The sequence below is a fragment of the Vicia villosa genome, linkage group LG2, assembly GCF_029867415.1.
Source record: "Vicia villosa cultivar HV-30 ecotype Madison, WI linkage group LG2, Vvil1.0, whole genome shotgun sequence".
In the NCBI taxonomy this organism is placed as follows: domain Eukaryota; kingdom Viridiplantae; phylum Streptophyta; class Magnoliopsida; order Fabales; family Fabaceae; genus Vicia; species Vicia villosa.
The window spans coordinates 220,342,422-220,405,428 of NC_081181.1; the positions used below are offsets into that span (position 1 = coordinate 220,342,422).

Sequence of the window (63,007 nt, forward strand, 5' to 3'; positions counted from 1 at the left end):
CTGAATAAATTTCTGAATATTTGCATAAACAGAACGTCCCCAGCGAACAACCTATACAAAGTAAACTACACGTCTTTAGACTAGATGGTGTAATAATACGTGGAGAAACATAAAAGCAATTAGTAAATGGGGAAAGTCGCGGATGCCACTCAAGACTGGACTTTTTATTTTTATTTAAATAAAAGACTGGAAGTATGTAACTAATGATTGCAGCTTGAATACAAGTCTCAGTTAGAAAAGTTCAGTATCACATTCTAGTTCTGAAGCTGAATTTTGAGCCATAGCACCCAACATTTGTGAATTACTTAAGCTTAGAACTATTTTAGAAGACTTGAAGATCAAATGGGAAAGACCTATGAAGCTCTACTGTGATAGCAAATCAACAATCAATATAAGACATAATCCAGTTCAGCATCATCAAAGCATATAGAGGTTGATAGATACTTTAAAAAGGGGAAGCTCGGTTAGTGGGGTGATTTGCACTTTGTATGTCAACTTGCAAATATTCTCACCAAAGGATTGAGTAGCTCAGATTTTGAACGAATTATATCCAAGCAAGGAAAGGAGTACACCTATTAACTAAGTTGAGAGGCAGTGTTGGAAATAGCAAGATTCATGTATGCTTCCCATTCGAAATAGGAGCATTTAAGTTTTAGGTTCATGTATGTTTAGATCAATGTACATAGGGAGTTTAGGAAGCTGCACTTGTTAGGGAGTTTAGGAAGCTGCACTTAAAATCGTTTCTCCTAATAAACATAACATGTAATTAATTATGAAGTGTATATAAATATATCATGGGTGCCGAGTTGCTTTACTCACTCGAGCATAATCACAAAAATATGTTTTCTTATTATTCCCAATTAACTTAAGAGTAAAGGTAGAGAAACAAATGCAAAGAAAATGCATGACTTTTTACTTGTGCATGTGAAGAGATGATCACAGACACAAGTTAAAAATGACTTTATTACTGCTGCTAAACTGAATAACTATTTACCTTCACTACTGATGCAAAGTTATCATCCAGGATTATAATATCCGAGCTTTCTTTTGCTACTTCAGTTCCTTGGATGCCCATAGAAAGACCAATATCTGCCTAAAGTGAAAAATAGTAAAACAAGATATCAATTATACTAAGAACAATGGTATTATTGTAGAAAATTTTGAGTCTGTTTTAAGTAATTTGATGATTTTTATTTTAGCATGTCTACTGATATTTGAATTTGAATGAAGTGATGTTATTGAATCTAGTTGGGTATGAGTATTTTTGTAATAAAAATTTCATACTATAGTTTCTATTGTAACATGAATTAATAATTTATACGTTTTTTTGGAATATAAGATACTATGATATTCCTCATCAAGTATATGATTTGGTTGACCTTTATAATAGAAATACGTGTCTATCTCTTAATGGCCCTACACTAAGAGATAGCATATCTCTTCTAAAAGAGTTAGAGTTTAACCTAACTCATCCTTACAAAACCGGCTTGTAAGGTGAGAGGTGTCTCTCATTATAAACTCTTTTCAAGTTCTATCTTTAATCAATGTGAGGGTTTTTTCCAACACACTTGTTCACACCCAATACTATTGGACTTGGTGCGTAAATATAAACGGTAGGTGACCAGAATGAATTGATAGATTCTGATATGATGCGGAAAAGTGAAGACTATATTATCCACTCATTCTAAATGTACTGACGAGGAAATAAATAGTAAAAATATTGATCATGTAATTAATTATAAGGCCTAAGTATTAGGAGGAGAATTGATCCTCATTATAGCTAATACTAATAAGGAAACAACTTAATACATTTTTCTATAACTGTACACAGTAAATCAGAATCCAAAACCAATGTCTTTATAGCCTTATACCCCAAGCTTGTGCTACTCTCTTTAGCTTTGAGTCAGTACACTCAATTGTTTCTCAAAGCCCATCTCCCCTTTGGCAGCTCAATGAGATCATATGTATGATTCTTATACATATATTGCATCTCGTCTTGCATAGAGTTCACTCATTCTTTCATACCATGGTTAGACATAGCTTCTCCATAGTTTTGAGGTTCGCTTGTTTTTTAAGTGTCACATATTCATTTAAAAATATCTAGTAGATTGGCGTCTCTGTTTGGCTTATCTGCGTAGTTGAGGCTATCCAACATGTTTGCCATAATAGTTGTGTATTATTAGTCTTTGTTTGGAATAAATGGTGGGTGACCCAATTGAAAGACTCTAATGCAATCTTAGAATTTGTGTTCGGCCTAACTCAACCTTCCCAAATCGGATTGTAAGATGAGGAGTGTCATTCTTTACAATCAATATTTTTAATCAACGTGGAACTTGGATTTTTCCCAATTGCTAGCTCCTAGAAAATATGATATTTCTACTTCTTAAAATCTTTTTGTTTAATACAGGGTCCCAAATCGCTAATCAAACTTGTACCTTTGATATCCAAGGTAAATAGACTTTTTGGTCTCTGCGTCGAACATAGATAATTCATAAAATGGAAGAAACTTTTGCTTTACATGTTCTTATCCGTTTTCATTGTATGTCATTGTGCCTTCGTTGTTTGCGTGTTGTTCCTGTTTATTAGAATCTCTAGTCCCTTCTCACTAATATACCAAGTCTACTATGTCATAACCCCAAGTTGAGTCACCATGTGCAACATTAACCTCACCTTTGCCCTTTGCATAATATGTCGAGTAATGGGCCAAGCAACAAACATTAACGAAGTCCATAAGGCTTTGCTATATAGGCATGTTCTCTTATTATATCATCTTCATTTAGCTTATTTTGAGTTAACATGTACTTTTTCATGAATCAAAATTGGCAATCAATTAGGATTCCCCTTAGGTTGAAGTCTCTGAGTAATATGCTTTATCTTCAAATAACTGGGTCGATTCTCAATAATTTTCCCTCAGGGTAAAGCCTCTTCTGGTACTCAGATTCATCTCTAGAGGCCCAGTGGTTAGTTAATATTATTTTGTTATGTACAAGATTTAAGAATTAAAATTGAATAAAATTAAAATATACTCTTAAAAACATAGTATTTTTATCATAAAAATAATAAAGTCAGCAAAATAAATTAGTAAAAAAGTTGTTTGAAATATTTCTTTACGCTAGTGTCAAGTAATGTATTTAATCTTTGAAATTTTCAATCTGAATACTATACATCCCAGAAATATACAGACCTCATGAAGAGCAGGAGCATCATTAGTGCCATCTCCTGTGACAGCAACAACTTCACCTCCTTTACGCAGTGCTTGCACGAGCAAAAGCTTGTCATTTGGAGATGATCTTCCCATCACCTATATATATTTTGCAAATCAGAAGTACAGACAATCAAACCTGAGGGATTTAATATGGTTTGGATCACTAGCTTGAATAGTATTCCTTTGAGTAAGATTAATTATTAGTGGATGAGTAACACTAACGAGAAACCAAAAAGAAAGAATCATACAGTTATTTTCATAGCAACTTTTTCCCTTTCTGTTTCAGATAGTTCACGGAATGTCTTTCCTTCAATTATATTTGGTCCAACTGCCTCTTCAATTGAAACCAATATTCCGCACTCCAAAGCTATTGCTTTTGCTGTTTGAAGATTGTCCCCAGTAACCATGCGTACCTATTGGTTCACAGTTTACACACACATAACATGTTGGGATCCCTTGATTTTACATTTTGGAAAAACACTTGTGCAAGTTATGAAGTCAAAAGCCAAGTTCCAACACTGTCCTTAGTGCTTTCAATGAACTGCATTCTAAATATGATGATATCTAGTTGTTTGATTCGATCCATACGAAAACTTTACCTTAACACCAGCCTCAGTGCATAATCTTACAGCTTCTTTGACTCCGGGGCGACAAGGATCCTGAACATTCATATAAATGTATGTTAAAAGGATTATACAGGGTTAAATTGAAATTTTATCAAAAAAAGGGGTTAATTTGAAAATACAAGGACAAAGCGATCGGAGCATGATATTTAACAATAGTTCACCATATTCACAACTAAAGAATATTTTTAACCTCACAATTATTTAAAGCTATATTAGTATCTACCTACTATTAAGGTTCGTGACTAAATTATTCAGAAAGTTGCAAGCTATGGGGTGGGTGGTTGGAATTTGTAACACATTTAAAGCGGAAACAAAACTGCAGTTTTACCTTTATTCCAACAAGAGCAAGTAATACAAGCTCGTCATCAGGTAAGGTCCATTGGTCTAAATCCTCCTCCTTGGACGGAATTTTGTCCAATTTGTATGATCTGTATGCAATAGCAACGCAGCGCAAGCTCTGAGTAGCCATGTCATTAATCGCCTTCTTGAAGAATGCCTGAAGATTTTAAATGATTATTACGCTTGTAGGTAAAATGAAAGTAACACTGATCTATAGTTGAATTCGATCAGAGTAACTTGACACAATACTACAGGTAAAATAAAGTGATTAGGTGGCAGCCTTGTGTGTCGATGTTCAAATTTGGGTTAGCTATCAACCAAAAGAAAATGTTTTTCATATTTCCATCTTTTCAGTTCTATGATTTTAATGCCCTCAACAAAGTTTCTATGTCTTGAAGCTGTTATTCCTAACCTTCTCTTTTTCAATAGATTGCGGGTGACCATCTGAATCAATATATTGGGTACACGTTCCTAAAACTATCTCAGCGGCTCCTTTCCAATGTATATGCACTCCAGAGTCCGCCTGCCATGATTACAACAAGTGTTTCTGATTAGCATATGAAAGCCGATAGGAACAAGATCCAAGTGAGTGATATATATATATATATATATATATATATATATATATATATATATATATATATATATATATATATATATATATATATAGCAAAAAGGAATAACACTTTGGGAAACTAGATAGGTTCAAAAGTGAGAGCAAAAATATCAAAAGCACCATGGCATAGATATTTATGTCTCACAAAAGTTAAATAATGCATTAAATCAAAGGATGAGTTGGTAAACAACTTTATCAATTGGTTACCCGTTTCACAGCCACGCCACCTCTCTTTTTCTCAGAATTAAAGGGGAAGACATGGAGAACCTTTGAACTTGATCTGATAAGTTCAAAATTCATTCCCAACTGCCATGAGGATTCAATAAGTTTAGTTCCAAAGTAAATATATTAATCAAGGAAGAGAGAAGAACATATAAAATAAATAAAGGAATAAGAAAAGGAAATAGATCAAGGAGGATGCCTTCATAGCCCAAGATAGAATTAAAATTAAGTAGAAAAGCAAGACGTACCTTAGGAATGAAAATATTGCCAGTTGTGTTTTGCGCTATGCCTTCATTTATCAGAGATAAAACTTCTGGATGCAATTTTGGTGAGACATCTGGTGGATTTAATCTCTTCCTCCCAACATATGTCTCAACTACAGTCATCTAAAATTCCAAAATATAAGCCACGGTCACATCCTGGTAACTCAAGAATTCTAAGTATATGAAAGGAAGAATGTATACAGCAAAGACCATGGTGTTCGGCAGAATAAATAGCTAGTAAATGTACACCTATTAGATATATTATGCATGAACCAAAATTATGGATATTGTTTACTAGCTTGTAGATATTCGGGATTAGGTGAGGTTCAATCTAATAGGACCCTTAGTCTAATAAAAATTAGTTAGATTTTCTTAATTTTAGGAAATATTCTGTTATAAAAGAGTGGGAAAATAGAACTAAAATAGAACTAATAGTTAGTGCTAGTTACAGAGACAATATAAATTGACACTGCATTTTGAGAAAATACAGAGACAATAAGTAATATGGTGTGCAATGTCTTTACTGTCCCAAGTTAAAAAGATTTAGCCTATGCAGCTACTCATTCATATTTTTCCAATCTAGAACTTTATTGTATATATTCTATTTGATTGACATCTTAACATAACCATGCCATGAGCCATCGTCTAAATATGGGTGTCATAGAGTCAAAATTTGAGCACCTCATTTGGTTTAGACTTGGTATTTCAAGGCAACTAGTTTTCAAGTTTATATGCAAAACCATTTGAAACTTTTGGTGAATTCAAGCACTTCCTTTGTACTGTATTCATTTCACGTAAAGCTACATGTTGTTTACTACAATATAACAGTGCTTGAATTGCCAAATGCTACAAGTGTACAAAGTTAGTCACATGTTACAAAATTGTTTCCAAGGACGCATTGACTACTAGCTGCAAAATCCCTTCACCATGAACACACCTTGCTACACAAATAACATAAAACCTGTTAAAAATGAAATCTGTCGAGACAATTATAACAAGTTTTCAATACAACACCAACACATGTCAAGAATTAAATGAAACCAATTGAGCATTAAGGACAATCCAAGGGTGTCAATTTGAAAGATTTGTACAAACAGTAAAGCAAGTTGAAAAACATGAAACTTCAAGTACAAGTAAATGGCCTCGATATTCTTGTTTTCAACTAAAAAAATTGCAGGAATCGTGAAAAAGGCTCAGGTTGAACTTCATTTGATGATCTCATAGCTTGGAGGGACCACTCATGTGCCACTACATACAAAGTCGAATTTAAGTTCTTATTTTCTTTAAAGTATTTTCCATTAAAAAAAACAGTTTTAGTTAGAGATTGATTTAAGTTCTTATTTCCTTCTTTGAGATATATTTTCATAAAAATTCAAAAATATTCCCTTTTGATCTATATTTAGGATTTTATCAACAAAAAGAAAAAAAAAAAAAATATATATATATATATATATATATATATATATATATATATATATATATATATATATATATATTTCTTTAAGTTTCTTAAAATTGCTTTGTTTGTGCTTGTGTTTAAATTACTTGCGTGTATGCTTATATGTACTTTTATTTTGTGCTTGATTCTCATCTCTTGCCATTCTCTTTATATACCATGTTGCTTATGTGATAAAATCAATCTTTTTTCAAGATAAGTTTCAAAAGCTCGATCCAACTTCAAGTCTTTTTCTAAATGAAATCGTTTGAGTACAACACAAGTGTTTGATCCAACGTTGAATATCTCCTCCATTTATTCCAAACTCTTTTCATAATAAACTTCAAACATTTGATCCAACGTCAAGTCGTTGACACACAAACCTCTTTTCTTAAATAAAATCAAATTGGATAACAAGTTACAATTAGAAGCACGTCCTTTTGAATAACATGGGTGAATGCGCACTAGGAGCACGCCTACGCTCAAATTAATGTTCACTAAATATCTGTTTAAAATCACTCTCAAAATCATTCAAACTTTTTTGCCTCTTTGCTTTTCAATTCAAAACTCTTTTCATAAACGAGAGACGCTTAGTCTATTCCACAACGATGAAAACCATGTTTTTACATGTGAGTATCAAACATTTTCCACTCTAATGCGTTGATGGCCAGAGTCTGTACGAATCCATATTCAATTATCCATTCTTGAAGTGATGCAAACGTTCAATTATCTATGTTTTGAGCAACAATGTGCTCTGTTTGAATGCGATCGAGTATCTCTCGCTAAAATTAATCATATCCCACAAACATTTGCTACCCCAAACTACGAAACTCTGATTTCTTCATTGCACTATGAGGATATGTAGGCACAGGATTTTGAAATCTTGGCGAGCACTATAACATCCCAATTTTATTAGCTATTTTATTAATCAGTTAATTTAGTGTTTTATTAATTATTTATTTTAATTTATTATTATGTGGTATAATAATTATTTGAATATTTAATTATATGTGTATTTATGTTATTTGAGTTAATTGAGATATTAGGGAGATATTGTAACGCCCGTAATATCTATTTAATTTTCGTTTGCTTTGTATTTTCACTGGATTTGGTTCTATGTTTCCCGATTTGTTTGTAAGATTTCTGTTTTTTAATCTATCATTGATGCAGATTCTATGACATCTATTTTGCTTTTAAAATAAATTAGAAATCATTAATTTACTAAATAAAAGTTATTAAAGACTATTAACTATCCGATTCATTGTTTTGACAAGAGATTCTTTTTAATTAGAAATCATTAATTTATAGTGAAAAAGAGAAATGCACCTATATTATAAAATCTTTTTACTGTCATCTATAAGAGACACGCATCATAATAAATCTTTTTTTATAAAATACTAAAATGACATGACAAAGGTAAGAATTTTAATTGATTGTATGTGTAAAATTATTTTACGTGCTCTATCTTTATAATTTAAAATATAAAATTTAACTTTTCGTGCTTTAAAGAAAAATTAATTTAAAACAAGTATATTTTCACCACAAACAAATTTAATCAATAAACAAATTTAATCATACATATAAATTATTTATAAACAAGGATAAGTATCAGGATCTTTGATATATCAATTTGCTTTGATATATGAATGTATTTGTTTTTCTTTTTATGAGCTTTTCTTTTTAGTTTTTATGAACTTGTCTTTTGCATTTTCAAGAGTATTGAAGAATTTCTGTATGAGATGTTTAGGAAGGTAATAATGACGATATAGCAATGCATGTTGCTATGCTTGAATTAGTGCTTGAATGGTGGTAATGTAATGCATGCCTCTGATTAGGGGTGATCGTATCCGAACCAATTCAAAAGGAAAACCGCAAATCGAACCAATTCAAACCGAAAACCGCAAAAACCGCGTTTGGTTTGGATGGTTTTGGATGATTTTTGCGCGGAATCGCACGGTTCGGTTTGGTTTGCGGTTTTCATTTCACAAAACCGAACCAAACCGCATATTTAACTAAACATTTGAATTTCTATAATTAGTTTATTATATTTCCAATCCAATTGCAATATTGTACACTCACGTCACGTGACTCACTGTTCCTTCATTCTTCCTTCCTATTCAACATTTCAACTTTATTCTCTGATTTCTCACCCATTCTAGAGAAACATTTGGTGTATATACTAATAATATTTAGTCCTAAAGTTGTAATGTTGTATTAATATTTAGAATTGAAGTTATCTGACACTTGTATATGTAGTATGTAGTTTATTAGTATGAAAAATTGTATATAGTATGTAGTATGAATAACTGAAGTTATATTAGTAATTTAGTATGTAATATATGTAAAATACATAGTATGGTACTGTAAAATACATGATACACTTATATGGTAGTAATTTTGGTGTAAAATACATGTATGGAGGAATGAATTATTTTAGTGTAATTAGTATGAAAAACTTCTTTTTAATGGTATTGTAATATATGTATGGAAGAATGAATTATTTTCCTTTTTTATTTCAGTACATTCTTATTTTATGGTGTAAACCGCAACCACCGAACCGGTCCTAACCGCATTGGTTTGGTTTGGTTTGGATGACTTTTTAAAAATTAACCGAACCAAACCGAACCGCATGCATTTTTATCTCGCGGTTAGGATGACTTTTATGCTCAAAACCGAACCAAACTGCACCGCGAACACCCCTACCTCTGATTAGTTGCTTGGTATTATAACTATATACTTAGAGCTGTCAAATGGGTCGGCCCGGTCTAGCCCGCTTCAGCCCGGTGGGCCAAAGTGTTTTAATGGCTGATCTGGCCCGACCCAATTGTTTAATGGGCCACATAAAATGAGTCCGATTCATTTTTCAAAGGCCCGTGCGGCTCGATGGGTCAGTCCGGCCCGTATTTCAATATTATAATTTTAATTTTATAAAAAGTATGTAATGGATAAATGCAATACAACATAAATAGAGAGTCATCATAAACGTATATAAGTGATGTTTAAAATATTTATCCATATATATATATATATATATATATATATATATATATATATATATATATATATATATATGAATACCACAAAATCACCCATGTAAAAGTATAATTTAATGTCATCCCCAATACTTATTAAATTTTTTCTCCATCTCACAACCATTTCCTTGATCAAATCATCTTGAAAATATATCTTGATCTTCTTTAACTTTTCTTTATGACTTGAAAACACATTTATGAAATCATATTTTATCTCAATCTTTTTTTCCCAAAGTTTACCAAAATATTTTTTTTATGGGCCAACCCGAAGCCCGGTTGGGGAGATGGCGATCACCTTGCATGATGTGTAGTGTCTTCTCCACTTGCCGATTAGGGGGACACTGTTGCACCACTCTCGGATCCAGAGGATCGAAGCCAGTGAGTGGATGGCGCTCTATTTGGGTATGGAGCCCGAAGTTGCTGACTTTGAGTGCATGACGAAAAATGGGCCTTATATCCAGTTCACCACACTGAGCACTTATTTCGAGCACCACCTGGTGGCGGCGGCCGAATCCGAGGAGGCGGGTGACGCCCTATTTACATAGTATCACCGTGGCTGCGCTCTCCGGTGCTGGTACATGTTTGTGGTAGGCGCTGCAATCTTTGTGGACAAAAGTGCAAGGTACGTCGACGTGCCCTACCTCCGCTACTTCATGGACTTGACTACCGTTCACCAATGGAACTGGGGTTAGCTACTCTAGCATACCTATACTAGAAGCTGAATGAGACCTCCAACTGGAGGACCAGACAGTTGACCGGATCCTGCACACTACTTACGGTACGTTTCATTTTAATTGTTTCATATTTATTTATGTTTCGTATTTATTTTAAATACATTATCGTGTTTGTGTTTCAGAGATGGATCATCTCTTACTTCTCCCGCATCCACGGCTTCCGCGTTGATCCTGAGTACGATGACGCCATGCCCAGGGCCGCCATATACGTTCTCCAGAGGGGAAACAATACAGTGGGACCATACCGTGGGTACCTCGACCGCACGATGCACGATGACGTCACTTGGGGGCCAGCGACTACACTCATGTTGTCCCCTTTGACGGCATATCGTTATATTCTGACTGGTTGGCATCCAAGACCAACACCATGGTGCAGTATCTCCTTGAGCGGTGCATGCGGCAGTTTAGATATGTGCTAAATTGTTGTGCTTGTGGGCTAGCCCAAAAAGACAGGAACGTGTTCTTTTAAAGTATTTTACGGTCCGACCCGTGCTAAATTGTTGTGCTTGTGAGCGGGCCTGATGAGCCGAGCCCATTTTGAGAGCTCTACATATAATACACTACATATCTAAAAACCAAATTAAAAAATGCAATATCCAATTTTAAAAATTAATTGGTTATTTAAAATTAATTAGTTCTTAAAACAAATTTTAAAATTGAAATATCCATTTTTAAAAATTAATAAATTTTTAAAAATTACAAGTAACTAGTTCTTAATTTGAATTTAAAAATAAGAGGTTTTAAAAAGAAGTAATTTCAATATAAGTTTGTAAAAATAATTGTTAATAAGATGTTTCACAAAAGAGAACCAACATGTTAGCTGACAAGTAAAAAACCTCGTTATAAAAATGGAAAAGTTAGAAAATCATACTAAAAAGCATTATTAAAAAATTGGAAAAGTTACAAAAATAAAAAGAGCATAATTGAGAAAAATGGAGAAGTTACAAAAACTAAGGCTATGTTTGGATACAATAAAAAGAGCGGAGCGGAATGGAACGGAGTGGGATATAATGGAGCGGAACGGAGCGGAATGGAATAAATACGTCTTTCCATTGTTTGGGAACTTAACGATGGAATAGAGTAAATTTTTCATTCCGCCCAAATCGGAGGGTACAAAAAATGGTGGAAAGTGATGGAATGGGATGGAATGCATTCCGTCCGATACCACTCCATTCCATCCGTTTTTAATCAATCCAAACGATGGAACATAAACTTATTCCATTCCGCTCCATTCCATCCTATTCCATCAATCCAAACATACCCTAAAGGACAAATATGATGGAGATGGTGAGAGGGGGGAAATAAAACACAGTTATAAAAGTGCTACTCCACTCCATATGAATGATCAGATGGAGATGGAAGAATCCTTGGGCAAAGAAAGTATGCTAAGCGAAGGAACAACTGGAAATGGTGTGGTCAAAGAGGTGAAGGAATATTTGTGTGCATTGGTTTCCATTGTGTAATTTCTCCTCCTTCTCTTCGACTCTTTGAGCATCACCGGTTCCAGTTGCTCCTTCACAGTAGCAAGGCTCATAATTACACGCTTATGATATGTGGCGGATCCAGCGCCCGACCCCGCTTCACCATCTCGGACCGGAGATCTGCCATGGCCATCCTCCGCCACACCATTCCGACGAACACCGCGACTTCATTCTTTCTTCTTTTCAGTTCGATTCTCGCTACAACATTGTTGTTGTGTTGTTATTTTTTATTGTTGTTGTTGCAGGTTGTGCTTGACAAATTAATGCAAAAATGGAGCTGAATTTGTCGTTTCACGCTATACCCACCAAGTGTTTGGTAAAAGTTCTGAACCAGATTCTCCTTCCTTTATCTTGGTTTTGCTAAGTTAGAATCAATATTTAAACAGTTTTTATGGGGAGGGAGTGAGAATACTAGAAAAATCAATTGGGTCAATTGGGAGAAAGTGTGTTCTCCATACGAGGAGGGGGTTTGGGTATTAGAAACTTGAACTTGTTTAATTTGGCTCTATTAGAAAAGTGAAAATGAAAAAATAAAATCGGAAGGGCTCAGGTTATGGTTAAAAGCGCTGAAGAATAGATATGGGGAGGTAGAGGTCATGAGGGGCGTCGTTAGTAGCAAAGACTCAAATTGGTGGAAAAAGCTTTGTGAGCTAGAAATAGGAGAATGGGAAAATTCAACCTATTTTTCTGTTAAAGAATTGTATAAGGATTTAACAAATTTTGAACCAGATCATTCTATTCTCTCTTTGTCTAAGGTTTGGCACAAAGCGATACCACTAAATTTTTTTTGTTTTGGCTGGAGGTTATTTCAGAATAGTTTAGCTACTAAGAGCAACCTCTTTAGAAGGAATGTCATGGGACAAGGCTCCATTAGGTGTATCGGGGAATGTGACGTTGATGAAATTATACCTCACTTATTTTTCGAGTGTAATTATTTTTCAGGTATTTGGCAATCCATTTGCAAGTGGCTTCGGATATCTACTGCTTTCCACAGTGAAAGTAGGAATCATTTTGCTCAATTTGAAGGTCTGATTAGAGGTGATAAGGATATTGCGCCGAAAGTCAGAGTCATTTGGTTTGCGTGTGTCTGGAGTATCTGGAAAGCTAGGAACTTGCAACAAAGAAGTGGTAACTGAAAAGCTGTTTGACGACACTATTGAATACTCGTGGAGGTGGCTGTCCTCAATTAACATGGACCTACAATTCAACTACGCTCAATGGAGGTCAAATCCTAGGCCATGTCTCAGGCCTTTGATTTCACAGTTGTTCGTTGTTTCGGAACTGATTTGGAACAGGTTTTTTCTTTTGATTCAGCGGATCATATAATTTCTCTCTGCTATTGTCGTTCTTGTTGCGACACTGTGGTGCAATTGGAAGATCAATTGATGCTTGATTTCTCACATCTGTCTCCGGCTCGACCCCTGTTTTCTTTTGTGCAGTATGGCAAGCTCAGTAGGTAATTGTTTCTGTTGCAGTGCCGGTATTCTTTCGGTTAGATTTTGGAGCTGAGTGTGGCAGCCTTTTTTCTGTTTGTAATATTTAGCTCTTTATGATCTGATGTGTCGTAGCTGGAGTCTATGATTGGTGGCCTTCCTTATTGTCGGCGCCGCGTCTTGGCTTCTTCGTCAAGGATCTGGAATGCTGGTAGTTTTTTCTGTGTTGATAATCAACCAGCAATTGTTGAGTTTGGATGGTTTTCGAGAACAAGGGTGTTTCTTCGGTGCATCTAGCTTAGGGATGAGCTTTCTATGATTGAATGGTAGTTGGTGTGCAGTATTGGTGTAGAGTATTTTGGGTGAGGCTTCTATCTAATTTAGTTGGACAGGATCTGCTTATAAGCTATCCTGTTAGCTTTCTGTAATATTGTTGTGGAGACTGGCATAATAAAATTCTTAGCTGTTTAAAAAAAAACACATGGTTGGTGAAGAAATCAAATTTGTTTTCTCCCTACACCTCTCCTCCAACAATATTTCTAATATGCACCGGCCAATAGCATTGATCTCCCTACAAATCTTGTAACGCATCCGTCAATGCTATTTCTAAGTAGAAAATTATATCATGAACCCCAACATTTATACCTATACCCTTACAAAATTAAAATTTTGACCGAAATACCCTTAATATAAATATTAAAAATTTCAAAAAAATTCATTTTTTCACTTTCATGTTTTAAATTGCGGAGAGAGCAATCTCGAAGAATGCAAAAAGGTGAATTTTGAAAGAAACTTTTACAAACCGGAGAACCAAGCCAGAGGATTTCCGGTTTAACACCAACAACTCGGAGAACCAACAACCGAGTAATTTGGGGCTTCGGCTGAAGAAAACATAACCCAGAAAACGCATATGCTTGTTCTCCGGTTTTCACAATACACACCGGATAAAACACCTTTGTGTTCTTCGGTTTACAATTTTGGGATTTTCGGAAAATCCTTTTACGTGTTTTTCGGTTCGGTTTTTATTATTTATTATTTTTTTTGTTTTTTAGTGGTGCGCGCAAAAGAGAAGACGACAACAAATGCGATGTAGAGCTGAAAAACGGTATGCTTTATAAACCGGATGACAAAATCTTACATTTTTCGGAAAACATGCGACAAGTTTATCCGGTTATCAAAATGTTCAAAATTAAAAAAACTTAGAGTTGTGTTATCCGGGGTGGTTTGTTAACCGGATGAATTTTTTTTACGTTTTCCTAGGTGTTCAAAACGTTAACCGGATTTAGTTCATATGGGTGTTCTGGTTTGTAAAAAAATCAAAATGATTTGCATCAGTAGGGTCCACGATGGTCAATTTGGGTTAGACTAAATTAAGCTCAGATTATTAAGGGTAAAATTGGGTTATTTGCAAAATTATTGGGGTACATGTATAACTGTAGAGATATAGGGTATAATTTTTTTCTAAGTAAAGGCCCGAACACTAAATTAAGAAAGTCCATACAAATATTTTACTCTATTTATAATTTTATCAATTTTTGTATCTATTCAAATAATCAAACTCAATTCTAATTTTTAATTAGAAATAAATCAAATTTTAATTTAGTTTTAAATCAAATCAAAATAAACTATTAAAGGTTAAATACATTTCATCGTCTTTATGTTTCACAATGTTTTGATTCTTTTTGTTTTATTTATTTATTTTTAATTTAGTTCTTTTATGGATAAAGCTAATATATGCCCCAAGAAAACATGTTAAAAAACCTAAATATAGTAAATTTGTATTGGAAAACAAAATAAACACATTAATTATAAATTTTTTATGAAAACAATGCACAATTTCTAAATAAACTTTTTACATTTAGTTCTTAACATTATGGCATATGTTAGCATGAACATTCTTTTATTTACCAAACATCTTCCATGTTAGCAAAAACATGAGTTACAAAAAACTGACGTGTAATTTTACAATTCTATGTGGACATTTGTAAAATGTCAGCGTATTTTTCTTGATAAGTATGCCATCATATTCTTCTTTGTAACAATAATTTTTTCAAAATTTTCAAGAAATATTGTTTATAAATTAGACGTCAACTTTTATGTAATTGAGATTTTGACTTGATAATTTAAATGATTAAATTGAAGGAAGAATATAAAAAATATGTTATTAGAGCAAAATGTAAAAACAAAGAATGCATTTGATCATGAATTAATCAATGATAGTCAAATCTAACAAAAGTACAATTCATTTGAAAAAGTGTACTCGGATTTTCAATACTTCAGTTGAAATTTTAGTTATTAGACTATTTAAAAAAGTTATTAAATCAAATTCAACAAATTATAATTTATTTTTAAATTAAAATATACTAACTACTAAAATATAAATTACACAAATTGAATCTAATATAATTTTGCGTTAGAATAAAAGCCACAAATAGTCTTTTATTTAAGCAACAAAACAGATAGATGGTCATGTAGGTAGCGTCTACATGCTGGTTAATATTAAAATAATAATATTAAATAAAAAAATTGTTAAATATATAATCAGTCTTAATAATTAAGATAACATGCTGAGGGATTTTTTTATTTTTATTTATTATTTGCATTCTTAGATAAAGTTACACGTGTAAGAAAATAACATAAATATATTTTTAAAATTATTTTACATTAAAATTATGAATGAGTCCTGAGTGATTGTAAATAAAATAAAATAGAAAGTTGTAAAAGATTTTAAAATACAGCTTTTGAGTTTGAAACAAACTCGGATCATTTAAAAAATCTTTCTACATAAGTTTCCTCTACCTCTGAAGAAATCGACCCCGAATTTTCTTATTGATAAAGAGTCTCATTTGTGAAGAAATTGACCCCGAATTCTCTTATTGATAAAGAGTCTCATTTGCTTGATATTTATGAATGTCAACAACAATAAAAATATTGGATATATTCATGAAATCTAGGAGAGCTACCACATAAGCATTATCATTGATCTTTCTGGTCACTTTGAACGAGTCATACTTATGTGGTTGCAGCTTGCTGTAAGTACCAACTGAAAACCTCTCCTTACGCAGAAACTCCATCACGTAGTCTCCCATATTGAAAGCTTTAACTTTTCGTCGTTTATCTTGAATATGAGACAAATCATTTGATAGCTCATACGCGGTCAATTCCTCAAAATCCTCTAGGATCCTTATCACTTCTTCTGAATTGTTGTTTCCTCCTTTACATTGTGCCTTACATTTGATATGTTTTGATTTGTTTTGCAGAAGGTTTTAGTCAGATTGAATATTCAAGTCCAATGGATGTAGTTGCTTATAAAAGGAGAAGACTAAATATAAGAAAAACACGCAGAAAAATAAGAAATAATATTATTGCAAGAGTATTAGGGTTTTGGGAGTCCGTTTAGAGTTCTGTGTTTTGTGTGTGCCACTCATGTATCTTTTGATGCATAGAGTTTGACTAATTATTCATTGTTCACTGTCTATCGCTCATGAGCTTTTAAGCAAAGAGTATTTGTGTAATTGGAAGTATGTCTTCTATCAATTGTTATTGTTGTTAACAATCACAGGGGTGTGATTGAGAGAAGTGAAAGAGGGATCTCATATCTAGGGGTGTCCTAGATAGAAGTTGCAAAAGGTAGTGATTAGGCGTTAAGTTGTAAACTAGGGTTGTTTAGCTTTGAACTAACACTATCATAATGGATTTCCTTCCTGGCTTGGTAGCCCATAGAGTTGGTGTATTGAACCAAACTGGGTTAACAATTGATTGTGTCTTTTACCTACTACTATTTACATATGCATAATTATTATTGTGGTAAAAGTTTTCTGTCAGCAGATGATGTCTTAACATCTATTTTGACATTGTGTTTTTGGTGTTGGGTATCAGTCTTGACATCCGTTTACAGTGCCAAAATTTCACATGCGTCTCCAGTGGGTTTAACATATTGATTATTCTGCCTCTAGGATGGTACTTTACCATGCAAGATGTCGCTAGAGCTGCTAGATCCCTTATTCTCAAGGTTAGAATCCCTTGTTGTTGCACTATTTTTCTTGTCGTTTACTGATTGAAAGTTACTATGGGGCGAATACCTAAAAGGTGAGAAATTTTGAGGTAATTTTTCCATCTATTCTGCCTATAAAACTAGACTAGATGCCTCAGTTACGGTTCATATAATTTTTAAACCCATATTTTCCTGCAAGGACCCCTTTAAGCCACTGATGTGTCGGGCCACTTTCTGGCTCTCTGATTCTTCCAATTTAGTATGCTAAGAAAAACGTAGAAACTCAGTTGTGTATTCTTTTACAGTTCTTTTTCTTTGAACAAACTCAATATACATCTTATAAAGAATCTGCTCATAAACCTCCGGTAAAAACCGCTCCAAACATCAATTGTTTCATTCTTCGCCAAGATCTGACCGACCCTTTTATTTTCCTCTACATGTGAACAAAATCTTGTCCCACCATACAACAACACTACTCTTTAGCCTGATCATCACCATCTCAACTTGCTTATTCTAAGGGGAGTTCATAACATCGAAGAACCAATAGACACCGATATGTCAATCCAAAAACTCCTCCACTTCTATCGTTCCATAAAATAATGGAATGTCATTCTTTACTCGATAATCATGGTTATGTCTAATCCAAAAACTACATCTTTCTCGTAGGGTTTTTCATCTTTATAACTCGAATTTTCAGCACAAACAACATGATGATTGTTTCTATCCCGCAGAACCCTAACATGTTTTCCTCCCTTGTCTTTTCATTGATTCTCATTCTTGTTAACTTTGTTCATATGAATTTCTAAATTCACCATTTATTGACGCAGTTAGAGTCACGATAAAAGTCGCAGTAATTTCATCAAGATCTCTAGTCACCGGTTGATTGACCATGTTTATCAAGCTACGAAAAGAACATGAAAAAATATTCTCTTATACCAACTGACGCAGTCGAAAATCCTAGGGAATAGCAAGCGCTAAACCTAGAATTAAAACACAGGATTGCAAGCGCAAAACCAATCAAATAAGCTATGGAATCCACCAAATAAAAAAATACTGAATTTTATTCAAATCAGAGATAACTTTGACAGCTACGCTCAAAGGTGCTTAAATACGAAACAATTCTAACAGGCTTTTAATCTAAAATAGAAATAAAATATGAAAAAAACCTAATCGACTTTTGATTAAAAAATAAATAAAAATTATGAAAAATATTAAAATACGGTTTTTGAGTTTGAAACAAACTTGAATGGCTTAAAAAGTCCTCTTACATCAATTTGCTATCCGTTTTGATTTGTGTTACATGCCATATTATAAACTCTTGAACTTTTCTATTCATACACCAAACTTTACACCAAATACTGTTCATCATATTTATACGGTGAATAATATTTTTTAAATAAAAATATATATTTAAGAACAGTAATTTGAGCAATGCCGATGAACAGTTCTCGTGAATGATATATGAATAGTAACTTTTAATGGTGAAACAAAGTTGGTTAATGAAGTATAAAAAGTTGGTTAATAAAGAGATAAAGTTGGTTAATGAACGCCTAGATATTAAAAATATTTTAGTAGACAAAAAAGTTGATTAATGAAAAGTAAAAAGATGGTTAATAAATTTATGAAGTTGGTTAATAAATATACAGATATTAAAATAATTTTTAGTAGTAAAACAAATTTGGTTAATGAAAAGTAAAATGTTGGTTAATGAGGTTATGAAATTGATTAATAATCGCCTAGATTTTTTGTTGTTATAAAATTGGTTAATGATAACTAAAATGTTGGTTAATGATAACTAAAGTATTGGTTAATAAAGTTATGAAATTGGTTAATCATTTTTTTTTATCCGTATCCTCTAAATTTAAATAAAAAAACGTAAAAAACTTATTTTTTTTTTAAAAGTAATTTATTATTATAATATTTTACTGTATTAGTGAACAATGAAATACGGTGTATGTGTAAACTTTGAGTGTAAAAATAACATTTTTTGAAACTCTTAGCCTACATTTTATTTAGCTTACACTTGTTTTTAATAACAATGTAGGATTTAAGGAACCTTTTAAATTCATATTAATATAGTCATATTTCAACAAATTCTATTAATATGTAATGGAATAGGCTGGGAGTGAAATATAATCATTTTATATATTTTTTTGTCAAGTCTTGAACTAAGTACCACAAGGTTGAAGGGTTATCTTACAACCAAATGACCTATTTGAAAGTACAGGTTTTATAATATTTGAAAAATAAACAAAGTTAAATGAATTGTAGATGTATCCATCATTCTATGTTATTCATCTCAGATGGAGAGGAAGACCAGTTTTGGTAATAGAATATGAATAGCACGCGATGAGTCTGGACGAGGAGGGAAGTCCTCGTTAGATGGGGCGCTCGCGGGGAGCATCATATACCGAGCACGCGCTGCAGTGCTCCAATGCTATTGTGCTTCCGAAGAGCCGAGCACGTGTTCGCTCCTCCAGGACTTAGAGACGTTTTGGGCTTCCAAGTCCAATTGGGCCGAAAGTAGACTGGGCTGAATCTTGGCCTAGTCCAGAACACAAACATAAAAAAATTAATATATCTATACAATTTAGAGTTTGGCTAATATTATGTATAAAATTGGTTAATACAATTTATAACTTGGTTAATGAGTTCTCAAACATAGAAAAATTAAATAGTAAAATAAAGTTGGTTAATAGAGTATAAAAGTTAGATAATACGTTTATAATTTAGTGTGAGAATATAGTTAATAATATGTATTTTATTGTTTAATAAAGTAGTGAGAATAGTTAATGAATTATAAAAAAATAATTGGTTAATCTAGGACTGACCCAAGGGTCAAATACAACCTAGTCTAGGGCTTTAGGCCTCAAAATTTTAGATTTAAAAAGAACTAAAATTGTTTTATTTAGTTATAAAAATATATAATGACACATAGTTACATATATTAACATAGTTGAGTTGCTACAATATAGTTTTTTTTATCTTAAGTTCAACTCTTAGAAACTACGATTATCATTTTAAAAGTATTTTAGTTAATGACACAATCTTATATTTATGTTTTAAAATAAATTTTAGAAATAAATATATATTTTTTAAATATTAATATTATTATAATAAAAAATACTATTCACTACGATGAATAGTATATATGAAATATTATAATAAAAAATACTATTCACTATGATGAATAGTATATATGAAATATGAATTTGGGGTAAAGAATGGTGTACATATAGCAATCATGCTTTTTTTTAATTGTTCAAACAATAATATTATAAACCTAACTACCTTAAATTAAATTAATTTTTTTCTATAAATTATGTCTTTGATAGTTTGATTACACTTAATAGTCAACAAGAATTGATTTTAGGAATAGAGAGTTTTGTCATTAGTTGAAGATTCTTTTCAAATTTTTTAATATTCACAATTGATAAAAAAACTTAGACTTGGTCAAAACTCATTAGAACTAAATCTAATATTTTGCTCTTGTAACTTATTTCTAACAATATTAAATAGTTTTTGATATTAATTACTATAGACTGTCAGTTTAAAAAATTTTACAAAATTTTACACAATTTTACACAATCAGTGCATCTCAACCATTTATAAATATTATTTTATAAATAATTAAAATTAAAATTAAATTTTAATAAGTATTTAACGGTCATGATTCACTGACGGTGTAAAACTATTTTATACTGTCAGTACATACCAATTAAATTTATAGTTTTTTTTATAAGCGACACTAAATAAAATTGTTTTTGATAAGTTTTCCGGAACAAAATCTGTAATGAGATTTTCAGATTCTCTGCAATGTTTTTGTGTCATTGCAACAAATTTGCAAATACAAAAAGCATCCTTTGTTATAAAACCCTTCTCAATTTTTTTTAGGTTTTGCGTAGGTTAGTCCTAATTCAATCCTGACAAATAATTAGAGAATCTATTTAACTCTATTTTAATAGTGACAAAGATTTATGAGACCCTTTTAATAATTGTAAAAAAAATTTAAGGTCATGTGCAGTAGTCCGTCTCGTACATCTTCAAAACGCCTTTTAAGAGATGGATTAGTGTAAATGACACAATGATGATATGTTAATGGAAGGATTAGTGTAAATGAAACAATGATATTGATAGAAGCCTCAAAATATGAGTGTTTACGTCACAGAAGCACTTTCCTTGCAGTTAAAGAGATTTCAAGGCTAATAATCATTTTGCATATGAACCAACTGAATACAGGAGTATCATTTTAAGAACACACTATACTAATGGTTTGACCGTGACCTACGGTGCTCCTGTCTCCCCATAAATTACTATCATTCCATTCGTGTGTGTGACTGGCCACCATATATAGAATAAGAATATATGCAAATCTCTACATTCTTTGAATTATTTATATTTTCATCCTTCCATTCCATCTCAAGTTACTCTTTTATTCAGAATCCAATGCTTGCTTGGTTAACTTTTCAGCTTTTTACTGGTGCTAATTTTAAAGAAACTTTATTAATTTAATAGTAGTTTAAAAAATATATAAAAACAAATCTTAGTTACTAATTTTGCCGTGGTTAGTGGTGTTGAGTGGAATATAAACATCACATAATTCTAAAAGAAGAAGGACATCCACTAATGTTAGTTCTTATCTTTTATGATTGGCTTTAACCAAAAAGTGAATATAAAGATGTGTGATGATAAACAAGAATAAACCGATTTATTCGGTAGGATTTGAGATTAAACAAACCTAATATATTGTTTTGACCTAAGCACAATTTCATTGAAACATCATGTGGCCCACAATTCCATACCAACAAAATTGGGTGGGAATCAATGAATCAATAATGGCTTCATTAATTACTATTTGAATTGGTGAATGCACTTTCCAAACACACTATTATCAATCAATGTTGTTGAGTTTCCTTTTCTTTTCTATGGTTTCTCTTTATCCACTCACCTCCATTATCATATGTGGCCAAATTCAAACTTGTTTCCAATTCATTTTCTAATCATGTCACAATGCCTCACCATTTAGCTTCTTCATATAATAATGCTTAATTTAATTTTTTTATGCACTTTTACTGTAAAAAAACTGTACTTGTATTTTAACATTGTTAATGTTAAAAATCATTAAAATTTAAGATTTTTTTAGAACATTAACAAAATATTGTATGGCGGCTTTATAAATTTATACGGATTAAACTTTTACTAGTAGTAAACTTAACATGAAAGGAAAATGGCAAGTTAGGAATAAAAGAAATGCCACTTCCTTTTTAAAAAGCATATGCAAAATACGTTGTAGGGTAAAACCTAAGGGAATAATAGTTTATATGTTATTTTTACCCAAAATATTTCAATATTGGATATTTGAATTTATCTTCTCTAGCAAGGACTCCAATTCCTTTTTAGTCAACTGGGCTTTCGCCTTCGTAATGGGCTTGGTCAGTGGCGGAGCCATAATTTTTTTTAAGCCTGGGCAAGTTTCAAACGGACACCTCCATGTCCGTCTCTGTTTTTGTTATAGCGTTAACTTGTGAAAATATTAACGGTAATTTTTTTTACGTAAATTTAATTTTAATATAAACTATTTATAAGATAAAATACGTGATATATATATATATATATATATATATATATATTATATTTATAATATGTGATAGTAAAGTATTAATCTAATATAGTCATATATAATAGATCTTAATAATCAAAGTTCAATGTATAATTTAAAATATGTCATGTTTGAAAAGAAAAATAAATATGTTAATAAAAATTAATATGTTGTTTGTAAAGCTATCAATAAAATATATCATCCAAATCATAAAAAGTATAGATTAAATAATTAAGAAGTGTGTCCCTCAATTTACTAAACAAATAAAAATTAACATTAACTATATCTTGTTGCTCCATACAAAGGTAAAACATAAAAGCAGTAGTAAATAATATCTCTCATTTCACTAAAATAAATTGAAGTAAATTTTATTAATGAGCAATGAAGTGTTAATTTTGATTTTAATTTTGATGTTAATCTTTCTCTCCCCACCACCGTCTAATTCAACCTATAACTTTTAACCACATTCATTTCATCACTAGAGCCTAGAGATAAGCTAACAGTATTTTAATCTTTTCTTTCTTTTCATCTCTCACACAAATTAACCAACAACCTCTTCATCTTCAAGAAACCAAATCCAAAAACTCAGCCCACCGCCATAACTATTGTCATAACCAGTCCAAACAAAACATCTAACAGCACTAAAAACAACAAAAAAAAAAGTAGCAAAAACACTATTAAGAATCATGAAAATAAAGGTGTGTTTGTTTGCAAGATGTGAATGCGTAGTCAGCGGAGCCTGGGCAGCTGCCCTACCTAGCCGGGCGCTGGCTCCGCCCATGGGCTTGGTCTTAATTTGATTGATTTCGATTCTCTTTTTGTGATCATAAAGTCTATGAGCATCTCCAATGGTGCAACTTACATTTGAGTTTTTTATAGGACCCACTAAGCCACATCATATTAAAACAATTTATTTAATTTTAATAAAAATTTAATATGGGTCTCACAACTTTACCTCATAACTTGATTTGATTGGGTACTACAATCTTTTAGTTGTTGCATTGTAATGCAACTCTATTATGACATGGCAAACTTTTTAAATATTTAATTATTAAGTTAATGGTACAGGTGGAGAACTCAATATAAAAAACTACCATTGAAGATGGTCTAAGAAATCTTCACCTTGCACACAAAAGGCACATTTAAGAGGGTTTATCTTTAATCTGTGTTTTCTCATTCTTTTAAATAATTGTCGAAGATGGTCTATATGACCTTTTTTTTTTTGGCTTTATACCACCGGTTTAGTCCGGTTCGGGGGCGAGTTCTGGCATCAAGTGGTTCCATCCCCCTCCCGATCGCAGTTGCGGGGGATCGAACCGTGGTTCTCCCTACCAAGTCCAGCGCCAATCACCACTGGACCTTTTCCTGACACAGATTTGATGACTATATCATCTATGTAAATTTTCATGAGTGTCCCAATATAATCATGAAAAATATAGTCCATTGCTCTTTGATAAGTTGCCCTAACATTTTTCAAGCAAAAAGAGATCACTATCATTCGCAAGTGCCCAGGGCATTGAAAGACGGTTTTTGGCACATTTTTCGTTGGCAATAAATTTTGTCTGTAGCCGAAATATCCATTGAGTATACTAAGATACTCAAAGCCCGCAACCGAATCGATTATCTATGCCACTGACATAGGGTATTCATCCTTTGGAGTCATAGCATTCAAATGTTTGAAATTAATGCAAATCCTCAAAGTTTTATTTTTTTTATAACACAAATAATATTACAATCCATTCAATATACTTTGTTGTTCGAATGAACTTACATCTTAATTCTGACAGGTTAGTCGTGTTACTATTTAATTTTATATTTAATAATTTTTATATATGCAATATATATTACATTTTTTCGTTAGATGTGATTGAATTTACCATTAATATAAAACCAATTGAAGGAAAAACAAATTTTATGGCAAAGTAGAAATATTGTCATAATTTTGAAAATTTGTCTTTTCAGTCTTTCTTTACCTTACTTATTTTAAATATAGATGACTTAAAACATTATAATATAATTATTTTTGAATTTTTAAGATTTGTATTACATTTTATCAACAACAAAAAAAGTTGAATCACATAGGATCATAAAACAATTTTTTTAATTGAAAAAACCTAAGTGTGAATTGGATATTTATGAAATTTTCAACGATTAAACAACACATTCATAATTTTTTTTGGTTGCTAATATATTCCATCTCTTATATACTATTTTTTTCTCCATTGATTTTATTCATGTATATGAATTGTTTGAAATATGTGGTTTACTTTGTTACAGGCATATATGTAATACTATTTAGTGTTTTATTATATGATTCATAAGAAAATCTTGACAAATTGTTCAATTTGTGCTCTCCTTAATATAAAATAAAAATAATAATTCAACATATTTTAAAACTTCATCGATACAATTTAAATATTAAGATCACTTCATGGTAGTGAATATTTCTTTGTTTATACTCATAAAGTAATGATTGATGTTATTAAAGTTTGACCTAACTTTACAAAATCGACTTATAAGATGAGTGATGTCACTCTATATAAATTCTTTTAATGTTTCATCTATAACTAATGTAGGACTTTAAGATCTTCCTAACATACACCCTCATGTACAAAACTCTTTTAAGTTTGATGTGTGGATATTAATGGTGAACGGTCTATGGTCTCATTGATAGGCTCTAATATCATATTTGAGTTTGACCGAACTCAACCTTACAAATCTAGCTTTAAAATCGGCCTGAGGACTACTTTTAGAAGCAACACGCTTTTGTGAGAGACACTACATATTCTCCAAAAACATTAAGGTGATGGGTGAATGTTCTCCCGCTTATAAATGTTCAAGTCTCCACATTCCTAACTAATATGAGACTTTCTCACACTAGTCACGTTTGTCATATCCACAATGCTCCCCTTAAAATGGAAGCTATTTCATTCTCATACACTTACTTTTCTCAACGGACCACCTCCTACCCAATAGAATTTTCCCACACTATATACACTTGTAATTTTTTTCAACATTCCCTCTTAAGTGTGAGTCTATCCACAATGCTCAAGTGGAAGCGCTTTCTTCCACATACACTTGCATGGAATATTGATACAAGTAAGCTGATTTTTTCACTCGAAACCAATCCTGATACCATTTATTGTTACAATTTGAGAGTCAAATGAGGAGCATTTTTACGCTTGAGAACTATCTTTAAAAGCAACACATCTTTGGGAGAGACACACCATAATTCATGTCTTTTAACCATCCTAACAATTCTCTTTTATTTTTATTTTATTATATTATAACATATCACTTTATCGACTAAAATTGTAATTGATATTCATTAACATATATTATAAATGATTTTCTTGATTTTTATAAATTATAGTTCAAATAATAAATGAATGGCTGCAATGTTGATTGATATAGTTTTACAGTATAATTGATTCCAAAATATTTTTTTTTTTACAGCATGGTGAATTGAATGTCTATTAAAAATTTATAACACAAATGAGTTAGTTACAATTAAAAATTTAAATAATAATAAATAGATAAAATATAAAAAAAAAATTGCACTAACAACTAAAATATAATTAAAGTTTTTATTTATGCAATATTATAAACAAATATAATATATTATTTAAATTGATTAAACATTTTAAAGTTGACAAAAATTATCTTAATTAACTTCAAAATATTTATAAATTTTACAATTTATATTTATATGCACTCTCGAATCTAAGAAATTTATTATATTTTTTTATAAAATTTAATATTATATATATATATATATATATATATATATATATCACAATATTTTAAATTTTACTTACTAATTTAATTTAATTTATTAAAATTATCATTTTTTTGTTTTAAAAAAACTTAAAATATATATTCTAATAAAACGACAGAGGGGTAATTTACCTAATAATTATATAATTATGAATTTGAATAGGAATAGAGTAAATTGGGTAGGGGGTGATGTTTATGGTTTGGTCCCCGAAGCACTTGTAATTGTTTTTGATTTACATATGGGTACCACTTTTATGTTTAAAAAAAGACTAATATTAACGAGAATAATAGTTACTAATATAATGTTTGTATGAATTAATGAATACTGAATAGCATAGCAGGCAAGAAAGTACTATGAGGACAACATATTTAGAGCCACGTGTTTTAATTATTCTATTTCTTTTCTCACAAAATAAATTATGCCCAGTTGCTTCAAAAGTAAAGGAATAATAATAATAATAATAATAATTAAAATAAAAGGATAGCAAACGATAGATAGACAACAAATCAAAAAACGAAAAACGTGTCAAATATATAACAAGCATATTTAAAGGAATGAAATGAAGAATTAACATCGAAGTTGCTGTGGTGTAGTGGTTATCACGTTTGCTTTACACGCAAAAGGTCTCCGGTTCGATCCCGGGCAGCAACAATCCATTTTTTGACGTCGTTTCTGTTCTATTACTACGTTAATGTGGTGTTTTCCGGCGCTTCTGTTCTATTGCTACTTTGCTGTGGGTGTTTTCCGTCTTTGTTTTATGCTGTGTTAATTTATTGTTTTTTATTTATAATAACATCTTATTAGTTTCAATCTATTACAAACTTTGTTTTATGCTGTGTTAATTTATTTATTATTTTGTTTAATGTTTTTTTATTTATAATAACCTATTATTAGTTTCAATCTATTACAAACTTTGTTTTATGTTGCATGTGTTAATTTATTTATTATTTTTTGTAATGTTTTTTATTTATAATAACATATTATTAGTTTCAATCTATTATAAACTATGTTTTATGTTGTGTTAATTTATTTATTATTTTGTTGTAATGTTTTTTATTTATAATAATATATTATTAGTTTCAATCTATTACAAACTTAATTAATAGTTCGGGCGACAAATCACATGTTTGAAGGTATCAATATTTAATAAATTTAATTTCATTGTTTATATTGTTGACAAATGTCAGCGGATGCATATTGGAAATAAAATTTGAATAGAAAATTATCAGTGTATTTTCCATTAAGCATTTGTGGCTGTGCCAGCATATATTTATATTACAAAAGATCTCGTTAGGCTATGAAAAGAGCATGTAAGCTGAACTAAACCTAGTGCTAATTGGGCTTGGACAATAATGTTTAAGATGGGCCTAAATTTATGATTTAACACCCCCCCTAAAACTGGAGTGGATGTTGTACAATCCTAGTTTTGCAACAAGAATGTTATAGGGACCAGAGTGTAGTGGTTTTGTGAATAAGTCAGCGATTTGGTTTTCTGAGTTGATGGGCATAAGGTGTATTGTTTTTTATTGGAGTTTGTCGCGAACGAGATGGCAGTCCATTTCGATGTGCTTTGTGCGTTCATGGAACACCGGATTGGTCGCAATGTGGATGGCGCTTTGATTATCGCAATAGATGTTGACAGGTTGAGGATGGGATATTTGAAGATCTTGCAGGAGGTACAGAAGCCATTGAGCTTCACACGAGGTGTTGGCTAATGCGCGGTACTCTGCTTCGGAGGATGATCGAGATACGACAAGCTGTTTCTTTGTTTTCCAGCTGATAACGTTGCTGCCGAGGAAGAATGTGAATCCTGTAGTTGACCGTCTTGTGCGAGGGCAAGCTCCCCAATCTGAATCCGTGAATCCAGTGAGGACAAGTGTGGAGTCTGAACGGAAGAACAGGCCAAGAGAAGGAGCATTCTTTAGGTACCGGACGACACGTTGGGCTGCCTGTAGATGTGTTGCAGTGGGGGCTGCCATGTGTTGACTGAGCCTGCAAACAGCAAAGACAATATCAGGTCTTGAGTGAGTTAAGTAAAGGAGCTTACCTATGAGTGTTCTGTATTGTGTGGGATCCGGCAGGGTATTTTCAGTGAGGTCATCAATTTTGTGTGAAGGATCCATTGGAGTTGAGGCCGGTTTTGCCCCTAGAAGACCTGTGTTTTCAAGTAGATCTAGGCAGTATTTACGTTGGCAGAGGGCTATGCCTTTTGACGATCTTGCAATTTCAAAACCCAGGAAATACTTTAGGAAACCTAGATCTTTTATGCTGAATTTTGTATCCAGCAGTTGCTTTATGTGGTTGATGTGAGGCAAATTGTTTCCTGCAAGCATGAGGTCATCGACATACACAATAATAGCAGTAAAAAGAGAGTCAAATTTAAAAGTAAATAGGGAATAATCAGATTTTGACTGTGTGAAGCCTACGTGGACAAGAGTTTGAGTGAGTTTGTGATTCCATTGTCGACTTGCTTGTTTTAGCCCATAAATGGATTTTTTGAGTTTGCAAACCATGTTTTTGTCAGCAGTTAATCCTGGTGGGCATTTCATGTATACTTCTTCCTCAAGTTCACCATGAAGGAAGGCTGTATTGATGTCTAGTTGGTGAACATGCCAGTGGTGTACAGAGGCAATGGACAGCAACAATCTAATTGTGGTCATCTTGATAACAGGGCTGAAGGTTTCTAAATAATCAAGACCATGTGTTTGGTTGAAACCTTTGGCAACAAGTCTCGCTTTGTATCTCTCGATGGTGCCATTGGGATGATATTTCAGTTTAAAAATCCACTTACAGCCGATGGCCCGTTTATTGTGTGGTAGTGTAGTTAGTTCCCATGTATTGGTATCATTGAGAGATTGAAGCTCCTTTTGGATAGCTTGTTGCCAATTAGGGTCAAGCATAGCAATGGCATAACTGTTAGGTTCTTTGATAGAGGAAATTTTTAAATTAAAAAGTTGGTGAGCAGAGGATAAATTACCATAATCTAAAAAATTACCAATAGGGTAAGGAGTGTTACCTGTGGCAGTGGATGGTGGAGAATTAGACAAACCTGTGAGGAGAGAGCAGTGATAATCTCTGAGATAAGATGGAGGTTTAGGAATTCTCGATGATTGTCTGGTGGCAGTGGGAGGGGGAGGTGGAGTTGGAGAGTTTGTATGTGCAGTGTTGTTAGGAGGATCAATGGAAGTGGGTGTGTTGGGGGGAATTGTTGTGATAGGAGTAGTAGTTTCTGGTGTAGATGTGAATTGATCAAAAGTGTCATCAAAATTTGGATGATGGATTGGTTTTGTAGTGTTTGTAACAGAGGTGGCATTTTTGGTGAAGGGGAATATAGTTTCATGATGAACCACATCACGAGATATGAAGATAGATTTATTGTGAATATCATAAAGAATGCAGCCTTTTACACCAGTTTTAAAACCAAGAAGAATGCACTTTCGAGATCGAGAATCAAGTTTAGTTCTTTTAACAGGAAGAGTGCAAGAATATGCAAGTGAACCAAACACTTTGATAGATAAATAGTCAGGCAGTTTGTTATGCATGATGTAGAAGGGAGAATCATTATGTAACAATTTAGTAGGTAAGCGATTTATGATATGAACAGCATAATTTAAAGCATAAGACCAAAAAACCTTAGGAGTATGGGATTGAAACATGATAGCCCGAGTTACCCCAAGGAGATGCTGATGTTTTCGTTCAGCTATTCCATTCTGTTGGGGTGTATAGACACATGAGGTCTGATGCATTATGCCCAGAGATTGGTAGAAGGATTTTAAGGTAAATTCTGGGCCATTATCAGACCTTATGGTCTTAACTGTTTTACTAAATTGTGTCTGTATCATTTTAACAAAGGAGGGGATTAACAAAGATGTTTCTGACTTATTTTTCATTAGAAATATCCAACAATATCTACTGTGATCGTCAATGACAGTTAAAAAATATTTATGCCCTAAAGTAGAAGTTGTGGAAATAGGACCCCAAATGTCCATGTGAATTAAATCGAAGCAATTATCAGTTTTAGTATAACTGTTAGGAAAGGGTATGCGTTTTTGTTTTGCATAAAAACAAGTATCACAAGGCAATTTAGACTGAGATAAATGTTGTAAAGGAAAAACTTTATTAATTTGTTGTAAAGTTTCATAAGAAGGATGTCCAAACCGACTGTGCCAGAGAGAGACATTATTTAACATGTGATTATGGGGAAGGGGAACATGATTAGGGGTTTGAACATTTTGTTCAGTAGGTAAAATGAGAGAGTAGAGGCCGTGGTGTATCCTAGCTGCACCAATCTTCATCAGGGTATGGGTCCCCTGTATGAGACAGTGAGTGGCAGTAAATTGAAGGGTACAATCTAGAGATTTACATAGTCTAGATACAGATATGATGTTGGTAAAAAAACTAGGTATATATAGCACATTTTGAAGGTGTAGAGCTGTGGAAAAACATATGGATCCAGATTGATTAGTGGTGATCATGTTGCCATTGGGAAGTTTTATATGAATGGGATTTATGTCATGTAAAGAGTAAAACAAAGATTTAGAATGGCATACATGATCGGTGGCGCCTGTGTCAAGCAGCCAATCAGTGGATCTAATGTTATTAGTAGATAGAATGGTAGGTAATGTACCTGATGTAGAAGATTGAAGGTGTTGAACTGAGTTTGTGGAGGATGACATTGTTTGTTGTAGGAGAGCAAGTAATGCCTTTTGTTGGTCTCCTGTTAGCACAGAGTGAGAGCTTGATTGGCCATTGTCATCATTGCTTTCTTGTGGTTCTTCTTCAGAGGAAACATTAGCTATATGAGGCTTCTTTAAGTAGGGAGGTAATCCATGCTTTTTGAAGCAAACTTCGATTGTGTGGCCGGGTTTATTGCAGTGGGAACAAATCTTCAAGCCTTTGGTTTTGTTTTGAGAGTTGTTTCTGCTTTGATTTTCAGGTGAACGACCTTTGTTGTAGGGCTTAGAAATGTTAGCCACCACTTTGTCTTCTTCAATGGGTTGAGCCATTTGTCTCTCTTGTTGAATGAGAAGGGAAAAGACTTTGTTAACAGGTGGTAAGGGTGACATGAGCATGATTTGGCCACGAACAGGGGCATAGCAATCGTTCAAACCTTTGAGGAATCTTATGACATAGTCATTATCACGATAGGATTTGATAGTAGTAGTGAGTGTGCAGGTACATACAGGGTTGCAGCTACATTGGGGAATAGGGCGTAGATTGTCGAATTCTTGCCAGAGTTTCTTTAATGTGGTGAAGTATTGGGTGATATTCTGATTACCTTGTCGCTGAGCATATATTTCTTCTTGGAGATCAGAAATGCGAAAAATGTCGCCTTGATGATAGCGTTCTTGTAACTCGTCCCAGATTTCTTTGGCGGAATCCATCCATAACACACTCTCCGAAATTTCTTTTTCGATAGAGTTTGTGATCCAAGCCATAACCATATTGTTACATCGATCCCAAGCCAGATATTTTGAATCATTGGAGTGAGGGCGGAGCAGAGTGCCATCGATGAAGCCTAGTTTGTTCTTGGATCGAAGAGCAAGTTTCAAGGATCGGGACCAAGAATGAAAGTTATTGTTGTTGAGGGAGGGAGTGACGATGGAAAGGCCGGGATTATCACTGGGGTGCATAAAGAATGGGTCAAGCATGTCTGTTTGATAGTTTCGGTTGTTGTTACCATGGCTGGGTTTAGGGTTGCTGCGATCGGTGGTCTTTGGGGTGGGAGTTTCATCGTCCGACTCCATGAGAGATGAAGGCGACGCAAGGTGGAAAAAGAAAGGAGAAAGAAAACAGAACAAGAACGATGATAGCAAGAAAACAAGCAAGAAGATGAAGGAATCACAGGGTAATGGTGATGAACAAGAAGGAATCCACGTGAAATGAACAGAGGCGGATAAGAGAAACAGAGAAGATGTGATAAGATCACGAGAACGAGTGAAAAAAAATCAGAGTAATCTACTCTTCTGATACCATGTTGACAAATGTCAGCGGATGCATATTGGAAATAAAATTTGAATAGAAAATTATCAGTGTATTTTCCATTAAGCATTTGTGGCTGTGCCAGCATATATTTATATTACAAAAGATCTCGTTAGGCTATGAAAAGAGCATGTAAGCTGAACTAAACCTAGTGCTAATTGGGCTTGGACACTAATGTTTAAGATGGGCCTAAATTTATGATTTAACATATATAATTTTTTTTTGTTTTATAGTATTTATTTAAAGTAGATTTTCTTTTTTTTTTATATATAAAAATTTTGAATTTGTCTTATTTTCAATGCATTCTATATATTTATCTTTTTTGTAATTTCAATAGTACCTTGAGTTTGACTTGAATACTAGTATCTTTTAAGTATATAATTTATTTTTTTATTAATAAATTAATATAAAAATGACATAACATTCATGATAAAAATATGTACAGGTCTAAATTAAGGATGTCAAACAGATATGTTGATGTTACAAATGTCTGTAAAAATAAAACGGTGCATGACAAATATAGTAGATGGTGTTGACAAAAAAAATTGGTCTGCCCTGAGACGAACTTTACACTTCTAAAGTCTAAAAGTGGCAAAAATCTATACAGTGACGAATCTACTTAAAGCTTTTGTTTATGCATTTAACAATTGAAATAGATTAACCAAAACTATAATATATAGCATATATTATAACTATAAAGTAATTTTTATTATGCCTACAAATTTGCGATTAACTAAATTAAATTATAGAATGACTATAATGTTCATTAGTAGCACTATGTAATGGGGCATCAATATATATTAAGTGGGGTCAAACATCAAACTACCTTGTTAATAGTTAAAATGAAATTTGGGATGTGGGGTCAACTGCCCCATTTAGTCATATGTAGATTTGTGCCTGAATCTACATCCGTCATATAATGCTTGTGCTTGCCAAAAGGTACATAAAAAAATAATCCGGAGCAAGCTTAGTAGATGATGCAAGCCTAAAATCTTGGTCTGTTATGCAAAAAATTGCAAGAAAAATGGGTATGTATGGCAGACTAGACCCATTTTCCACTCTTAGCCAAAAACGTTAACACATAATATTGAATAATATAATAATATTAACCAATAATAAAATGCACACCTTGCATAGTTTTTTTCATTGATTCTGAGACAAAAAGTGTGTGTGAAGTTGTATTGTCCTCTTACTGATGATTGATACAACTAGTAGGGTTAGTCTGAATTAATGGTGTAGCTATAATATATAACTACCAAATAAGGATAAATACCTCTCAGTAGGCTAACATATCCAAAATGATATAAATCTTCAAGTGGTGATGATATTGATGACAATGATGATTGATTTCTTGATAATAATTGTTGTATTTTAATATTGGTGGTAAGTGGTGTATTACAAACACTCTAATCATCAAGTTTGTATATGTCGTAAGTATGAGGTTTATGGCTTTCACGTCCCCCTTGTGAATACCTAAGGAATTATCCCTGTTGAAATTCCCCTTTTATGATAGCAAGGATGGAGTATGAAGGTCTCCCCAACAATCTTCCCCTTATCTGTAGGGGCCGCGCCGTCGGGCCCGTCCACACGCTTCCTTTTTGCGAATTATTCAATAGAGATTTGGCCGCTTTGAGGAGAAGAAGTACTGCCGATATGGGAATCGAGCTTAGCCTACTCGTGGATTTGAGCAACAAGCCCCCCTTTTGGAATTTTCTTGGCCTTGGCGCCAGCAACCTTGGGCTTTAACCTAAGTGCGCGTTCTTCGAGGGACGACATCCGTCTTGTAATCCAAAAGAAACAATCAAAGCCTAAATATAAGACGGAACGACACATACCATGTAGGGGCACATCCCCACCTAGTAATCTCAAAGAATCCTCGTTAGTGGGGCACACGAGGAGCATCTTCGTATATATCAGTTGGGTGGCATAGACATGTTCCCCGTCCGCATTGAAGATAAACTTGTTATCAGAATCTACGCATTTAGCATGGGTAAAACCCCTAACATAGACCACTAGTTTTTCGTGGGCAGTTTTGTCTTAAGCATCCAACTCCTCGCACCCTGCTATGTAATGATCAGTCCATTGCTCTTAATGTTTCAGCTTTCACTCAAGGGTAAATTTCGGAGTAAGCCTTACGTATTCCCGACCATCCACCATATCATTCGAATGGGGGTACAAAAAATCTGCAGTCGCGTCAGAGATAGGCTGCACGACATAATACATATACTTAAAGGTACAGACAGATTCCGGGTACGGCTGGAAGAGTCTCCCGGACAGAGACTGCTTGAAGGAAACCCAGGCCTGAAGACCCTCGACAGTTTGGCGCTGAAGATGAAAAAACCGGAAGAACAAAGGAAGGCTGCCGGTAATCTTAAGATGTTGGCAAACAAGCTCAAACACCTGCGTCAACGCGGGCGCGTTTGGGTTAAGTTGAGAGGGCGCCAAGTTTTGTGATTTAAATAACCCCACCTAGAAATCAGTGAAGGGAAGGCGCATCCCCACCTCCTTGAAGGCAAACTCGTACATGGGGAACTGCGCGCCCGGGAAAGACAAGTAGATCCTCATGTCTTTATGCGGCATGAGCACCCCGTTAGAGGTTGGGGCCCCATGTCACGAATGTGACTCTGGGGAAAGTGGTCGAAAGTGAATTGGCTGCACGAAGCGTGCTCGCATCGTCGGGAGCAGGCGTCTGAACACCCCCTTTATCCTTGACATTCTTGGTACTTCCCCGTCAGCTGTCCATAAAATTTGTCGATAATTACGATGATCTTTCAACCTTGACTGACGATGAAGGCCCCGATAAAGGTTGATAATGGGAAGATATTCTCTCCCGACGACTTCGCTGATCTTAAATCATTACTCTTTCGCCTAAGAGCAACGACTTGGGGGCTCATATTCTAGACTGGGCTGAGCTGGCTCACTGTCGGGCTGACCCAATTTAGCATAGGAGCCATTGGGCCAAATTCGCCCTCAAGGACCAATAGCATTTAAAGATGACCATTGCACAAGGGATGCATACGCCCACACCTCCATGATCACTCAGTTTTCTGCCCTCCGAGAATAACGGGTCCTTGTTTCCCTGGATTCTCGGGGCAATCAACCAGGGTGAAGACCACGTGCTGGTCTTCACTACCCACGTAACCCCGAAAGTCTCCATATTGGGCTTGAACATCCATCTCAACGTGGGGACCTTGGCCTAGCGTTGGGGGCTATAAATACCCTCTCGCACGAGAGGGTCATGTATTCATTCTTTACTTCGCTGCTGTACTTGCACTCTGTTTCTCTTTCTCTTACTTTGACATGGGAGTACCTTGCACGTAAACCCCTATTCTCTGAAGTTCAAGTAGTTGCAGGCCACGAAGATCCATTCTGATCAGGTACGATCACTAACTAAAAAACAAATATGTATATTCAACAATACAATATTTATAGATGAGTGGAGTAACTCAACTGATATGTGTTAGTTGCGTTAAGTAAACGTGACCTCAACTAATATTTATAAATAGGTGGAGTAACTCAAGTGACATGTGTTAGTTGCGTTAAGTAAATGTGACCTCAACTAATATGTGTTAATTGCTTTAAGTGAATGTGACACACTTGTCTAGAATTCATACCTAGTGGCAACATCTTTTTTTATTTATACAATAATGTAAACCAATAGTTATATTTATAACTACTAGTAATTTTTTATTAATAAAATACAATATTTACTTATTTAAATTAAGTGCAATAAAATATTTATTAATATTTAATTTTATACTTGATTAAAATAATGTATAAAATCTATAGAAGTATTTGTAAGATGGTGAAAGAAAACGTTAAAGGAGAGTGACAAGTATAAAGTGAGGTGGGAATTTATACATGGATGGATGACAAGTTGGATTAATATATATTTATAGAGAACAATAATAATAAAAATAAAAAATAATAAAAAGTAGAGATCACGTGTCGGTGATCTGACTTTGTGTTATGTTGCTAACTTAAGACATAAATGTGGAAAAAGTGGGAAAGGAAAGGAAATAAGAGAAATAGCTTAGACTAGTTACTAGCCTCCTCTCCTCTCATTCATTCATAAACAAACACAAACACTCACTCTCTATATGAATCCGTGTCCTTTCATCTTTCTTACACAACACCACCACAAGACAACAAAACAAGAGAATATCCAAAACTGATCGATTGATCAGATCAGTGGCGCACTGGCCGGGTTAAAGAGATTATTTCTGGTTCCTCATCGGAGAAAAAGGAACAAGAACAAGAAGAAGACTGTTCTACTAGCAGCAGCATCCACAACTCTCAAAAACAACAAACTCATGCATATCTGGCAATCCATGATTTTCCCTGTCAAGCGTCTCTGCCTTGCTCTCTCCACTCGCATCAAACACCGCAAAAACGGTAACAACCATCAACCTTCCCCTATACATGCATATTATTATTCTGACATATTAAAAATTTGAGAATTCTTATTTACCCAACGCAAATTCAATTGCTATATGTAATTTGTAATTAATATTATATAAAAATAGCGGGCAAACGGATAATAATAATCTGCGCTGCTATGACAAAATTAATAGACTGACTGGTTTAAATTAGGTTAACCAACCATGTTTATTATGATATCTGTCAATATATTTACTTATCTTGCTTTCGGTTACTTAATTCCACCAACCATATCAAACCATATACTAATTTTTTTATTTAATTATTTAGCCATCATAATCATAGTGTTTAGACTTTAGATACATACATACATACACAAGTGGTGCGTAGTAACTAACTAACCTATATCCTTTGGTCAGTGCCCTGTGGTTGTGGCAACGAAAGAGAAAGTAGGATCCACATCTTTTTCAGTGCAACTTTCATCGTGCCCTGAAAGCAACGTCAAAGTCTAAATATGACCCCTAGACACGGAATTAATGCTTTCGAAAAGTGTCCTATCCTATGTTCACCTTCTATAATTTAATGACACTACCTTTTTTTTGTTACACCATACTAATAATTGATGCTTCTTGAGGGTCCTGACATGTTTGTTTGTGTGATGCAACAGGAGCAGGACTGGTGAAGCTGAGGGATGATGTGCAAACTTGTGAATATGAGGATGTACAAGTCATGTGGGAAATATTACAGAAAACAGAAACTGAAGTTTTACATAACAGCAACCACCATCACAACAAGCGTCCTTTCTGGAGAGTCTTTGTATGGTCCAATTCATCCCAATCTTCAAATCACACTTCGTAAAGTACCAAACACAAATAAATAAACTTAACTGCTCATGTACAGCAGTTAGTTATCTCAATCCTATTGCCACCATTGCTGGGGCCTAGTTTTTTATTATCACTCTATAATAAATATAGTACAAGTAGTTAATAAGACAAAACATATGAGCTTTCTCTCTTACAACTCAAACTGTATCACACTAGTAGTATCTGATCGAAATATCTGATGTCTCTGCACAACTACCATATGAATTGGCTTAATAGAGCACACTATTAGTATGTAAATATATATCTGTCCTTACACTTTCACAAAAAGATTTTAAACAATCCAAGTATAGTAATAATTTCATGATAACGTAAGCATAATCGTAATTCTTCAAGAAAAAAACTCATTTTATATCAGAAGTGTATGGGAAAATGATTACAAATTATTGATCTTTTTGCTTCCCGACTCTACTGCTCCATGCCTTAACCATAAGGAAGCATATTTAAACACTCAAAACTTGTATGAACTTGGGGATGATGCAAGTGATTGCATTTTCCCAAACAAGTATAACAAATGACAATGAATATTATATTGTATTTGTAAATGAATTTTGTGCGTATAGTCCTATACCTGTTACGGTGTAAAACTAATCATGAATATACATGGACCTAGACATCAACGCATAGATCGTGGAGAAGGTTAGGAAAAGAGATACAGCTTTGTTCACATCAGACTTTATCACCCCTGATTTGGGACCTTCTCCGGGATTATCAGCCACCACAGCACCATCTGGACTCATAGGAGATAATGCCGGCCCCGGAGCACCAGCTGGTCCGGCTACCGGTGCTGGAAATGGATTTTCTGCGATTACTGGTGAAACTACAGGCACCGGGGATTGCACCGGTACTGGAAAAGGAGTTGGTACTGGTACTGGTACTGGTGAAACTACCGGCACTGGTGAAACTACTGGCACTGGAACTGGTGATACCACAGGCACGGGAGAAACCACGGGAACCGGAACTGGAATAGGTAATACAACAGGAAAAGGAGGCATAGCCTTATACTGTAACTTCCTAGTAATGTAGTTTCTGTAACTGCGATATGCAGGGTAATGGGGCAGAAAATTTGTTATGTCAAAACATGTTATAGATGAAGGTAACAACATTATTAGTAGGGAATATAAGAGCAACATTGTGGATGAGGAAGACATTTTGAAAATTGAAAATTGAATATTGATTGTGAGAATGAGAGTGAGAGATGAGATTGAGATTACATGTTATGAGTATATATAATATGGTTTTGGATTGTGATCCATTACTTAAGCAACTAAGTAGACAGGGTCTGATTTTTTCAACCAATTATTAAGGGAGTGAAAGGTGGAGGAGTTTTCTTTCAAATTGCTAGGCCAGTTTCAAGTTTGACAATGTATAACCTACTTTATCTGTTCTCTAAAATTAGTTAATTAGTTATAGTATATTTAGAAAACTAATTACATATTTAAACTTAAAATTTTAATACTTTTGTAAACATTCCATGCTTATTAATTGGTTTAATGAAAAAATAAATACAAGTGGCTTATTATAAAACATTTCAGTGATCAAACTTTGTATGTATATTGGGTGAAATTCATGGTTACATTCCCGGGTTAAAGTCCCCAAAACCAATCCAAAAATACTCATCAAATACTCATAAGTCATAACTATGAGTCTTATGTCCAATCTCTTGTTTCTTGAGGTCGATACGAACTTTCAATTTTAATACTACTTAGATTATTCAAGCACACCAACTCCATATAAAAAAATAACATAATTAAAAGAGATTAAAAATTATACATGGTAATGGTGTATGTATCCAGTAGAATAAACAAGTTTTCTGGAAATTTTCAGAATAAAAAGGAAGGAGAGATTAATGCCATTTTTATTGGTGGAGGAAGATCCTGCCGAAGGAAACCTTAACAGCCTTTAGTGTATCAGCAATATGCTATGTCTGTACCATACTATGCATCACCTTATGTAGCAATTGTTGCGCCATCAACCCTCAAGGGTTGGTCTAGCGGTGGAGGCTTGGGTCTTGAGAGTGTGCTCCTCTCAAGGTCTTGAGTTCGAATCCTGTTAGGTGCTATGCTCTGCCAAAAGCAAATCACGTGAAATTCTAGTAAAGAGCTAAACCTTTCTAAAATTGTTTCTCTCCCGAGTTTTGGTAGATACATGCTCATCATGAAATGTCATGCCTAAGTCTACATTGACAAAGATTTCTTTCGAGGGAGCATCAATGGGGCCTATTACACTGGTAGTAAAATCCTTTGATGGACACAAGAGGGCCGTGGTCGGAGAGGTAGATCTACCAATAGAAATTGACCTGCTCGTCTTTCAGATATCCTTTTAGGTTATGGATGTTTGCTAGGAAGACTATGTATACATGCTGCTGGCGCAATCACGTCCACTTTGCACCAAAAAATGAAATTTATGTTCAAAGATAAACTAATTGTCATATCTGGCGAAGAAGACCTGCTGGTTAGCCATTTGTCTTCATTCCCATACATAGAAGTCGATAAGGAAGCTTTGGAAACTTCTTTCCAAGCTCTTGAAATCTCTAATGTTGTAAATGTGGGGGAGAATAATCACGTTGCAAGGACGAACTCATCACTCACTTCTCTGAAAAGTTGACGGTGGAGAAAGGTAACCTTGAAGGTTAGGGTCAAGTAATTAATCTCCTTGAAAATAAAGGTCGCTACAAATTAGTGTATGTGCCTCCCATGAAAAAAACAAACATCTACCGTGATGTCTCGACGGTTGATACAAAATCCGCTCCAATTCTTCAAGATGCACCATTCTCTTGTTGTTTCCCAAGGAACTCACTTTCCCAAAATGGTTTCAGGTTCCAAAACCCTAAAAACCAAAAAAGCTCTCAACAAAATATGATTTTACACTATATATACAAAATATGCTCAGGCGAAAAGTCACTTGCCACTAACATCTGCATGCGCACGACACTCATAAGTTGGAACAAAATATCTAAATTCGCCCTACGAAAAGAAGTTTTGCCTGGTGAATTACTCGCTACAAGCTCGCCCAGCAGACAAGCCCATATTTGCCAAAACAATGCTTCTGATGTAGCTCGCTCCTTTCCCGCCTTGAGCTCGCCCGACGACGTCGCTCCTGGTTTGCCCCTGGTTCTCCCAGCGAAACAGTTGAGGGGCAACTTCTTTACCTCTTTGCTTTGTGCATTCTCTTCCATGGCTTGTGCCTTATTCTTTTAAGCATGATCTAACACTTTAATGCACAATAACTCACAAATCAAAGATTCTACTACTAAATACTAAAAACTATAAATTCTAGCAAAACTCGGGGAAAACGATAATTGAAAATGCAAAATGGAGCTAAAAAGTGCCAAGTTTTTAAGTGGGAATTTACACATATTTGACACTTATCAATGGCGCGAAAAGCGAAAGAGAGGGTGACCAGATTCAAGATCGGGAGACTTTGTGTGCGTCGGATGATACGGTTCAGAATTTGAGGATTGATGGCCTCCTTAAGTAGAAAATAGAATGAGGAATAGAATAAGAGTTATTTCATTGTATTCTAATAAAAGAGAGTACAAGCTTATATATGGACAACTTAGTACAATAGCATAGGAGAATAAAAGATGCTTTAACAGAAAAGGGAAAATAAGCTAACAGAAAGATATGCAAATCTTCACTAAATATGCTGAGTCACTAAACCAAATCTAAATTTGGAATCTTGCTGGAATTCTCCTAGTACGCTTGGGCCTAATATTTCTAACAATGGGATGAGTAATTGGGTCAGCAATGGGATTCGTAACATTATCTTCCCCTTCAAATTCAACCTTGTCCTCAAGGTTATAACAATGTTGCAATTCATTCCAACTTTCCCATGAGGTATCTTCAGGAGGTAAGCCTTGCCACTGAACCAGAACTTGCTGCTGCTTTCCATTAATTATAACAACTCGGGAGTCCAGGACAGCCAAAGGTGTAATCACAGGGTGATTATCAACAGATTCCGGTGGCAGCAAAAAGTATGCTGGTGGAATTGGGCACAAATAGAGTTTCAGCAGAGCACAGTGGAAGACATTGTGAATTTTGGCATAAGAAGGGAGTTCTAATTTATAAGCCACTGGGCCCAGGCGTTCCACGATGCGGAAGGGGCCATAATAACGCTTGTTCAACTTATTGTACTTGGATTTGGATAGAGAGGACTGCCTATATGGTTGGAGTTTCACTTAGACATAAGAGTCCACCTCAAATTCCACATCTTGCCTCTTACTGTCTGCCACCTTCTTCATGTGTTTTTGAGCTTTGGCCAAATTAACACGCAACTGCTCCAAAACCTCTTCTCGGTCACTGAGCATAACATCACTTGCGGCTATATCTGATGCACCCACCACATACATAGGAACGGTGGGAGGAGGTTTCCCATAAACCACCTGATACGGAGTCGTGCCTGCTGAAGTATGGAAGGAAGTATTGTAATGATATTCTGCCCAAGGTAGAAACTTGTGCCACAATGATGGTTTGTCATGTACGAAAGCACGCAAGTATTGTTCGATGGTACGATTAGTGACTTCAGTTTGTCCGTCAGTTTACGGGTGGTAAGAAGAGCTCATTCTCAACAAAGTCCCACTAAACTTGAACAGATCAACCCAAAATTTACTGATGAAAATGGGGTCACGGTCGGACACAATACTCTTAGGTAAACCGTGAAGCTTGCAAACCATATTCACAAATAATTGAGCCACTTTGTAGGCTGTAAAGTGAGACGGTAGGGCTCCCAAGTGTATCGCCTTGGAGAATCTGTCAACCACCACGAATAGAACTGAATATCCTCCATAAACATGCAAATCGGTGACAAAGTCAAGCAAAAATGTCTTCCCATACATTAGTTGGAATAGGCAGAAGCTGTAAAAGTCCATTAGGCCTAGTAGTGATGTACTTGGTCTGTTAACAAACAATGCAATGTACCACAAAATCTTTGATGTCTTTTCGCATTGCATCCCAATAAAAATTTGCAGAGAGTCTCTTGAGGGTCTTTACTACCCCAGCATGTCCTCCAATTGGGGTTTCATGATATTCTTTTAGCAAAAGGAGTTTGAAACGTGAATTAGAGGGTAACCAAATTCTCCCTTTTTTTTAATAACAGCCCATTAGACATGGATAAAAGAGGGAAGCTAGAGGGATCAGAATTGAACTTGTTACATAGCTCGAGATAGGGTGCATCTTGAGACAACTTTTTCCTTAATTCGTCAATAAAAAGAAATTGTGGTGTGGACAAAAGATGTAGCTCAGTTGTAGGTGTCTCGAAGCAACGTGAGAAGGCATCGGCCACTATATTGGACTTCCCTGGTTTGTATTGAATCTCATAGTTATAGCCTAACAATTTGAAGAGATAAAACTGTTGCTCCGGGGTTTGAATAACCCGCGTCCACAACTCTTTCAGGTTGCGATGATCAGTTTGAATAATAAAGAAGGTGCCCATGAGATATTGTCTCCATCACTTCACAGTACTAGTGATGGCATGTAACTCTCTAATGTAAGTGGAAGCTTTGGAAATTCGAGGACAAAACAGTTTGCTGAAATAAGCAATAGGGTGCACACCCTGAAGTAACACTGCACCCATGGCTTGTCCTAAAGCGTCCGTCTGAATCACAAACGGAATGGTGAAATCTGGCAATGATAGGACATGAGCTGTGGCAAGGGCAGTTTTCAAAGCCTCAAATGCTTGCTGACCACTAATGGACCATTCAAAAGTGTTCTTTTTCAAGAGCTCGGTGAGGGGATGTGCTAGACTTGCATAATTTCGTATAAAACGACGATAAAAGCCCGACAAACCCAAAAATCCACGCAAGCCTTTGGCTGTTTTAGGTGCAGGACATTCTAACACCCCTTGTATCTTGTTAGGGTCTGGTGCAACTATGCCATTGGCAACTATATGACCCAAGTAGGAGATTTGAGTTTGACAAAAGGAATACTTGGTAGCCTTCAAGTGAAATTTGTGAGTGTCAAGCATCGTGAATACCTCAGAGAGACGGTCAAAATGAGCTTCCATGGTAGGACTGAACACCAATATATCGTCAAAGAAAACAATAACAGTCTTGCAGACTAAGGAGCGGAAGGTGTCGTTCATGGTGGCCTGAAAAGTCGAAGGGGCATTACACAAGCCGAAAGGCATCACGCGGTACTCATAATGTCCGTCGTGTGTGCGAAAAGCAGTCTTTGGTATGTCTTGAGGATCCACTCGAATTTGATGAAAACCAGAAGTAAGATCCAGCTTGGAGAATACACGAGCAAGGCCCAGCTCATCCAACAACTCATCAATGGTGGGTAATAGGAAGCGATCACGCACTGTAAGACTATTAAGGGCTCTATAATCGACACACATACGCCATGACCCATCTTTCTTCTTAAATAATAAAATAGAGGAAGAGAAAGAAGGACTGGTGCTAGGTTGAATCCACCCAATGTTAAGGAATTTGGACACCTGATTTTCAACTTCTTGTTTCTGGGAGTGAGGATATCGGTAAGGACGAACATTTACTGGTGAAGCATTTGGAATGAGGGGGACAGTATGGTCAGTGGGGTGTTTTGGGGGAAGTGTGGAAGGCTCAGTTAATAGGTGAGGATATTTTGAGAGGAGGGATCGAAATTGGGGATTTAGGTGACTGATATCATGGGAAAGTGTTTGAGGTTCCGGTGTAGTGTTTGATATGTGGAGGGAAAAGATTTAGGCTGGATTTTCATAGTGAGCTACTTTCTGGAATTGATGTAGACCTATGGTAGGAGTGGGTGAGTCTCCTTTAAGTTCAACGCAGGTATTATTTTGGAAGAACGTCATGGTTAGAGTATTGTAATTCATGAGTACTGGCCCCAGCTGCTTACACTATTGGGCTCCAAGCACCACATCAGCCCCACGCAATTCCAATGAAAAGAGGTCCAGATGAAACAATTGATGTTGGATCATTAAAGGGACTTTGGGACAAACCTGAGAACATTTTAGCTCTTGTCCACTACCCACCAAAACAGCAAATGGGCTAGTTGATTCATGGATCAGGCCCAACTTCAAAGAGATGGAAGCTTGAATAAAATTGTGGGTGCTACCCCCATCCACCAACACTCGGACGGGTTGTGACCCAATATATCCAACAACCCAAAAAGTATCAGCGGAATGATTCTCGGAGAGAGCATGTAAACTCAATTGAACAACCTGAGTAACACCTTCAGACTCGCCGTAATCACCTGGGTCAAGGATAGCCACCGCATTTTCCAGATCACCATTCACATGAAAGTCAGAATCACCTTCAGCAAGCATTAGAAACATGCGAGCACCACATTTATGATGTCATGACCATTTTTTGTCACAATTGAAGCAAAGCCCCTTTTCTCGTTTTTCAGCCATCTCAGGTCCCGAGAGATGACGAAATCGTGGCTTTCCCGGAGGTGTAGGAAGGATGTCGGGAGCAGACTTAGGGGTCATTGTCGACGAAGGAGAATCGGTGGTCCCTTTGAATGGTGTTTAATGTTCGACGACAGTTGCCACGAGGGGGGTTGTGACTCACGAGCCAGATCTTGCAGTTTGTCTTCCTGAAGACGTGTGATTCCAGCTACCTGAGAAATGATGGTTGGTTATTGGGCCACCACCTCCCTTCGGATCTCCTCTTTGAGACCTGAAATGAAACAACTGAGTAGATTGGCAACGGAAAGTCCCTCTAATCTATTGGCAAGAGCTTCGAACTCAGTGAGGTAGGAAGCCACAGTGGTGGATTGTGTGAGCTTGAAGAGGTTTCCACGCGGGTCATCGAACGCCATGGTGCAAATCTTGTCTCAAGTGCAGTGAGAAATTGAGCCCATGACGCGATTTGTTGATTCCGATACATCCATTGATACCAAGCAAGAGCTGCACCGTCAAGGTAAAAGGACGTGATTGTGATCCGTTCCTCTTCTGGTGTTTGATGATACGTGAAGAACTGGGAGATTTCGAAAATCCAACCATGAGTGTCGTTTCCGTAGAAGCGTGGGACGTCGAGTTTGAGGCGAGGACGGTTGGAAGATTATGCGGTGGAACGACCCGAAGACGTCGTGGACGACGACTCCGCAAACCGTTTGCTCATAGCTTCAAATTAGGTGGTGAGGAAGGATATTTGACGGGATAGTTCATCCATACGGTCAGGTGGAGGAGGTGGGGGCGATTGTTGGTCATTGGAGGTGAGGACACACAATGAAAGCACCAATGATACGGTTCAGAATTTGAGGACTGATGATCTCCTTAAGTAGAAAATAGAATGAGGAATAGAATAAGAGTTATTTCATTGTATTCCAATAAAAGAGAGTACAAACTTATATATGGATAGCTTAGTACAATAGCATAGGAGAATAAAATATGCTTTAACAGAAAAGGGAAAATAAGCTAACAGAAAGATATGCAAATCTTCACTAGATATGCTGAGTCACTAAACTAAATCTAATCTTGGAATCTTGCTGGAATTCTCCTAGTACGCTTGGGCCTAGTATTGCTAACAATGGGCTGAGTAATTGGGTCAGCAATGGGATCCGTATCATCGGAGCAGGCGTTGTCGGTGATTTCCTGTTTTATAAGGGGCTCGAATTCGCGACTGAGGCTGTCAGTGAAGCTATGCGTGACTTCTACATCAGTGTTTGTGACGTTTAGTTCTATGTGATTTTTGTTGTCTTCTTATATATGCCCTTCCTTTTTCATTGTGTTTTGCATGTTTTTTGTTTTGTATGATGAGATGTTATGAATGTTAGTTGGTGTTGTTGTTAATCATTGGTGAAGAATGTGATGAGATAAATATTGATGATGGAAATGTTTGTTGGGGTGAACACTTGAAGATGATGATCTCAGTATGAGGTTGAGATTTGATTTATGTTTGATGGTGAAGCTTGAGGGAAGGTTGGAGGTGATGGAGATTTATTTGTGATATGGTTGTGAGTGGTGTTGCATATGTTAATGGAGTTGAATATGAAGAAAGTAGCTTAATAATGAAGGATTGTGTATGGAAGTTCGAATTGTCTTATGTTAGTATGGTTTGTGTTGGTTATTTGGTTTATGGTGGTGGATATTTGGTTAATGGAGGTTAGTGAGGTTCTTGAAGGAGATGGGTAGTTGTATGATGGGATTCAGAGAAGATTTTGAAACGACTATGGATGTTAGTGATTAATTGGTCATGGATGGTAGAAGGATGGGGGTATTGGAGGCTACTGCGTGAAATATGTCTATTGTTTTTTTTTTTTAAGTATTTTTGGGACTGGCTTTGTGTGACCAATTGTGTGAAAATTGAGACTCTATTTATAATTAAAAATTAGGTTAACAAATAAAGAAATAAAATGAACATTAATCAAAATTAGATCAGATTATTCCCAAATGAAAAAATCATATTCGATAACATCTTATTTTTCTTGATCAGGAAGCTGACAAATTGCAGCCAATCAGAAAATGGGATGACAAATTGCAACCAATAAGAAACAACGATGTTAAATTGCAACCAATCATGAATGACAAATCGAGAAACACTTTGATTTTTTATATTTTTGTGATTTTTGATTATGTTTGTGATGAAATATGAATAAAAAAAATGAAAAACAATAATTTAAGAAATGCCTAATTAAAAAAACAAAAAATGATATTAAAGTAACTTCAAAAAATTAACATTTGACTTTTTGTTGACTTTTGACCTTTTAATAAAAATAACAACAATGAGGTTCGAACTCGCGACCTTGCGCCTAACATCCCTACCCAGCTGCCAACTGAACTAAGATAGTGAAAAATGCGGGTAAAATTTAGGCCACGACAGGTCGGCGCTTCAAGAATTTTCCAATATCACCAATTCTGCTCCAAGCCTTCATTTTTAGCAATCGACCCTTTGATCCTACCGATTCCTTCAGTGGTGAATTGTCTGAAGATTTGACAAGAGCTCCACCGTATCTGTAACCTTCTATACTGTTACTACTAAGGCAATCTGAAGAGAAGAACCTCCTTCTTTTCACCAAAATTTGTCAGCACCAACGACAAATTCTCAATCTTGTAATAACCTGAACAGTCTTTAAACAGTCCCCAAGAACGATTAGTTTCAAGACATCATCTCTCCTGATCAATCACATATCTCTCATGACCAAGATCTGAAATAATAATTGAGGTTGAAGAAGAAAAAGATTCAAGTGCAAGAACTTTGAACTTTTCAAAATGAGAGAGTTAATTTCACAGGAAAATTACAATTGAATATGAAATTTCACTTATGAAAAAGTTTTAACAAAAGATTTTATAAGTGCTTGAGTTTAAGCACAAAAAGTGGCACAAGTTGGTTAGATTCTAATCAAGAACAATGCATGTAATGAGTCACGCGAGCAAGTGAATGGAATAAAAACAGTTCATACTTTTGACCCATTTTCAGTTGATTCGAATCAAGTGCAATATGTGACTCAAATCAAGGACCCCGTGATTCGAATCATGTGCATACAATGATTCAAATCAAATGCTCCAGGCCCTTTGAAAAATGTTGAAAAACTGTGTGACTCGAATCATGTGCAAAGTGAGATTCAAATCAAATTGGACAGAGGTTACAAGAGATTTTCTAATTCGAATAATGTGTAAATCCTTATTCGAATCAAATGGTTTTGAAAATTTTTGTTCACCCGTGTTGGATTTGATTCGAACCAAATTGAGTGTATTTGATTGATTCGAATCAAACACTTAAAAACTCAATTTTTTATGATTTTAAAGGTACTTTGAGATTGTTCTTTGCACCTACCTTGAATCAAACACATATAGTTTTATTTCACAAACTCATGCATTTGACTAAAGACATCTTGATCAACTCAAACATAACCGTTATTTTATGCATGCTAAAAATGAATCAATTTCAAATTTGATTTAAAAGATGTGCAATCATAAGAGAGACTCAATAAACGAAAGCAATAGAAAAAAAGCAGCAAATTAACCGTATCGGGGATGCTCCCCTACATATGATAAGGACATGCAACCAACTCCCCCTAGGGATGTGCAGCTACACCATGGGGCTTTGAAGAGGAGTTTGACATCTCTTTCTCTTTTTGGGATTTAGATATTTTAGAGCTTCGTCTCTCCTTGAAGCGGCTAGCTCAGGAACGATAGTTTGGATTCTCCTAAAAACGGTTTCTTGCACAGTGTACCCTTTCAGATGCGCCTTGTGTAGGCTTTCTTCTAAAATTTTGTCCATATATCTTCTGCGAATTTTGTTGTCGAACTATGTTGTACATACTATTCAGCAATTCATTAGTTGCATATACTCCAAGACTAACCTGCAACCGTTGGAAACCAGGTAATGCTTTAGTTCTAGAGGTTGGTGTTGGTACTAGAGGTCTGAGAGAAGGCTTGTCTTATCGGAACTGCAAATAAAATTCCGTAATCTGCAAAGATTGTAGTAGATCTAGATACAACAAAGTGTTTATAACGGCTTGATCTGCGCCGCCTTGAGAAGGAAGAGGTGGTTAATTTCTCGCGATTTGACTGCTGCGAAGCGAGTGACTTTAGATCTAGCTATCATCATAAGATTCGGAGATTAGAGGTTTGGTAATTTTGAAATTCATAATGGATCCGAGATTTGAGGTTCGATCTCATGAATTATGATCTGACACATTGAGAGAGCTTCAAATCGATGAATCGACGTTAGAATGTCCAAAATTGAAAAATGCAACCCGATTTCAACATACAACATCACTGTTCTGTTATGGAACTAGAATTTATCGGAGAATGGTGGTTGTAATGTGCAAAGCCGAATTTAAACTTCTGGTGCAATGACAGAGGAGATGACTTAAAAGGTTAACACTCCGACAGTCAAATCAGTAGGTGAAGAAAGAGTGAATGAAATTTTAATTTGAATTTGTGTAATTGAGAATGGCGCTCTCTCCCTTTATATAGAGGAGCAGTTGTAACCACCTGTTATCTCTAAGGCGTGAAATATAAGGAGTTGTCAAATGTATCTTGGTTCTGGATCTCCTATGCTCTTTTCCAAGATAGTATGTCGCATACGTAAGAAATTGAAAGAATCATTGCTTTCTCTGGGCCGGGCCTGTTGGCTCTCCCGGCCAGCCCAGGACACAATCTTTCCTCAAATAGAAAGTTAGTTGAATACTTGTGATGTAAGATTTTCATTAGTGAAAAAGGATAGTTAGGAGTTTGTTAGAGGTTGAACTCCAATGTATCCATGGTTAGATTATAGATTATGCATTCTATTTCAACCATAAGTAGCACTTGTACTTGGTACTACAATTCAATGAAGCTTTTGTTCATATTAATACTCACCATTCAGAATGGTCCGAGTTTTGCTTTCTGAGCTCCTGCAGTACAGGCTGCAATAGAAATCATTTGAGACATTGACAGATGACCAAAAGTCAGGTAATAGTTGGTTTACAAAATAGACAATTAGATGATAATTTATGGATTGGATTGCAGCATTGTCCACAATGCTTGAAACTAAATATGCCCAACACAGAAACATTTACTAAAAATTTATTGAATTTAGAAACGAAAGAAGAATAACACGGCGCTATAATATTGTCTACTAACGAGCGCACCATGTTGAAGTAGCTCCAATGGTATAAAAACAAAATCTATTTAGCAGCAAGATTAAACACTAAAAACTAATATTTCTTGCAAAATCTAGCATGAGCTAATTTGGTGAAATTAAATAAAGCACACAACATTGAATTCTTTGTTTCCTTTCTATTAAGCATGTGATTTGTAAACAAGCCACCAGCTAAACGTAATAAAATTTTGCCAAATAGAGTCACATGAGATGCTATTTGTAATTGTGACCCACTTCTCTGATTCCATTGGTTATTGGTATAACAAGTTCCAACACAAACAATACTTCTTCCAAGGCATATCATCATATGGCCATAACATTAACTGACTTCCAAGGCATATCATCATAAGGCCATAACATTAACTGATGCAGTCCAATATTTTAACATGTAATGATCAAAGGACTAAAATTAGTTAGATTGACAAAACCATCACATTGAAATTTCTAAGATATGACATGCAATGTTTATATATAATAGCATGATTGCAAATGAGAGAACGAAGCGAAGATAATGAAGACAAGAAGATAGATAAAAATTGTAACTAATCAAATCTAATCTAGAGATAAAAATTGTAACTAATCTAGTCTTGCCTGAAACTTAGTCCCACCTTGGGTCAATCCAGCAACTATTCAAGTGTTCTTTCACATGATGAAAATGAACAACTTCATTTTCAAATGTGTGGTACTTGTTTGTTTCTAAACAATAAAACACAATACTCTCATCATAAAATCTCGTAAAGTAGATTTTGTTTTCCATTCCAGGAATCTTTGCCACTGCAGAAAATGATGTATGGTTGCCAACAAAAAGCATTTGATTGTTGAGGCTTTCAACTTTTATCCATCTCATTGTAGATTCATTCAACTTGAAAACTTTAACCCATTTTCTATAACTACATTCAAACACTGACAAGAGACTGCCATTACATTCAACTAGAAAGCTGTCGAAGAAACCAGTGCATGGAGCTTGAGGCTCCACTAGTTCTTTCCATTTTGGTTCTTCTCCTCTTGTTGCTTCTATAACTGCCAACTTTCCTTTAATGCTAAGATAATAAAACAATCCATTATGTAAAGCAGGACTAATGTGGTAGAGAGGAAATTCAATGTTTTCAAATGGGAAACGACCCACAGCCACACCCCAAATACGTTCCGAAGGGATATACATGTTTGCTACCATACTGGGACATGATTTAAATTTTTTCAAGCTAATGATCACACATTCGGAAGATGTCGGGGGATGTGAAAGGCCTACGCACAGGGTATTCCAGATTGAAAACCTTAATGAAGGTGACAGCACTTGTTTTGTAAAAGGATTGAAGAAAAAGCAACCATTTGAAGTTTCTCCTACTATTAATATCCAACCATCTTTTGAACAGCAGATTTCCCAATCTGTCATCAAGTTCCAAAATTCAACATATGGAAAATTTATATTATATTTGTACTTGAGACCATGTTTCGGATGCACAAAAGTGAACATCTCGTCCTTGTTCTCTGAGAACACAAGTAAAGGAGATAGTGAAAGATCATCAAACCTTGACATTGACATGCTACTAGAGGATGAACACCATTGAAGTGGTGGGGCTATTAGATGAAAGAGTCTATTGGCAGCTCGAAAGTGCAAATAATCAACCACGTTAACAATGTGTTTTGCGATCACTTCAACAATGTCTATAGGAAGTCCAAATTTATCCTCCGCGTCAATAATGTCTATAGGAAGTGCAAATTTATACTCCGTCTCCTGTAAATGAATTGCACCAGACATATTTTTTTTCTTCTTTTTTTTTTTGAAAAAGGAAGGCACTCCACACATATTTTCCTTTTCTCTAATTTGAAGAGCTTTTGCATTTTCTTCTTTGAGTGTATCAGTGATGCTACACAACAGATTTATATCATTTCATTATGTTAAAATATCATAATCAATTTTTTTTTTTAATAAGTCCTTGGAATACTATAACTTTAAACAAATAAAACAAAACAAACTACCTTATATTTGGCATTATCCATCTTGAGTAAGACCGATTTTTGGGTAAATTAGAGAAAGACCGAGATATCATAAGACTGTCATCTTCAATGTTGTATATATAGACAAAGTCGTTGTCGTTTAGAGCGATATAGATACGGCCTCCTTCAGTTTTGAGATTGATTGGTTGGCAAGAAAAAGATGAGTCAAGACTTGATACAAAGAACATTCTATCCTTGATGCTTTTCACCTTTTTCCACATGGTTTGAGAAGAATCAAATCTATAAACAGAAACTGCAATAATCCTATCATGTGCTTGCAAAATCTGTATTCTAAATATTTGATTGTTGGATTCTAACATCCAATTTTTATGCCACTGAGAAAGACATAATAATCTTGAATGTTTTTGCATAGGAAAAAGTGTGGAGTTCATTTTAAGAAGACCATTTGGTTTTTGTATTTTGATTTGGACAAAATGGGATGCAGCTACCGTCCTCAAGGTTGCATACAAACAACCATTGCAGTAAACTGGGTCAGTAAAATAGTTTTTGAATTGAGGTGGAGTCTCTCTTCTTCCTTTGATAGCTAAAGCACGGACTACGTCGTCGTGAAAGTTCACCTGAGTCCATTGTTTGTCTCCAAGATGGAGATAGAATATTGAAGTGGAATGTGATGGGAATAAAAATATGGAGCAGGGTTGATCATTAGGGTTTTGTGTTAAAGGGGGTGTCAAAATGAAATAAGCAATGGAAAATCCATTTTGATTAAGAGATGGAAGTGTGATTTTGTTAAGGTAATATGGGTGCCAAAGAAAGAATTCGCTAAGATTAGATGCTATGTAGTTTAGAAAAAGATACCAACCATGTTGTACGGTACACAGTTTTGATGCCCTAAGCTGTATGGGATTAATACTTGTTGAATATGTTTCGGTTGGATCTGATATGCTGCATAGAGTTTGTTTCTGTTCAAACCGTTCAAACCCTTTTCTAGTTGTATACAGAAGCAAAGGTTTCTTTTTCTGCATCTTCTTCTGCTATCTTTCTGTCCTGTTATATATACAAGAAAGAAATATATGAATTCAATCATGTTATAACAATAATCCAATGATGTTATAAGGGTCAAACTCAAGAACTGAAAAATATATATGAATTCACTGATGCTGTAAAGATCAAACTCAAGAACTAACCTCACACTCTTCGGTACCAAGGAATGCTCCGTCTACTTCAAAACCTACGTTAGGGTTGACAGATACTATGTTTTTTCTTGAAAACCTATTTTGCCTTTCCCTTATTATTGCCCTAATTTATTCATAATTTCGGGATCAAGCTAACAAGTTTTGTTATCTTTAACAAATCTACTTAATATATATATATATATATATATATATATATATATAAATATAAATGTAAAGAAATCATGATGGCAACCCTAACCACATGTCATCTTGATAACAATTATTGCCACATGTCATTTAGAAATAATTCTAAATACAAACAATAATTATACAAACTCAATATTCAAATAAATAATAATTATAATAATAATAGAATAAATAATCATTAACAATATAATAAGAGAAAATGGGTGATGCGTGTAATCATTAACAATATAATAAGAGAAAAGCTATTGGAAGGTTCCATTTTTTTTATGTCCATATTTTTTCTAATAAATTTTATTTCTTATTTAGATCATATTTAAATTTACTTCATCTATATTATTTCGATCATATTCAAATTCATTTAATACTCATATTCATATTGTGTAATATAATTTTTAATTTTTATTTTGCAGGTTTTGCAATTTAAAAAAGGTATAATTGGCACAAGCTCCTACAAATAACAATCTCAGAACGTTGCATTCATATGGAAAATCTAAATTCTAGAAATGGTAATACATCTGCTTATGTTAAGATACTTTTATTTTTATTATGATTTTTATTTTTATTTTTAAATTTTATTCCTCTTTCTTCACAATTCTAGAATGGTAGTACTACTTTCTTTTAGATATAAATTATAATTATTATTTTAATCATATTTTATAGTCATATTTATTTTGATATATGTTGGTTATTATAGAATTAAAAATACACATATTTATTGGTCTTCTAACTTTAAAATTTATGGGCTTTATAAAATTAAATATTAGAATTTTTAATTTGACTATTGACCTTTAAAATTATAAAGATAAAAAGAATAGTTATAGAGCACTGTTGTTCTACAAATTTAAGTGTAATATATAATATTTCATTTTAAGAAAAGAGTCCTACAATATATTTTAATCATATATTTTAACCATTAACCTGATATTTTAACAAAAAAAAATTATTTATTCAAGGTCTCACTTTTTTAATTATTAATTAATTAATTTTATAAAATTAAATATTAGAATTTTTAAATTTTTTATAATAATTTTAATGAAAACTGATCATTATAAAACTGTTGAATTAAACCATCATTACTTCAAAATTAATAATAATAATAAAAATATATTTTTAAATATTTCATAGTAATGGTAATGAAATGAATATCAACGAATGAAATTAATAAATAATTAAAAATCTATGAAAAATATAAAAAATTAATAGTTAGAAGGAGAGTGAATTCTTACAAAATTAAAATAAATACAATATCAAAAGCTAACAATTTAAAAATATCATTGATTGAATAAACATATAAATATAACTAATAAATTTTTCAACTATTTTTTTCTATTTTGTAACCTCTATCATTTATTTATATTTATTCAGTCACTTATTGTCTTGATACAAATTTTTATTAACAATTAAATCAATTAATTATTTATTTTTATTATTATAGTCATAATTATGTGTATATAAATGTGTGATATTGAGTTATCATCATTTAATAAACTAGATTCTGACCCGCGCGATGCGCGAACATTAAAATATTTTTAAAAAAATATATTTATATAAAATAATGTATTATTTGATTAGTACACAATGCATTTGAAAAAAGTTTGGCGAAAAGATTTTTTTTAGTTTAAAAAATTATAGTGAAAGAAAAAGAATGTATAAAAAAAAGACATCATTAATCTCAATTCTAAGAGCATCATCTCATGAGAAAAACGGTGAATGGGGTTTAAATTATTCCCACGAACAAAACTTCAAAATTCTTTCTATATAATGGAATTGATTAAAAAAAACAGCATCTCATGAGAATGGCGGCGACAAAAGTGAGACGATGATGATGAATAGGATTAAAATTTCCCTACATACACTACTACAAAAAAGCTATTTAATAGCGTTTTTTTTGTTTTTGATAGCGCTTAAAAGCGCTATTAACCACGGTGCTATTGTAAATATTTTAGTTTGATAGCACTTTAAAAGCGCTATTATAGTACAGGTAATTAATAGCATTTTTGCCAAAAGCGCTATTATAATACCGGTATTTAATAGCATTTTTTTAAAAGCGCTACAGAAGTAGACATTTTGGGTTTTATAATACTTATTTTGCTTTGATTTTGATAGCACTTTCAATCAGAGTGCTATTATAAGACACATGTATGATAGCGCTTTTCCATAAAAGTGCTATTATAAGACACATGCTTGATAGCGCTTTTTCATAAAGTGCTATTATAGTATGTTTCATTAATAGCACTCTCTACAAAACGCTATTGTAATACCTTTTTTTTTCACAAATCATTCTTTTGATATATATATATATATATATATATATATATATATATATATATATATATATATATATATTGAGAAACAGGCAACAATGTAGTGTCATCACAAATTTGGATATAAACCATGAGATCCCTACACTACAACACGGAAGGCCTACGAAAGCGCTTATTTTGGGCTTTAAAAGCGCTTTAAAGCGCTGTGAAAGCCAGCGCTGGCATAGGTAACAAAAGCGCTTCTAAAAGCGCTCTGGTAGACCCCCCCTATAAGAGCGCTTTTCTGGAAAAAGCGCTCTGGTACCCCCCCTATTAGAGCGCTTTTTCTGGAAAAAGCGCTCTGATAGCCCCCCCTATAAGAGCGCTTTTCCAAAAGCGCTTTCGTAGGTTGCGTTTTTTATTTTATTTTTTATGCTTTTTTTTTATAAACCTATTATTTTTATAATTTCTAAACCTGCATTTATGGCAGCATTCTTTCATGAACCTGTAATTTACCATTGTTATCCCATAAACCTATAATTTACAATCGTAATCCCATTATTTCAGTAATCTCATTATTTCAACAAAGAAGCGATTTCGATTATATACTAAACATGCATTATAATTATACCATTGTAATTAATCCAAAATATATATACACCGATTCACATATTTCTAACATGAAAACAACTAAACCAATTCACATGACATTATAACAATAAGAAAATCATCCCTAAACAACTAAATCAACTAAATCGGTCCTAGTCCTGCAAAGTCTGAACATCTTCAAATGACTGAAAATCTTCACAATCTGCAAAATAAAAATAATATAATCAAAATAAGATTATTATTATATAAAGGCTCTAAAATAAGAAGGTAAAGAGTAGAACGAGTATATATATATATATGTCGTGTAAAAAGAATAATCAAATTAAATATATCAATAAATACAAATTAATTTATTAATATTTAGGACTTTATATATCTAACTTGAATACATGGAATGGAATATCATTTATTGTAAATTAGTTCAACAAATTTTGTACATAAAGTTTACCTTAAATTTAACACAGCCACGTCATATAGCCCAGAGGGATAAAGCAATATAGATCACTAACAATAATCCTGTCACAGACACCCTCAAGAACAACATTAGCTACATGTTATTGATAGGAACACTATTAGAAACTCAACCAACAGCATGTCAAACAATTACAGAATTTGAGAAGTTGTTACCAAATTGATCAAAAGAGCCCAGTATCCTTGTGAGCTTTCTACTATCTCTTAGCAATATAAGAAGTTTCTCTGCAACAACAATTAATGTAAAGTTCACAACCAATTGACAGGAAAAATTAGACACAAATAAAAGTTGAATATTAATTTCTATGACAAATAATACATGACAACTAGTTACTACTACTTACCCTTCAGCGTTTTCCTTCATCTTTGAGCTATGCTATATCTACACTTATTTTCCTACACTTGTATATTACACCGTATATTTTAACACAGATAGATACTTGTGCACAGAAATTAAGATAGAATAAATTAATAAAAAATGAATTGTATACCTTGTATGTAGAAAATTACGGTGTTGGTGTAAGCTAGGGGTGTATGTTTACTCAATCAATAAATGTTGCAATAATGAGAAGGGGTTGTTGGACTAGAAATTTGAAGGTTTTGTTGGACTTAACCTGCATCGCCTTATTTCTATCCAAGTTGTATTGTGTCACAGAATATGAATCAAATAACTGTACCCCGAAGGATCCTGCCACAGAAGACTTCGGGGTACAATACTTGATTCATATTCTGTGGAACATAATCGGCAGGGGCACATTGTGTTCTATCCTTTACCAGTCCATCCACTGTTTGAAGCTCAACCTACAATAGAAAAACGTGATTATTACTAACTACATATAGAAAATCTTGAATCATGTTAATTTCCAGATACATTATATTGAAAAAAAAATTAGAATGTGAAAGCTAAAAGAGTTCAAAAGTGATCAATCCTGGAGGCCCTTTAAATCAATTCATACTAAATTAAAAAGTGTATAAAACTATAGATAATACATCTATAGATGTAAATACTAACTTCACGGATCTAATGAAACTTTTATTCCAAAAACAAATTACTTGAGTTTTTTTTTCTGCATAAAAACCTAACAAACTTTGTCTTCAATACTCTAAATCACTGATAAAAACCTAACAAACTTTGTCTTCAATACTCTAAATCACTGATAAAAACCTAACAAACTTTGTCTTCAATACTCTAAATCACACTGATAAAACCTAAATCACTGATAAATTAAAAAAGCCCCAATAATATTAACTATAACCCTAAATAAAATTTTGTATTTTTGAAAGCAAACAATGAAAAGAAGGAAAATTTCCGGCACAAAACCCTAACCTGAACAGAGAAGAGACGGTTGAAGGGTGGCGATGGAGTGAGGAAGGCGGTGGCGGAGTTGGTTGAAGGCTGGAAAGGGAGTGAGGACGGCGGAGAGGGAGTGAGGACGGCGGAGCAACGAAAGGAAGAAGAAGGTTCGCGTGTTTTGGATCTGAAACAAAACGCGTGTGTTTGTAAAATATATAATTTTTTAAATGGGCTACCAGAGCGCTTTTCAAAAGCGCTTTAATAACACCCCCTACCAGAGCGCTTTTATCCCAAAAGCGCTTTCGTAGCACCCACCCTATAAGAGCGCTTTTAAAAGCGCTTTCATAACCCCCCTACCAGAGCGCTTTTTAAAAGCGCTCTCATACCCCCCCCCCCTACCAGAGCGCTTTTTGAAAGCGCTCTCATAACCCCCCCTACCAGAGCGCTTTTTTTGCATCATTTTCCCTTGTTTATTAATTTTGTTTTTAGCGAGCCCTACGAGAGCGCTTTTGCTAAAAGCGCTTTAGTAGCTGCGCTGCTACAGCTTAAATTTGGCGTAGTGCTAGAAGTCTACAAATAAAATTACAAAGAAAAGTTTATATTCAATAGCAACAAACCTTCCTTGTTGGAAGTGATTCTCAAAAAATGGGTAGTCTACATCTCTCAATCGCCCTTTGACAATGCTTTCCATTATTTGGAACAGAAGTGGCTGATGCTGGGTGTAAACATTCTCAACACCCTGTAGCAAGAAAACAGTACTTTTGAGATTCAAGACTTGCATCATCAAGCATATGATGTGGTGGTAATCATAATAATTCAGTGTTTGGACATGGTTTTGGTCCCTGTAAACTTGGACACTAACGATTCCAGCCCCTATACAGTTTTTATTTAGTCCCTAAAAATACACAATTTGTGCACTTTTAGTCCCAGGAAAGGGCCTGTGAGAGACTAAAAACATACTATTTTTCTTGAATATAATTAAAATAGTTCTCCATCAAAGTATCATAAACTTAAATTACATCCATCAATTAGAATATTATATTCATTCAATTCATAGAATAACAACTAACATATATATTATTTGTGTCTTCCAAGAACAGAAAAACAACCTAGTCTAGAGATTTTAAATACCAATAAAGAAGATAAAGCAGACTACCTTATTTTTGCTACTAGTATTATTAGTGCTTACTAATTTTACAACAACTCTAACTCAGCTACCGCCAAACCAACCCTTGACCAATTTGAATTAGTACTTTGCTCATAGAATTTGCAAATTCAGTAGTTAATACTTTTTATCTTTAATGACAGCAAGATTTTTTTCAAACAATCAATAACTATACACAAAGGTTAGAGGGGAAACAGAAAATAAAGAAAGTTATCTTTAAAATGTTGAATGCACACCTGACCTTAATTAATCAACAATGTTAACCTCTGTTGAGGGTGGGTTTTGAAGCAAAAACTCCACTAATCCAGCGGGAACGGGTGAGTTCTTTCTTACTTTCAGTGACTTCAAGTCACACAAGGACCACTCAGACTTCAATAAATCGGAACAGGGGAAAGAGCCTAATTAGAAATCAGGAGGAATTAATATCACTTCAATAATATTTTTCATAATTGAAAATAAAACAATTTTGTTTCTCAAACCAAAAATTCTCTAAAGTACCTAAAGCGTAGTTGAAGTAATTGTCAACGATTCGATAGTAGCAAGCTCAACCAGCCAGTGGAGTAGAACCAAAGGAGTAGCAGCCTTATATAGTAGAATCAAAGAGCAACATCACATGAGAATGACAAACACCCAGTGAGACGGTGATGACGAAAGAAGTTGTTGCCAATTGAACCAACATTGATAATCAAAAAACATGGTAGACTGATACATTGTAACATTGATAGCAAAGGCATATACATCGTTGAAACAATGACTCCTAATGACTCTTTGACAATGACCCAAGACCAACGATACTGATGAATTTCAAAATAAGTTGCTTCAAACATTTACCACTACTCTACCGCTTCAAAATTTATTTTTTCATATCAAAGCAATATTTTTACGGTAAAGGAATTAAGAAAAAATTTCTTATGGAATGAATAGAAAAAGATAGGTTGGACATAAATATACAAAGACAATTTATTTAAAAAATTAATTTCATAACGCTTAATGTTTTGGGTATATAAAAATTTATATTCAAATAAATTTAATTTAAAACCAATTAATTCTCTTAAATACATAAAGGTAGTTATTAAGAAAATTAATTCATAACATTTACTAATATTTTTGGGTATACAAAAGTTTATATTCAAATAAATTTAATTTATAACAAATTAATTATACAAAAGAGAGTAACGGGTTCGGAGATATAACTAATAGATGCTTCAAATAAATATATATATTTATTTAGAAATATGTTTCATAATGTGTGCCTAAAAGTTATAGAAAATATATATGACATTATGAAAATTTGTAGATAATTGCTGCCAAATCAATAATTTCTTAACATGGCAGATATTAGATTATATGATAAATAATATCTTGACATGCCAAATATTAGATTATATGGTAAATAATATCGCCATTTGTTTTAATACAGATAATAATAATAGATTATATTGGCTGATATAATGTGCGAATAGTTGATGGCAAGTTGAGGAATTAAACCAAAATTGTGTGTAGACCTTAATGTAGTAAATTTAAAAAACTCATTACTTAAAATTTAAAATATATTTAAATCAGTATCATTAGAGAGTAGACTAAATTATAATAGTTGATATTTAATTTTTTATTTGCCTATAAAATTATTTTGTAGACCATTTAAATTATGTTTGCAATTATACTATTAATTTTTTAATGTGAAAGATAAAAAATTTAAAAAAACAAGATAAATTGTTATTAAAATAGTTAATCAAATAATACTTATTTTTTAATATTTAGAGAGAAAAAAATGTTTTATTATTTAATTGATTTGTGTACTTTTTATGATTCTAAATAAATAAAAGTTCGTAAATTTTTTTGAGACAAATATAATATTATATACATAAAATAAAGGAGAAAAACATGATTTTTTTTAAATTATTCTAAATTACTTATATAGATGATATTATTTTTAATAGTGGTAGTTGATATTATATTATTATTTTCATTTTATTATTATTATTATTATTATTATTATTATTATTATTGTAGCTTAATATTCTATTATTATTATTTTATATTATTATTCTCATTTTATTATTATATTAATATTTTAGCTTAATATTCTATTATTATTATAAAATATAATATATATCAAATAAAGGAGAAAACATGATTTTTTAAAATTATTCTAAATTACGTATATAGATGATATTATTTTTAATAGTGGTAGTTGAATATTATATTATTATTCTCATTTTATTATTATTATGATTAATATTTTAGTTTAATATTCTATTATTATTATTATTATTATTATTTTATATTATTATTCTCATTTTATTATTATATTAATATTGTAGCTTAATATTCTATTATTATTATTATTATTATTATTATAATGTAGAAATAATTTAATAAATAATATTATTATTGTTATTATTAATAATTATTAATTTTGAATTAATTATTATTTTAATTGGTTTTATTGTTATTATTATATTTATTCTTAATGTAGGGTTAAATTAGTAAAATTAAAATTAGGGTGTAGGGTCATATTGGTAAAATTAGAATGAGGGTTTGCTCTTAGATTTGCTATCAGGTTGACATGTAGCTAGGGTTGCCATCATGACAACCTTCCATTTATACTATTAATTTTTTTAATGTGAAAGATAAAAAATTTAAAAAAATAAGATAAATTGTTATTAAAATAGTTAATCAAATAATACTTATTTTTTAATATTTAGAGAGAAAAAAATGTTTTATTATTTAATTGATTTGTGTACTTTTTATGATTCTAAATAAATAAAAGTTCGTAAATTTTTTTGAGACAAATATAATATTATATACATAAAATAAAGGAGAAAAACATGATTTTTTTAAATTATTCTAAATTACTTATATAGATGATGTTATTTTTAATAGTGGTAGTTGATATTATATTATTATTTTCATTTTATTATTATTATTATTATTATTATTATTATTATTATTATTGTGGCTTAATATTCTATTATTATTATTATTATTTTATATTATTAATCTCATTTTATTATTAAATTAATATTTTAGCTTAATATTCTATTATTATTATTATAAAATATAATATATATAAAATAAAGGAGAAAACATGATTTTTTAAAATTATTCTTAATTACTTATATAGATGATATTATTTTTAATAGTGGTAGTTGAATATTATATTATTATTCTCATTTTATTATTATTATGATTAATATTTTAGTTTAATATTCTATTATTATTATTATTATTATTTTATATTATTATTCTCATTTTATTATTATATTAATATTGTAGCTTAATATTCTATTATTATTATTATTATTATGTAGAAATAATTTAATAAATAATATTATTATTGTTATTATTAATA

At 33.5% G+C, this 63,007-nt stretch overlaps 3 protein-coding genes, 1 long non-coding RNA gene and 1 other non-coding gene across 6 annotated transcripts in view; 2 read left to right on the forward strand and 3 right to left on the reverse strand.

Moving 5' to 3' along the window:
* Positions 1–6,288, reverse strand: part of LOC131648289 (calcium-transporting ATPase 9, plasma membrane-type-like) — an 8,646-nt gene extending 2,358 nt beyond the window's left edge. The window contains exons 1-10 of the mRNA XM_058918071.1: positions 6,142–6,288; positions 5,257–5,394; positions 4,994–5,092; positions 4,583–4,693; positions 4,160–4,327; positions 3,805–3,864; positions 3,454–3,618; positions 3,185–3,301; positions 995–1,093; positions 1–51 (exon numbers count right to left, since the gene is read on the reverse strand). The exon at positions 1–51 is cut by the window's left edge and continues 87 nt beyond it. Of these exons, the coding sequence (XP_058774054.1) occupies positions 1–51; positions 995–1,093; positions 3,185–3,301; positions 3,454–3,618; positions 3,805–3,864; positions 4,160–4,327; positions 4,583–4,693; positions 4,994–5,092; positions 5,257–5,394 (1,008 nt within the window). The 5' untranslated portion in view covers positions 6,142–6,288. The remainder of the gene's footprint in view (positions 52–994; positions 1,094–3,184; positions 3,302–3,453; positions 3,619–3,804; positions 3,865–4,159; positions 4,328–4,582; positions 4,694–4,993; positions 5,093–5,256; positions 5,395–6,141) is intronic.
* Positions 6,289–27,335: 21,047 nt separating this feature from the next.
* TRNAV-UAC (transfer RNA valine (anticodon UAC)) lies at positions 27,336–27,408 on the forward strand. Its single transcript has one exon. It is a non-coding gene; the product is annotated as a tRNA-Val (tRNA).
* A 9,509-nt stretch (positions 27,409–36,917) lies between these two features.
* LOC131648290 (uncharacterized) lies at positions 36,918–38,282 on the forward strand (the record flags this gene model as incomplete). Its single annotated transcript, XM_058918072.1, has 2 exons — positions 36,918–37,134; positions 37,787–38,282. Coding segments are annotated over 2 exons (408 nt in total), but the record flags the coding sequence as incomplete, so codon positions are not given.
* Positions 38,283–51,130: 12,848 nt separating this feature from the next.
* Positions 51,131–52,922, reverse strand: LOC131651382 (uncharacterized). The gene is made up of 4 exons (XM_058921047.1): positions 52,513–52,922; positions 52,112–52,400; positions 51,767–52,012; positions 51,131–51,637 (listed from the first exon to the last, which is right to left on the reverse strand). The coding sequence occupies exons 1-4, from the start codon at positions 52,920–52,922 to the stop codon at positions 51,131–51,133; spliced, it is 1,452 nt and encodes a 483-aa protein (XP_058777030.1).
* A 6,133-nt stretch (positions 52,923–59,055) lies between these two features.
* LOC131648291 (uncharacterized) lies at positions 59,056–60,242 on the reverse strand. Of its 2 annotated transcripts, none has more exons than XR_009298085.1 (3): positions 60,151–60,242; positions 59,894–60,050; positions 59,056–59,226 (listed from the first exon to the last, which is right to left on the reverse strand). It is a non-coding gene; the product is annotated as an uncharacterized LOC131648291 (long non-coding RNA). The 2 variants fall into 2 exon arrangements; XR_009298086.1 differs by having other exon boundaries at positions 59,889–60,050.
* Between the last annotated feature and the right edge of the window lie 2,765 nt (positions 60,243–63,007).

Bases quoted from the DNA above. Each gene is read 5' to 3' on its own strand.
- LOC131651382 (XM_058921047.1), bottom strand. From the start codon at position 52,922: ATGAACTCCACACTTTTTCCTATGCAAAAACATTCAAGATTATTATGT. The intron at 52,401-52,512 runs GTAGTTTGTTTT...TCTGTTGTGTAG, and splicing joins TGGATAATGCCAAATATAAG to CATCACTGATACACTCAAAG. The intron at 51,638-51,766 runs CCCCCGACATCT...TTCCCATTTGAA, and splicing joins TGTGCGTAGGCCTTTCACAT to AACATTGAATTTCCTCTCTA.